Below are 58,225 nucleotides of genomic sequence, written 5' to 3'. Positions count from 1 at the left end.
ACAAGATATGATATGGGGGGGTATGGAGGCTCTAGTACCCTGTTGTACCGCCTCTCGCTTGGATACAAGATATGATATGGGGAGCATTGAGGCTCTAGTACCCTGTTGTACCATCTCCAGCTTGGATACAAGATATGATATGGGGGGCATGGAGGCTCTAGTACCCTGTTGTATCACCTCTAGCTTGGATACAAGATGTGATACAGGCAGCCATGAAGGCTCTAGTACCCTGTTGTACCGTCTCCAGCTTGGATACAAGATATGATATGGGGGGTATGGAGGCTCTAGTACCCTGTTGTACCGTCTCCAGCTTGGATACAAGATATGATATGGGGGGCATGGAGGCTCTAGTACCCTGTTGTACCGCCTCTAGCTTGGATACAAGATATGATATGGGGGGCATGGAGGCTCTAGTACCCTGTTGAGCCACCACTAGCCTGGATACAGGTTCTGTATGTTATCCTGCAGTTGGCGTCCCAGATGGTCCCATACATGTTCTATTTGTGATAAATCTGGTGACCAGCCAGGATACAAAAGTGTGACAATGTTGTGAAGGCATTATTTTGACCCCCCTTGTGTGTGCGGCCCGGCATTATCCTGCTGTCTCTTGAGAGGAACACATGTGGCTGCAGGATGTCCTAAACATATCGCTGAGCTGTCATTGTCCCTCGTACCGCTACTAGGGGTGACTGACTGTCGGGTATGATGGACCTCCAGACCATCACACCAGCAGGGGGCAGTGTGCCGCTCCTCGGCAAAGGCAGAATTAACACGATCACCCCGAGGTCTCCAGAAACGAACAAGGCCATCGCGCGCACCCAAACTAAATGTGGATTCGGCATTTAAGACTACCCGGTTCCATTCTGTAGCAGTCTAGTCTCGTCGTTCACGACACTACTGCAAATGGAGACAATGGTGGGTGTCAAAGAAAGAAGACTTAATCGTCACCATGAGACAAAATGTACTTCAGTTAAGCGCCTGGAAATGGTTCCGACAGACACGGTCTGTAATGATGGTGTCATCTGTCTCAGGGGTGCCCTGTGCCCTTGTGTGTGCCCTCACACATCCACTGGTCCCAACACCTCCAACAATCTGGTCAGAACGGTCCCGGTGGTGAACAATTCGTAGATATGAATCCAGTTTCTGGCCTTCCATTAATGCGCCCCTCTCAGGCTCTGGTAACGGGGTGAAATCTCTTCTCTGCATCGTAGAGGCGTCTAGTGGCCAACAAGCTCTACAAGCGGAAGAAGAGGTCACTACACACAAGGGGCCTCTGAGAGCCTTTTATAGGCCAAGGGGGGAGGAACCACTTTTAGGGCATCAGGTGACAAGACTGTTCATCTAATCACCACAACTCTCATCATTTGTATATCTGCCTGAGATGGAACTGCATGCCGAGATTCTCAACAAATCTTCTAGGGTGGGATTATTTTTGACAAAGAGTGTATTCAACAATTCCAATCCAAGTAACGTAACTCTCATCAAGGTAAGAGTCATACATTGTATTATGTGCAGTGCAGCCCTGCAGGGGAATACGGCATAGGGGGGTTTTCCTTGACCCCCCCCCCCCCCCCCTGTGTCATGCTTTGCCCCCTTCGGCCCTGCACTATGTACATTGAATAGCCATTTTCAATGTTGTCCCTATCTTCAAAAAAGGGAAGAAGGTGGATCCAGGAAACTACAGGCCTGTGAGCCTGACTTCTATACCAAGAAAGATCTCTGTACAAATTAATAAACAGCATGTATGCAAGTATTTGGATGAGAATGAAGTAATTAACCAGAGCCAGCATGGGGTTGTAGCAAACAAGTCATGCCAGCTGAATCTAATATTCTTTTATGACAGAATCACCGACTGGGTTGATCAGAGAAATGCGGTGAATATAGTATATACTTATTGGAAAAATGACCAAATCTGGGATTGACAAGGCAACTGGTAGGTGGATTCACAACTGGCTGAGTGATCGTACTCAAAGAGCGGTCATAAATGGCTGCACATCCAAGTGGAAGAATGTATCAAGTGGGGTACCGCAAGGCTCTGTCCTAGGCCCAGTGGTGGCCAACATTGTTATAAATGATCTGGAGGAGGGAATTGATGGGAAACTGATCAAATTTGCTGATGACACAAAGCTAGGAGGAATGGCTAACACTAAGGAAGAGAGAGAGAGGATTCAAAAAGATCTAGACAAGCTTGAACAGTGGGCGGCGACTAACAGAATGGTATTTAACAAGGAGAAATGCAAAGTCCTACATCTGGGCAAGAAAAATGAAGAAAGCCCATACAGAATGGGAGGAATTGGGCTGAGCAGCACATGTGAAAAAGACTTGGGTATAGTAATAGATCATAGACTGAACATGAGTCAACAATGTGATGCAGCAGCCAAAAAGGCAAACACAATTCTGGGATGTATTAAGAGAAGCATAGAGTCTAGATCACGTGATGTCATTATCTCCTCTACTCTTCCTTAGTCAGACCTCATCTGGTATACTGTGTCCAGTTCTGGGCACTCCCACTTTATAAAAGACATCGACAAACTGGAGCAAGTTCAGAGAAGAGTTACCAAGATGGTGAGCTGTCTGCAAATCATGTCCTACGAGGAACGGTGAAAGGATCTAGGAATGTTTAGCTTGCAGAAGAGAAGGCTGAGAGGGGACTTAATAGCGGTCTACAAATATCTGAAGGGCTGTCACAGTGCAGAGGGATCAGCCCTATTCTCATCTGCACAAGGAAAGACTAGAAGCAATGGGATGAAACTGAAAGGGAGGAGACACAGATTAGATATTAGACAGTGAGGGGGATCAATGAGTGGAACAGGCTGCCACAGGAGGTGGGGAGTTCTCCTTCAATGGAAGTCTTCAAAGGCTGGACAGATATCTGTCTGGGATGGTTTAGTGATCCTGCACTGAGCAGGGGGTCGGACCCGATGGCCCCGGAGGACCCGATGACCCTGGAGGTCCCTTCCAACTCTACCAGTCTATGATTCTATGACTTCATTAGAGACACCTACCCTTTCACGATTGGAGCTTCCCTGTATGGCTGTATTAGCCCCGTGGCCCCGGACTGCAGCATAAAATCAAGTAAGCAAGCTTTCTGGGGATCGGTTTCAGTGTGAATCCACATTAGTACAAGGCGGGACACGGAAAAGTAGCCGGCATCACAGTCTTATGATAGCTGTCTAGAAGAAAACCCGTTGTTGTTGCGCATAGCAACCAATCACAGCGCAGCTTTCATGTTACCTCAACAGTGTAAGAAATGAAAGCTGCGCTGTGATTGGTCGCTAGGGGCAACACAGAGAGATTGTCTTTATAACAACTTGATAACAGTGTGGTGCTTTACTACTTTTCCATGTATTAGGGGCGAATGGGCCAGCCAGGCGGGGCGATCGTGTGGGCAGCAGCTCATAGGACAGGGGTATAGCATCACTTGGGAAACATCCGCTCGCACATCCCTGCGACATAGGGTACAGGCAGCGGTAATGGGACGTATAGGCTGCGGAACTATTAATCAGCGCACAGTCCTATCAGCCGGTCACAATCTGGAGGTTGCATGAATCCGTTTATTTTTCAGTGTAAAGACCCGCTCCTCAGAGAACAGTCAGCGTCCCCATTTTTGGGTGAATTGCGGGCCGAGCGCTGTGCAGAATTTCTGGGTAATCCACTTTTCTCCCGACAGACTTGCTGCCCCTCTTGCTGGCCGTAGTCTGTCCCCGGAAGTCCCTCCTAAACCTCCCGAACTCGTACAAATGGTTACACCAAACAGAAAATACAACTAACGCACTCAGCAGAACCGTAGAGCCGGGCGCCAGAGCCCCCCGTTAGATGAGAATGGGGAAATCAAGCAATCCAAGCAACTTGGAATGATGCCCGGTCATCGGTGCCAGACTACCGGTGCCAGGGTGTCACTGCCAACCTTGTGGGGTTTTCTCATGCTGCACTGTGGAGAGTATATAGAGTATATATATGGTGTGATCAAGAAAAAGCATCCAACGGAAGGGGTCAGAGGAGGATGTCAGGAATCACACCTTCAAGTAAACTGCAACCAAGTCCTGAACCGCTGCTTTGACTGGGGCTCTGCTTGGCAGTTCCATTTTAAATGTCCATTCCTCCGTTCCGCCATAGAACAAAAGAACGAAAAAAAACGGAATGATGGAAGACAGCTGTGCCTGGCGGCGCTCATCGACTGTACGGCCCTGCTCACACGGGCGAGTAAATGTGGACACAACTTGGATTCATTCAAACCAATGAGGCTTTTCAAACATGCGTTTTTTTCCCCGTGTTGATAGTCGGCGTGCCGTCCGAGGCGAGTTGCGCCAGAGAATATTGGGTGTAACTCATGCAGTTGCCTGAATACGGCGCAATACGTTCTGTGCGGTTTCTGTTATTTTACCCCAAAGTGTAGCGCTGCATGCTGTGCTCTTCTGTTCTGGCTTTAATGGCTGCACCCGTGATAGGACCCCAGGACAGAAGCGCCGCGGAGCCAAACGTGTCCCAGTGCACAACTCCTCGTTCCTCAGCTCAGATCTGCCAGTGTCACACGGGCGTAGGCGCATTCACACGCACATTCGCACCACGTATTTCTGCACGTGCATGGGCGTGTTTTACTGTACTTTGTGCACGTACAAATTGTGCACATTTGCGTGTGCAAAAAAAAACCCCCACCGCGCTCCCAGTCACCGTAATGGGCAACTAGTGTAATGTGTTCAGTATGTAGTCGTTCCCTGCGCAAATCCACAGGAAAATAGAGCGTGCCGCGGATTTTTATATATTTTTGCTCAAACAAAGTCCACGTGCGAAATACGCTTATGTGAATGAAGCCATTGGTGGATCTATTCCCTGCTTAATACGCCTGGGGCAGATTCACACACACAGATTTGCGCGCGTAATACTCCGTGAACCCATTGATTTCAATAGCTTCATTCACGGGCGTTTTGTTTGTGAAAAAAAAAATACGCGCCATTCTCTATTTTCTTACGGATTTGCGCAGGAAAAAGGATATATTGAACTAATTACACTAATTGCCCGTTGAACAGCAGCGCGGTTGCGTGGTTTTTTTGTGCGCGCAAATCATGTTTCTTTTACAAAATATACAGTAAAACATGCAGATTTGGCGCAAGCAGCATGAATGGATGAACGCTCCAACAGATCAGGTGGTGGAGGAGGGGGAATGGTCTGGGGAAGGCTTTCTTAGCACACCCCAGGTTCAGTACCCTGCAGAGCGATCTCAGCGCCTGGAGCAATCTATGCAATGACCAAACCGCTACTCAATGGGTGTCTCTAATAAAGCGGCCATCCTGCTATGCGCCGATGTGTATAAATCCTGCTGGGGTCCCTTTAACAATCCGCTGGACTCGATGACTTCCCAGTTTGAGGCTCTTGGATCAGCTGGTGAAGACGCCTCAGGCCTTGTATGGAGAGTGTGATTGGAGCTGTTTTAATGACTAGGATATGACACTAATTATAGAGTCTACACTGTAATTAGCTGAGCGCTCCGTGGAATGAGATGATACAAGAACGCAAGACTGTCTGCATCATCACATAGTGGCACCGTTTATAGCAACCGTTTAGGTGGTTTTATTCTGGGGGTCAATATGAACTATTGCAGTCTTCATGTTGGCCACTAGATGTCAGCAGAGCACAGATTTCTGGTGAACCTGAGCTGAGTCGCTTGACAGCCTGCTGCAAAAGGTTTATATACAATAGTTGCCAGTGCCAGCCTTGTCTGTGGGCCGGCTCTACTATTTGTTATTAAGATCAATGAGGGTCAGCTGCAAAACCGGACACAGGCAATGGAAAAGCGCGGCGCTACTCACAGACAACACGCAGAGTGGCGTCACATGTGGTCACTTTCTGTTAATGTTTGGGAGATATTTGGGATAAAGCTGAGTGCTCACCCGAATGTTTCCGTATCTCTCACTGTAACGGCTCTTTGACACGAGGATATGTGTTTTTGCGTTCTCTCAGCGGCGACGTCAAATTGCATGAACGCTCGCTTTTCCGCGCTCACCAGAAGCGTTTATTCGTCCATTCGAATGACCAAGAGTGACGTTTTTAGCAAGAATACATTGCATGGAGGGGAGAGGAGAGGCTGCGTGTTGGTACCCGGAGCTCCTGGCGCAGCCGCCCGCCATACTGTTTCTGAAACGGGACGGAATGTAACAGGTAAGGCCTCCTCACCGACACGCGTGTCCTGCTGGTCACATATGTGCCTTGTTTTATGTCTTCGTGCATCAATAAACCCACCACTGCTAGTTCGGTTCTATTCGCTGCTTATTCCGCACGCACATCTTTTGCACAAGCGCCGTTTTGCCGCTGAGCAGACGCACCTCTGACAGCCGCGGTTTCCTGCGGGTCTTTCGGATGGTTCTGTTTACACAGTAATGGCTCCGTGTACGAGGCCCCGCGGACGGGTCACGGGTGACGTCACACCAGCGCAGCAGCGTTCGCCTACATGGATCCGTATGTACCCAATAGGGGATAACAGCAAGAAGGCGAAAACGGAAGAGAACCGCCATGAACCCTGCAGTCATATGAAGAGACTCACAGAGTTAGATCAGCTGCAGTACAGAAAACGGCAGGATATACGGTACTATATATCCCCTATATGTATATAGCACCAACATATTCCACAGCGCTTGTGGATGGCACATATAAGGGTCACAAAAGGACTCTGCAAACACATATATAGGTCACACGGAGAAATATATATACATGTGGAGGACAGTATATATGTATATGGATCACACATGTGGGCTGGGTGTATATATGTGTGTGTGTGTGTGAGAGTCACACAGGGACGGTATATGTGTATATGGGTCACACATATTGGGACAGTGTGTGTGTGTATATATATATATGTGGGTCACACATGAGGACGGTGTATATATATATATGTGGGTCACACATGGTGACGGTATATATATATGTGGGTCACACATGGAGACGGTATATATATATATATGTGGGTCACACATGGAGACGGAATATATATATATATGTGGGTCACACATGGAGACGGTATATATATATATATATGTGGGTCACACATGGAGACGGTATATATATATATATGTGGGTCACACATGGAGACGGTATATATATATATATATGGGTCACACACGAGGACGGTGTATATATATGGGTCACACACGAGGACGGTGTATATATATGGGTCACACACGAGGACGGTATATATATATATGGGTTACACACGAGGACGGTGTATATATATGGGTTACACACGAGGACGGTATATATATATATATATATGGGTCACACATGGAGACTGGGTGTATGTATATATATATATATGGGTCACACACGAGGACGGTATATATATATATGGGTCACACACGAGGACTGGGTGTATGTATATATATATATGGGTCACACACGAGGATGGTATATATATATATGGGTCACACACGAGGACGGTATATATATATATGGGTCACACACGAGGACGGTATATATATATATATATGGGTCACACACGAGGACTGGGTGTATGTATATATATATATATATATATATATATATATATATATATATGGGTCACACACGAGGACGGTATATATATATATATATGGGTCACACACGAGGACGGTATATATATATATATATGGGTCACACACACATTAGTCACACTTCAGCCCTCCTCGGCAGGATGACACATAAATCACACATCTCCCGCAGTCCTCCTCAGGCTCCGCCCCCTGCATTGTTCTTCTCCCGTCAGTCAAAACGCGTTCAGCCAATTAAATAGAAGCACCCCGCAAGGGGCGTGTTAAAGGGGAGGGGCTTCTAATGTCGCCGTCCATCACTGGAGTCAGTGAACCAATCCCTGTACGCGGGCGGATTCTGTGCAGCACTGCGTGCGTGGTGACGTCAGCAGCCACGCAGAACGTAACGTGTGACGTGCTGGCGGCGGTGGTTGCCTGTGTGGCTCCCCGGGGGAGTGCGGAGGCCTGACCGGGCTGTGAGTGAGGGTTGTCAGGGTCCGTGTGGGGGTGGTGGTCGGGCGGAACGGCCGGGGAGGTGTTGGCGTTACCGCGAGCATCTGTACAGGTAGAAAAGGAGGAGACGGGAGTAGCGGCCCCTGAACCTCACTCATCTCCATAGCAACGGGCTGGGGGCTGCTCAGTGAGGGGGGGGCGGCGGCATTGGAGAGGGGTCTGAATGGGGGGTGTGGAGGGCGAGGGGCTGCTGCTGCTCCCGAGTAGTGGTGGTCACTGTATATATATATATGTGTGTGTGTGTGTACCCCTATAGATGTATGTTTGCAGCCTCCCTGCGGGGTCTCTGTATGTGTGTGTGTGTGTATATATATATGTGTGTGTGTGTCCCTCCCTATAGATGTATGTGTGGCCGCCCCGCGGGGTCTCTGTATATATGTGTAACATATATATGTGTGTGCCCCTATAGATGTATGTGTGGCTGCCCCGCGGGGTCTCTGTATATATGTGTAACATATATATGTGTGTGCCCCTATAGATGTATGTGTGGCTGCCCCGTCGGGTCTCAGCATGTGTAACCCTATAGATGTATATAGGTGCTCCTGTATGTCTGCGACCGCCCTGCGGGGTCTTTGTATATACTGTATGTGTAACATATATGTGTGTGTACCCCTATAGATGTGTTTGCAGCCTCCCTGCGGGGTCTCTGTCTCTGTATGTGTGTGTGTGTGTGTGTGTCCCTATAGATGTATGTGTGGCTGCCCCGTGGGGTCTCTGTATATATGTGTAACATATATATGTGTGTGTGCCCCTATAGATGTATGTGTGGCCGCCCCGCGGGGTCTCTGTATATATGTGTAACATATATATGTGTGTGTGTGCCCCTATAGATGTATGTGTGGCTGCCCCGTGGGGTCTCAGCATGTGTAACCCTATAGATGTATATATGTGCTCCTGTATGTCTGCGGCCGCCCTGCGGGGTCTCTGTATATATGTGTACCCCTATAGATGTATGTGTGGCCGCCCCGCGGGGTCTCTGTATATGTGTAACACTATAGATGTATGTTTGCAGCCGCCCCGCGGAGCCTCTGTATATGTGTTTGCCCCTATAGATGTATATTTGTGTCTATGGCTGCCCTGTGGGGTCTCTCTATGTGTAACCCTATAGATGTATATATGTGCTCCTGTATGTCTGTGGCCGCCCTGCGGGGCCTCTGTATATGTGTAACCCTATAGATGTATATGTGACTGCAGCCGCCCCAGGTGTGTGTGTGTGTGTGTATGTATATATAATTTCATGTGTGCCCCTATAGATGTATATTTGTGTCTGCGGCCGCCCTTGTGGGGTCTCTATATGTGCAACCCTATAGATGTATAAATGTGCCCCTGTATGTCTGCGGCTGCCCCGCGGGGTCTCAGCATGTGTAACCCTATAGATGTATATATGTGCTCCTGTATGTCTGCGGCCGCCCTGCGGGGTCTCTGTATATATGTGTACCCCTATAGATGTATGTGTGTGTGCCCCTATAGATGTATGTTTGCAGCTGCCCCGCGGGGTCTCTGTATATGTGTAACACTATAGATGTATGTTTGCAGCCGCCCCGCGGAGCCTCTGTATATGTGTTTGCCCCTATAGATGTATATTTGTGTCTGTGGCTGCCCTGTGGGGTCTCTATATGTGCAACCCTATAGATGTATATATGTGCTCCTGTATGTCTGTGGCCGCCCTGCGGGGCCTCTGTATATATGTGTAACCCTATAGATGTATATATGTGCTCCTGTATGTCTGTGGCCGCCCTGCGGGGCCTCTGTATATGTGTAACCCTATAGATGTATATGTGACTGCAGCCGCCCCAGGTGTGTGTGTATGTATATATAATTTCATGTGTGCCCCTATAGATGTATATTTGTGTCTGCGGCCGCCCTTGTGGGGTCTCTATATGTGCAACCCTATAGATGTATAAATGTGCCCCTGTATGTCTGCGGCCGCCCCGCGGGGTCTCCGTAGTGTCTGATGGCTGCTGATCCAAGATTACTGCTCTGATGGTTTCCCTAGGAGTTGTGCCAAGTTATAGTTATGCCCGTCTGCAGGGTGGGGGTCTGCCAGCGGGGACCGCTATAGGGAGTTGGGCCCTGGGTGTATGCAGCGGAGATCACCCCGCTCCCCTCAGTGACCGCCGCCGTGCTGGGGGTAGGTGATCTCTGGCACTGACCTCCCCTCGGGGACCTCCCCTTAGCATTGTGGCTGGGTCGTGGGCACCCGCATCATCGCCTAGCAACGGGAAAAACAAACACATAAAAAACCCTGTACTGCACACGAGCGCCGGCGAGCGTCCACGGCCATCCGCAGGACAGAAGACACACGTACGCGGCGGCGAGCCGGCATCCGACTCTGCCGTGTGCTGCCGACCGTGGTGTGAATCCCCCAGAGCACGGGGGCGCAGAGCTCTTCACAGATGCCCAGCGGGCGCCTTCTGAGAGGTGGGCAGCACCTCACATAGAACGGATCGGGGCGCAGCCAGAAGGCAGCCAGGATTTAAAGGGGAAAAAAAAGCTTATGCTGGTTGAAAGCGCGGCAGCGAACTAACGAGGGCCGTGTGTTCGGATATAACGGTTATCGCGCACACTTCATGCTGTAGTCCCGTGTAAACGGCCCCTCAGTTATGGCGCTGTTGGGTGAGGTGGCAGGGAGCCCGGTGATGTATTTTCTTTATCGTTGCCCACTCCCTGGTCAGCAGTGGGCACCGAGGAGACGTCCCCATGCCACACGGATATCTGAGCCCCTTGCACATGATCTCCCATAGACGTGTATGGAAGAGACAGACTACATGTGAGGACCAGTTATCAGAGGGGGACACCGCGGGGATCGGGGAGCGGCTGACTACTGCAGGGATCAAGGAGCGGGTGACTACCACGGGGAGCGGGTGACTACCGTGGGGAGCGGCTGACTACCGTGGGGAGCGGGTGACTACGTCCCCAGCAGCACAACAGTCCAGGATGCTGCAGGGAGGGATGAATGATGATCTGTGCATGTACATGAATGATGTTTCCTTCTGTCCCTTCATCTCTCTGTAGTCTCAGGCTCGCTCTGTAGATGCTCAGAATGTACCTTTTGCAGGGGCGGTTATTGCCCGACTTATCTCTGGAAGCACCGAGTGTGGGCGATGGTCGTCCCGTGTAAACATGGCCGTCGACAAGGCACTGCGCAAGTAATCGCCAGCTTGTTTCAGGCGCCTGGTGTTTAGCTCACCTAGAAACCAACCATCAACCCGGGTAAACGGGCAGATCTGCCTATTCACAGAGAACTCTCTGGGGCGCTCTCCACCCCCCCACCCTCCCGGTGTAAAGGCGCCTACGGACAGCGATGCCCCCCCTGATGATGCCGTCACATCTATGGACTGTCACCTGTGAGGCGCTCTGGGTGGGGTTACTGCAGTAATGGTTACTGCAGTGTAGTTTGAGGGTGAAGTTCGGTCTGGGGCCTGTTAGTGGGCGGCTGCCTGAACCCTCCTGGGTGCGAGCCCTGCACACTAGGGTCGGGCCATACTAGGACTTGACTGTCGGGCGTACGTGTTTAATACAAATGCAGCATTGCTTCTCGCGGCCATTGGCTATAATCGGTGACCTGCAGCTGAGTGGCGCTACTTCTGACTACTTCCGGCCTGTCTGTGGGGGGCGTCCGGGGTGCGAACAAGCAGGCTGCCGCGCTTTTCTGTCCCACAAAGGAAAAGTATGGAGATGTATTCTTTTTCTTGTTAATAGAAGCCACATGGCGGCGGCGGCTCCGTACGTTCAGCTGATACATATTTTTGTTCTCAGACGCCTTAAAGGAAAAGACAAAGCTTAATGAATCAGAGTGAAAAATGTAAGCATGGCCGCGAGCGCACGGCCGGCCGTCTAACGCACAGATGCTGAACACGACGCACTTGTATCCGCCGTTCATGAGAACCCCCGTGTGGCCGCTCCCCAGAGGTCCGTGTGGCCGCTCCCCAGAGGTCCGTGTGGCCGCTCCCCAGAGGTCCGTGTGGCCGCTCCCCAGAGGTCCGTGTGGCCGCTCCCCAGAGGTCCGTGTGGCCGCTCCCCAGAGGTCCGTGTGGCCGCTCCCCAGAGGTCCGTGTGGCCGCTCCCCAGAGGTCCGTGTGGCCGCTCCCCAGAGGTCCGTGTGGCCGCTCCCCAGAGGTCCGTGTGGCCGCTCCCCAGAGGTCCGTGTGGCCGCTCCCCAGAGGTCCGTGTGGCCGCTCCCCAGAGGTCCGTGTGGCCGCTCCCCAGAGGTCCGTGTGGCCGCTCCCCAGAGGTCCGTGTGGCCGCTCCCCAGAGGTCCGTGTGGCCGCTCCCCAGAGGTCCGTGTGGCCGCTCCCCAGAGGTCCGTGTGGCCGCTCGCATGCAGGCACCTTTTTTTTCTGCCTTTAACTTCGTGTTTTCAGCGCAGCGCTAAACGCTGCCGATGGCTACCATTGATTTCATTGGGACGTCTCAGACGAGCGGTAAATGCCGTGTTTTTAATGCCGTTTTCCAAGCGCTTCCTATTCTTGTGCATTTCTGCGTTTTTACAGCTGGATGCTTTGCGCATTGACATGAATGGTAGACCGTGCGAACCGCGTCTTCAGCAGCATGTTCCAGTTCTGGCATTATCTGCTTGGTTGCATTTCTAAGTGTGCTGAAAAGGCGTGTGACCGCGGCGTTAAACAGCGTCTTTACCAGCGCGTGTGTGAGGGCGGCCGAAGGGGGGGTCTTAGGCCTCTTTCACACAAGTTTTTTTTCAATGGAGCCTCTCGGACATCTGCGGTGAAGCGCCGCGGTCTTCTAGCGGAGTCAGTTCTATCTTGGGGCGTTCAGCGAAAACAAAAGTGCGCTTTACTGCGTTCACGTGTGAGGGAGGCCTTGAGCTGCTCTCGCACATGAACGCGGCAAAGCACCGTGATTTCAAACTTTCACATTCGGCCGACGGCGTATTTTAGCGCACCCCATCGTGGTAATGAGGTGCGCTAAACACAAATATAGAACAGACTCCGCTTAAAAATCGCGGTACTGGGAAAAAAATGATAAAGGGCTAAAATGAAGAGAAATTGAATACTCTCCTACCCAGGCGCCTCTTGTCCAGTGCTGCCGCCCCAGTGCCCACCACACACAACCTGGAAGAAGCGGTGGCCAGTCATACGCCGTTTATTGGGTACATGGCCGCTGAAGTCTGTGTCTGGCTGAGAGGTCACACGCACAATAAATGGCGCATAAACCACCCACTGCTGCCTCCAGGATGCGTGTGGCGGGCACCAGGGCTGCTGCACTGGATGGGGAGTTGGCGGGGTAGGCAAGCATTCAATTTTTCTATTTTAACCCTTTTTGTCTTTTTTTTTTCTTCTCCCTAAAAATCCCTTTAAAGGACTCTATCAGTGGCTGTCCTCTCTGGCTGAAGGCCCATTTACATGGAACGATGATCGATCAAAAATCACTAAAAAGCGATTGTTTGAGCGATAATCGTTGCGTCTAAACGCGCGGCCATCGTGAACTGCTAGCTGATCGTTAAATTCAGGCCAACCTAAAAATCGTTGCGGTCTTATCAGCAGTTCTCCATGGGGAGCGCTGATAGCATTGTTACCCGTCGGAGAACAAGGGAGCTGAATGGAGATACGAGCCCTCCGGCTATTAACTGCATTCAGCTAAGGCTTCATTTACACACTAAATTGCTATTAAGTAGCTGCTTAATAGTTTATGCAAAATGATCGCTCAAAGCTGTCACTGCCGTTTGAGGGATCTTTGAGCGATCATCTGCCCATGTAAATGGGCCTTTCTAGAGGGGATCCCTGAGACAGTAAATGGAGAAGGGTTGTCCCCAGATATAAACGTATCCTCTAGCTGTAGTATAGTGATTAGTGGGGGTTCAACAATTTGGGACCGCCGCTGATTGAGACCGGGGGTTGGAAGTCTCCCCGTATGAACATGTCTGCACACTGCTGCTTGCTGCCTCCATAGAGGTGAATAGACCTGTAGTGAGCGTTCCTGACCAGTGCGTACTGGGGGACTCGCCCCCCCATGATCTATGGAGTCCCGGCGGTGGCATGTATCGTCTATCCTGTTAGAGTGATTAGCATTCATTTAATGGCTGGATAATGCAGAACTTAGTGATAGTCCAATGAGACGCTGCAGGGACTGAGCGGCAGACGGGGATTCATTCACTCGCCACTCAGTTTATGCAGGCATTGCCATCAAATGCCAATCACCCCATGTTACTCTGGATGGAAGCGAGTGGCTGGAAGGACCTCCGTCGTCCCACCTTCACATCTGGGGTTTGGACCGCTTTCTCTTCTGCATTGGAGCCGCCGGTGGGAAGTTCTGTGACAGATCCGGCTCAAAATGAGGGACGAAAAAGCGTTGGATGCAGCAGTGTTTCTTCCATCCAAAGCCGGGCGGAAAGTGGACAGACCCCGTTATAGACAACGGGGTCCGTCCGGCGCGGTCTGGTTCCGTCCAGAGCTGGAGCCGTTTGGCTGCGGGGGTTCCCCTTTACTGTTCCCCAAACGGAGCAGAACAGTGGAATCCCCAAGGAGTAACGAGTTCAGGAAAGTTTTTGTTTTTTAGGCCTGAGTGTAAACAACACTACTATTCCCCAACAGTGAGCAAACCTTAGACAATGCGAGGAACTGAAAGTGGCAGAACGTCTTCATGTACGCAGTGATCAGTATTTACGGTTTATCTACTATAAACCCCTTTTAGTAAATGGAAACTCCGGATTAATAAAAAAAAAAAAGGGATCAATAGTTTGTTGAAAACGGGCCCTGATTGGGTAGGATCTTTGGGGCTGCTGGCCCGATCCCTCACCTCAGTTGGCCTGTTATTTGTAGGTCTGGTGTTGTGTGGGCGGCCCTCACTGCTCACTCTTAAAGGAGCCTGTTACCAGGTGCGCTCTACCCAACCATGGGCAGCGTCAACCCAGGACAGGTATGTACAAGGCGCTCATATGTCGTGTTCTGGAAAACTGCGCCATTTCTGAATAAACGTACTGTGAAGATGTTGGGGTTGTGCCATGCTTTACCCAGCCACATCATTTAGTGTGACGGCTCTCTTCTGTTTGTATATCGAGGAAGAGCTGTCACTGTAGATGATGCAGGCGGGAACGGCCCGGCCCCATGACTCGGAGCGCCGTCTGGGCAGTATGTTTATTCTGGATCACCACAGCGTTTCAGAACAAGACATGGGTGCTGGACATGTATGCCCTGGTCCATGCTGCTCGTGGTACGGATGGCACGCACCTGGTGTCGGCTTCTCTTTCATTGGTGATGTCGAAATGTCAATGGCATCAATTCAAAGGAATGGACAGACTGATCATTGTACTGTGACAGGTGGGAGCTGCTCTATCCTTCAAGGGGTTAACAGCCCAAATATTTAATAAGCCTGTCCTTAGTGGTGATGGTGGGGGAATCGTACTCTTCTCGATCGATCTCTTCTGCCAGCACCTGGTCCCCCGCTGTAGCTGCAGGTAATGGTGGGGCCTAGCTGCTGATGGGCAGGGGCATCAGATGAGGCAAGAGGGGTTTTTTTGGTTTTATGTTTTTCCACCACCCTGATTAAAATAAAAATGGAGGGCTGGATAACCTCTTTCAGTGCTCCTCTCCAGCTACTAGAGGGGTATTTATGATGGCCTGTGACAGGGGTTACCCAGTTGGGACCTCACCGACCAGGTTTTGTGTCTGATCGTTACACTAAATGATGCTTTAACACTTGTATTCTTCATTCTAGGTGTTTCCAGTTTGCATATCACATAGCGGATTGCTTATCCCTCATGCGTCATCCTGTGAGCGGGTGCCCCCTGTACGGAGGACTCTGCACCATGTCATAGAAGCGCCCTCACCCTTTAGTTGTTGACTTTCTCACCTGCACAATGAAATTCCGAGACCAGGTGAGCACCTTATCCGAGTGGTTCAAGGGCTGGAACGAGTGCGAGCAGACGGTGGCCCTTCTTTCGCTCCTGAAGAGGATTACCAGGACCCAGGCACGATTCTTACAGCTATGCTTGGAGCACTCCCTGTCAGACTGCTCCGAAATACACCTGCTGGAGTCCGAGGCCAACAGTGCAGGTGAGTGACCAGGAGACCCAACCTCCACCTAATACCAAATAGAGCTGGATGGGTCCTAGATGCAAAGGAGTCACGGCCGGGCCGGGATGGCTTTGTCCGCTCTGCCAGACACTTTTTTTTTGCAATTGTCTAATGCATCTATCATGAAAACTGAAGAGACTTTGCAATGGTTCTTGATTAAAACCTTCCTATCATTTATATGGTTCCAATGCAGGTCTATGTGTATCCATGGTAACAGACTGCAAACAAACCCTGTGTCGTCTGGCCCTACAGTCTTAGGCGGCTCCCACACGACCATATGTAGAAATACTGCGATTTGTTTTTGTTCTCCAGTGTCTTACTGCGTGCAGCGCTGCTCTTGTGTGCGTGCCGCCTGTGGATTATAATTTATTTTGTTTTCCTGTGTATCTTTGCACAATAAAAATGCAAACAAGCTGATAATAAGAGCCCACTGAAATACATGGGGGGGGGGTAGTATAAAAACACTAGATGAGACCCCACTGAAATACATGGGGGGTTAGTATAAAAACAGTAGATGAGACCCCACCGAAATACATGGGGGGTTAGTATAAAAACAGTAGATGAGACCCCACCGAAATACAAGGGGGTTTAGTACAAAAACACTAGATGAGACCCCACTGAAATACATGGGGGGGTGGGGGGGGTAGTACAAAAAACACTAGATGGGGCCCCACTGAAATACATGGGGGGGGGGGGGTAGTACAAAAAACACTAGATGGGGCCCCACTGAAATACGTGGGGGGTTGGCATAAAAACAGTAGATGAGACCCCACTGAAATACATGGGGGGGTTAGTATAAAAAACACTAGATGGGGCCCCACTGAAATACATGGGGGGGGGGGGGGTTAGTATAAAAAACACTAGTTGGGGCCCCACTGAAATACATGGGGGGGGGGGGGTTAGTATAAAAAACACTAGATGAGACCCCACTGAAATACATGGGGGGTTTAGTATAAAAACATTAGATGGGGCCCCACTGAAATACATTGGGTTTGCGTGAGCCCCCCTGGTATGAGTCGCCTTACACTCTCATTCCTCCCTTGCTGAATGTATGCATAGAAGGGAGTGACGGCAGCCATCGGACCGCAGCGGATCTGCTTCTTGTCTCCCCCGGTGACATATAGGTCTGCATAGGAGCTGTAGGCACAAGGTGATAGAAGGCTCCCCGCTCGTGTGATCCTTCGTTATATTCCTGTTCTCTGCGGTCGCCAGTTTCTCAGACTCATCCGATGCCTAAGTAAAACAATCCAGGTATAAGGCTGCCTTCACACGAGCGAGAAAACCGCGCAAGAGTTGTGCGTTACGAGACACACGAATATGAACCCCATTCTTTTGAAGGGTGTCATATACATGGGCGATGTTTTCCTGCATGGCACTGCGCTCGTGGCATCTTCTATATTGTACCTGCTCTCGCGTTGCACCGCCTATTGTCTTCAATGGGGCTGGCGGCAGCATCGCACCGCCTGCTCGGCGCTCATGATGCGATTCAAGGTCTCCCATTTAAAACAATGGGAGAAAATCAGCGATCCTCCGCTGACTGCCGCGGGGGAGGATCGCTGCTTCCCCAAAGTGATGTGAGGCTGTTGTGATATAAAACCTCCTCGTTTTGTCGGGGAGCGCGATATGTGCCTGTGAATCACGGCCCGCCATCGTACTCTAAGCCTTGGGCTGCTGTCAGGCGATCTATTGGAAGCCTCTGTATTCACACGGCTGTATCACGGCTCCCCTTAGATGCGCGGCGCGCCCGGTTTGTCTGGTTTTGGTTCCGTTTCGGCATTTGCTGTTGCACAAATACAGATCAGCATTTGTCCAGTAGAAAATAAAAGCGATGAGAGAATACGGAGGCGACCGCTGACGACAGCCGGTTGTCATATCCTCTATAACACTGTCTATTAGGGACCTGTACAAGACGTCTGAAACCGCTCGAAGGGAAGGATCTGCAACTTAGATAGTTTTGTTGCGTTTCTTTGACTTATTTTATTATCTGTGAATGAAGATCTTCCCCCCCCCCCATGTCAGACTTCCTTTCGGCGCTCCGGTACTTTGACGGACAAGTCTTGCATTTCGGAGGACCTTTCATGCTGGGTCTGCGGTGGGTGTGAACATCGTGTGCACCCAGCACATGGCACGATGCTGCCGCTGCCACCCACGTTGAAAGCAATGGGCGCTATGATACGAGAGCATGCCCAAAGATAGAACATGCAGGCGAATTGTTTTCCGCGTCGCGGTGCCATACAGGCAAACCTCCCTTGTGTGTATGACCCACCCAAAAGAGCGGGGCTCATATTTGTACGTCTCGCAACACACAAATGTGGCGTGATTATTTTTGCCGTGTGACGGCAGCTAGAAGAGCTGCGTAAAAGATGGGCTTGAGGGGCTCTTCTGGTGCCGCACGTCTGCTGTGGAATGCTAATCAAATGTTAGTCTGCACCGCGGTCCTGCTGTAGATTGTCTGTAGCTCTATACCCCATCACCTCCCCTGGGCGCTTCACAAGTGTTTACTCCCAGGTTGCCATGGATACGACCTGTCGGCTTTCCGGTGCTACAGGACAGCCTTGTCAGTAGGAATGACCAGGGACCGTTTTTCTTTGCCTTCAGTTCTCAGGATCAGATTGCTGACCAATGGCAGTACAGCACTTAGCAGGGACCGGCACGGGGACTTGTGAGAAGGGGGGTTCCATGCCACATATTAAGCGGGGGTGCGGTGGCCGTCTTGGAAAATAGTGATGTGGGGAAACCTCCGAGATGGCGGGCCGGATAAGAAGGTCGTGACTACATGATTTATGCCCATAAACATGGCGTAAACACCTTAGAAATCTGGAATCTTTGAAAACTCTTCACAATCAGAGTACCCCTGTAAGTTTGACACCCCGGTATAACCAGCGTTATATTAGTAATGCCATATGTTGTGTTTTTTGGGGTGTCATTCTCTCTATATATCTTTGGGGCAGCAAGAATATTGTTTCTCCTTAAGGAGACCTTTTCAAGCCATGCATGCTCCTCTGGGAAATATGCAAATAAGGGAGATGGAAGAATACCTCTGCAGCACCACCTATTAGAAGGCAGCCGTCCTGCAAGTCAATGTCAGACCCTTTTATACAGGTCTTAGAACAATGATTGGGAATTGAAAACTAAGCCAGAATGCATCCACAGACGGCTGCTTCAGGTTTTTGCCCTTCATCCGTGTGCGGTAGGATCCTGGCTTGGCTAGTGAGTCGGTGTTGTGGGTCGGGAGGGGTAACTATTCCCATTCACTCTTATAAGGTTTATAGAAAGAGTCTTACCACTGGCTTGCAGGAATGCTGCCTTCCAGTAGGTGGTGCTGCAGAGGGATTGTTCCATTTTTCTCTGTATATCCCTGTATAACTATGCAGAGAAAAATAGAAAAACCCAGTAGCCGGGTTATCGGGGTAGGACTTGTATCCATTACACTGCATGGGGCTTGATAAACGTGGGGCGGCCCGAGGTCGGGTAGGAATCGCTCTTTTCAGGATGGTTGTAAGCAGTAGTAGCATTGCTGTAAAGCATAGGCTGTTGGAAATGGCGAGCTCCCAGATCTGCGGGGTATAACCCAGGGATTATTTTCCATGCTACCATAGTAGAGGCTACCGTGTTATCGGCTCACTGCACTACGGATGGAGTTTACTAAAAGGAATTGTAAACTCGGCAGGATCCGAATATGAAAGGCTCTCTTCTTCCAGTCCTGCGCTGGTTCTGTCCTGGTTTTTGTCTTTTGTTCAGCCAGCATAGGCACAGACCCCCTAGAGGTTAAGTGGCACAGAGACCCCTTTGGTTTCCATCCCTGTCAGTTTTTTTAGGTAGATGAAAAGAATCGTCCTCAATACTTTTTCTAGCCAGTTTAAAAGGCCGACTAACAGAAACTGTGAAAAGGGGGACCAAAGCAGCCGGCCGCACATCGGCACCCATAGTCTGTCCCAACGCATCCGTCTTCAGTGTGTAAGATAGAAACCGGGGGAGAACCCTGCTGGGCTGTAAAACCTCAGACGTGAAGGTGATCTTACCCATGAGGGCTCCAATGGAAATGGCGTGATCAATAATAATGTGTTTATCGTTTTCTTATCTGTAACCGGTTTCTTGTACTTGTCTACAGTTCTCATTAGTCAGTGGCACCAAGAGTCAAAAGAGAAGGTGATCTCGTTGCTGTTGTCCCATCTGCCTCTGCTGCAGCCCCGCAACACAGAAGCGAAATGCGAGTACATGAAACTGCTGCAGAAAGTGCTGGCGTACACCACCGAGAGCAACCTGTACATCGAAGAGAGCCGCCAGCTTCTGTCCTATGCCCTGATCCACCCGGCCACCACGCTGGATGATCGCAACTCTTTGGCACTGTGGCTTAACCATCTGGAAGAGCGAATGTCCACAAGCTACAGCCGACACGGCACACACCTGCGACAGGGCTCTGACGAATGGCAGGCCCCAGGAGAACCCAACATGGGAGAGTCTGGGCATAGTTGGCATGAAAAACCAATGCGAGAAAATGGACTTATGCCCTTCCCTTCTTCCAGTTCGGTGCCCTCTGCCATCCAGAATGTGGGTGGTAGCACAGGTAAGAGTGATTTAGTGATACACTGTAGATGCTACACAACATCCACTTGAGTTGTAGCATTACTGTCTCTAAAGATGGCGCTGCCACTTGTTGTTGCTCTTCATGTACAACCGCTTATGACATGGTGTCTCCGAAGACTTCTGACATATTCCATTCTGTTACAGTGCTCTCCTGCCAAATGCACCCAAGTCCTTTGAAACGCTCCATGTCCTTGATTCCCACCTCCCAGCAAACGTCTAACGAATGGGGAGGGACTGAGGAGGCTGCCGGCCGTCCCGTCTTCCTCACCCCAGACCACGCTCCCCTCTCCCCACAGAGCAGCGTGGCTTCCTCGGGCAGCGAACAGACGGAGGAGCTCGGCTCCGGACGCAACACATTTCAAGAAGATGGAAGTGGGATGAAAGGTACCAAACGCCAGAAATAATTCCATGTGTCTCAGAGCTTTGGGTTCATTGTCCCACAGTGGGCATTCATCGCCATCTGTAGAATGTGTTTAAGGGTACGTCCATTCGCCGCAGATTTTGGTACAAATCTGCAGCATTTATGTTTTGATGCGGGTCCCTGGCTGATTACACCCTGTGGATCCGCATCAAACTTGACACCAATGGTTTTTGACACTGATGACGGTGTGGATCTTCTGCAGCAGTTCTGCTATGTGTGAAGGTACACGGGCGATTGCATGAAGACTCGCGCCATTTAAGATCTACTATTTTATTTTTTTTTACACACAACACATAAACGTTCACTTCTGGTTCTTTTTTTATTGTCTCCATGATGAAATGCGTTACAAACACGGATCACACTGGTATTGTGCGGGCGCAGGCAGTTTTTTTCCTTTTTTGTCTTCAATGTCCTACTTTTGTCAGGAAATTAAACAAAAGGACGCGCTGTTTTTTTTTGTTTTTTGTTTTTTTTTTTCTGATTGTCCCTCTGAGAAAAAACCCACCATGTGACTATCCCTATTCAAATCCATTTATGTCCACCCTAAGGGCTTATTTACACGGGCGAGGAAATCGGGCAAGTTCTTTGCTTTTGCGCGATGTACGAATGCCTAGCCAAGTTCACTGCAGTCCTATATTCTCCAAGTTCTTTTGGCCCCATTACCCATAGCCCCCCAGGACAGAGGGTTTTGATTGTTTTTTTTTTTTTTTAATGTTTTTGACTGCTAATCCTAAACACCATTTTTGTTTTTTACCTTGCAGATGTTCCCACGTGGCTGAAAAGTTTACGCCTGCACAAATACGCATCGCTATTTTCTCAGATGAGCTATGAGGAAATGATGATGCTGACGGAGCAGCACCTTGAATCACAAGTAAGCAGGCAGCGCTTCCTTAGTCGTACTTCTCAGGGGAGTCTTATCTCCATACCCTGGACAACCTTACCTTTCTGAGGGATTATTTCCATCTGATCTTTCTTTTTAATTGGCATTTACTTCTATGGCTGCCGATGCTTTGTTATGTTAACATGGCGGCTCAGTAGTTACAATTGTCTTGCAGCGCTGGGCTCCTGGGTTCAATTCCTACATGGGCACGGAGTTTGTATGTTCTCACCGTGTTTTGCATGGGTTTCTTCTTGGTGCCTACACTCCAAAAAACATACAGATGGGTCTACTGGTTTCCCATTAAATTAGTCCTAATTAATGTGGGGTCTATCTGGAGAAATTAATTATGAGCCCCATTGGGCACAGGAATTGATGTGAGTGCTGACCATCTCTGTACGGCGTTGCAGAATATGTTGGTGCCATGTAAGCGACATGATTGAATAAAGAACATGGATGGTATAGGATCTTCAACTTTAACCCCTGTGGTTTCTAAGTTGGTCATAATAATGGTGTGAATTATATTCTGCTTCCCACATGATGAGACCCACCGTATCGGACCTCAGACACCATAGAAGGCTTCATCCTTCACACCGATCCTCTTCTGCAGCCCCTCCAGACACGCGGCATACACACGAGTGGCTATCTGTAGTACTGGGCTGACCTGTGGTACTGAACACATCCACACTTGCATGTCCACCATGATCACTTCTGATGTGAAGGCCAATGTATATGACAGACTCACTGACTCTTTGCTCTTGCCTTTCTTCCAGAATGTTACTAAAGGGGCCCGGCATAAAATTGCTCTGAGCATCCAAAAGTTACGCGAGAGACAGAGCGTGCTGCGTTCACTAGAGAAGGTAAGTCCATTGCTGGAAAGTATGTATTCTATTATCTGTCCCCATCCTAAGGAGCTTTCCCTAAGGACTGACTGTTGCTTATCAGGTGTCTTCACAGAGCCGCCCTTTCTCTGCATTCACAGGAGCCCCAAGGTGCTTCCTAGAAGTGCCGTAACACAAAGCAGCCGGCGTTCACATAGCTGCCCAGAAAAACCATTGAACGTGCAAATGACCGTCTACTCACAGGGTGTATTCACACAGGGGATCATTAGTTTATTCCATGCAAGTTTTGTCCCAGATGGAGAGAACTCGCACAGGAGAAGAACCCATTCATTTGAATGGATTAATTCACATTTACTATTTTTTTTCTCTCCAACCAATAGTCCGGACTGCACGTCCTGTAGTGCAATTCTTCAAGGATCGCCTATTATTTTCTGTAAACGCAATAAAAAAAAATCCTCTCACTCGCACGCCGTGCGCGGGGTCTTTGTTTTCATGCAAGTGCAATGGTTTTTACTCGTTTTATTGAGCAATCAATCTACCATACAGTATGCAAATGAATGAGAACTTTTGCATAAACCATGAATGCTTCAATTACATAGAGACGTTATCCACCTTTGATACAAGTGCGAGGCGTTTCTAGCGCAGGTTAACATGGGGACCACATGACGATAGAACCAAAAAGGTGCAGAGCAGAAAACTGTCAGGTTATCATTGACCAAAGTCGCCCGTGTGACTGCAGCCTTACACATGAGTGATGATCATTAGTTGTGCTGAGACATCAGTCATAGCGGAGATCTCTATGCAAGTTTGTTCACAAGGCATTCAATTACGAACAACTGTGACTTTACACTCGGCAGTTTCTGATCAACCAGTGACTAGTTTTTGGTAAGCGGAAACGACTAGCGACTCATCATTGGTCACCGTGCAGGTAAACCTGGTTACGCTGAATAATTTTCATTTGAATTTGCTCTTTTGAGCGATTTATGCAGCTTGTAGCGCCAGTCCTGGTGATAATGAAGAGTTTGGTACCATGTCAGCCAGTAGAGCAAAATGTTCCAGTAAGAGAAACCAATTAATCTTGTAGATGTGATTATCTTTTAATGACTAACAAAAATGCGTGATGTTACAGCGAGCTTTCTAACCTCTCGGGGTTCTTCAGGCTTAATGGAATAGATCTATAGAGGTATACATATAAATATACACATACAAATGCAAAGGCACAGACATGGTGTGATTGATTTGTACTTAAAACCATTCCAGAACAGGATGAGTAAATACTTAGTATGTGAGAGTTTTATGGTCTCTAATTGGTGTTAGGGGGTCACCAGGCCAGCGTGTTATATCTGCTCCAGATTTCTCATATTCTCCACTGATGCAAAAAGCCCCCTCGGAGGTTCAGTCCAGTCTTGACAGTGTCAAAGATGGCTTTAAACTTGTACTCCCAAATCCTCCTGTGATGTTGAGATTTGAAGTTGCCTCTTAATATAACTTTCATGCGTTCTATGTTGTGTACGTTGCTAGAAAAGTGCTCGGCCACTGCTGTGTTGGGGATCCGTATCCTGTCCGCGGTCCGTACATGTCAGCAGGTCTTACAGCTCCTTACATTACAGGGATCTTATAGTCCTGCTGTGTGTTGGGGATCTGTATCCTGTCCGCGGTCCGTACATGTCAGCAGGTCTTACAGCTCCTTACATTACAGGGATCTTATAGTCCTGCTGTGTGTTGGGGTTATGTATCCTGTCGGCGGTCCGTACATGTCAGCAGGTCTTACAGCTCCTTACATTACAGGGATCTTATAGTCCTGCTGTGTGTTGGGGTTATGTATCCTGTCTGCGGACCGTACATGTCAGCAGGTCTTACAGCTCCTTACATTACAGGGATAAGTTCCTTTTTGTGTGTCAGAGGTTAATGCACTCCTGATTATAAAGTTCCTCAAATTAGGAGGGTTCCTGGAACACAGAGGGGAGGGTCCGGGAATATGGTGGTCAGACGGTCATCCTTGTGTAGGTACGGTGGAGTTTCCTTACGGTTTTCCTTAGTACCTCCAGCTGTGGGTTGTAGGTCACTACTAGAGGCACACGATTGTTTCCTTCCTTCTCCTTGTATTGGAGTAGTTGATTCCTGGGGATCCAGGTGGCTCTGATGATTTGGTCATCAATTGAGGTGGGATGGTAGCCCTGACTTATAAATGTCCTTTTCAGATGGTATAGGTGTTCCTCTGTTGGGTTGGAGCAGATCCGGTTATACCTGGTGGCCTGGCTGTAGACTTTTTGATGTGTTTAGGATGGAAACTGATGGAGCATTTTTCTAGTCATGGACACAACATAGAACACATGAAAGTTAAATTAAAAGGCAATTTCAAATCTCAACGTCACCGAAGTATTTGGGAGTACAAATTTATAAGCATCTTTGACATTGTCATGACTGGACTGAACCTTGGAGGGGGCTGCTTGCATCAGTGGAGAATATAAGAAATCTGGAGCAGAGATAACACGCTGGCCTGGTGACCCCCTAACACAAATGAATAAATTACATACTGCGTGCATGCACCTCTTCGGATCTATTCCATTCAGCCTGAGAAAGAACCCTGAGAGGTTCACAAGCTCGCTATTACATCACGTATTTTGTTAGCCATTAAAAGGTATCATATCTACAAGACGACTCTGTTTCCAGCAAGACAAACCATCACATTTAATAATACAATAGGACAGAAGATCTGGAGACAAATGTTAAAAAGTAACCCTGTGTAGCTTTTAAAGGCAGCATCCCATGACTAAGATCATACTCCTTGTATAATTATAAGATTTGCCACCCACATGCTGTTGAAAGAAAAAATCTAGTAAAGTTGCGTCATTTATCTGTGTGTTAAGGCGCCACCTAGTGTTCAATGTGTAGCGGTGCGCACGTCATCCTACTGAGCTGCATGCTGGAGGGGACACGCTCAGTCACCCCTCCCTCCTAACCATCCCCTGTCACTGCAGAGCCGCTAATAGCAATGGTTTTCTGCCCTGCTTGTCGGGAGGAGCAGAACCTCTGCAGCACATGGCGGTATACAGCTGAGGAGATGGGACTAGATTGTCAGCTGCCAGGGGGGAAGGACACATGAGAGCAATATATGCTGCAAGATGGTTTGTCTATGCCAGAGCTCCTTGTAATTGACAGCATTTCAGCTTCTGATTTACGTGAGACCTGGAATCCAATAACCTGTGAATGTCTTTTGATAGGATATTCTAGAGGGCGGCAATGTCCGCAATGCTCTGCAGGAGCTGCAGCAGATCGTCATCACGCCTATCAAGTACTACCGCCCTAATCAAACTGAATTGGTAAGCAGCGAGCAGACTTGCCAACACAGGCCCAATCAGGACTCTGCCAGCAAGGGCTCCGATGAGAATGAGCCACCCACAGGGCTGACAGCTGATGGCTTCCAGCAACAAAGTACCCCGACTGGTGACTTGGAGACATCTGTGCCACCTATAGCAGATGGCGACATCCCGGGACAACTTACACGAGTACTGGGTAAAGGTGAGTGTGCTGTTGGCAGATCCTTGCTGTGTGCGTTATGACCGGTCCGGTGTGATCTGACGCTTCTCCCATTACAGTTTGCACGCAGTTGTTGGTCTCCCGGCCGGATGAGGAGAATATAACTTGTTACCTGCAGCTACTAGAAAAGTGCCTGACACATGAGGTATGTATAATAGTGCCTTACATAACGGGCGACTACCTAAGTGACCTTATGCAAATATCTGATTTACCCATGATGCTTCCTTCTGTCCTCTGTTCCTTCAGGCGTTTACCGAGACACAGAAAAAAAGAATACTGTCCTGGAAACAACAGGTCCTGAAGCTACTCCGGACATTTCCCCGCAAGGCTTTACTGGAAATGCAGGGGTACAGACAACAGAAGGGGTGCAGGTGGGCTGTATACGGGAGCCGTAGGGTGCAGGAAAGGGGTTGGAACAATAAAGGATGCTAGATGCTTAGTGATCAGATCTAGTATTCAGCAGTTCTATGTTTGGCTCTCCTCGACTATCGTCTTATTGGCCAATCGATAGAGAAGGTATACTATGAAGTGTGTGGGTTTATTTTTAACTTACATGGGAGAGGTACGCTGTTAAACGTCACATCCCTCGGGCTCTGCTCACACCCCATGTGACCCTTTTTGCCTGGCATACGCATCTGTATACCAAGAATCTATATTGTAATGTTCCCGGGCGTTCTATGAGAGCAAACGTGGCAAGGGTCCCTTTCAGTACACATCTGAATAGTGATGAAGAATAGCGTAGCCTACCCTTCTGTCCGTTATGTATCCTCTAATTACCGATGTTCTTGTCTTGATAGCTGGGCATTTGCTTCAAATTCCCTCCCCATAGCTGGATCTGTGGGGCCATCCTTGGCACGAAGAGGGCAGCGCCCATTTCAGATGCCACCAAGGGCTGTACCACCTTCCCGGATTGGTGTAATGAGTCCTGGATCAATTGGAGGTGTCTCTCCACGACATGCACTTACCAGCCAAAGCACTGGGAGCCAGGGTCGACAGGTGAGTAGCCGTGATTTTGGGGAGCACAGTGTGAGATGGTTCAGGAATAGACCAGAACTTGAGTTTTGTTGTTTCTTGTAGAATCTGTGGTTTGCCAATCCTGGAGGAAGTAACAGTATGCCGTGCCAGAGCCACAGCTCTGTGCAGCGCACCCACTCGTTGCCCGTACACACTTCTCCGCAGAGCATCCTTAAGTTTCCTCCTGGTAAGTTATTGAAATAGATGCGCAGTCTCAGACTTATGACTCCATATTGAGCTAATAATATTAACCCCTTCCCGCCCCATGACGTAAGGTTACGTCATGGGAGCGGGGTACTTCCCGCAAAATGACGTACCCCTCATAGCAGATCTCGCGCTATCCCGCAGCGGGAGACGGCTGTCACTAGTAGCTGGCGTCCCGCTGCGACAGCGGGGGGCATCGAATGGAGATGAAGAAATACCAAGAAGCATGTTTCTCAAGGATGTACCAAAAATACCAAAAATCGTTTGGTCCTCAACGCCAAAATAGGCCATGTCCTTAAGGGGTTAAAGGATCCTGTGGATAGGCCATCAATAATAGATTTGCAGGGCCCGCCACCTGGAATACTGCTGATCAGCAGCTCACCAAGCCGGTGCACAGATCTGATTTCTGTTGGAAGCAGACGGCTCAATTCTCTGCAGTGGCCAGTCTTGGTATGACGGGCAAAGAGAATAGGAACGTGGCCAGCAATACCAAGCATGACCACTGCAGTGGGAACAGAGCTGCCTGCTTCCTGCAAAAATTGGCTCAGTGCATTGGGCCAGCGAGAATTCTGGACTGCGGACCCTCGCCGATCTACAATCGGATGACGTATCCTTAGGACAGGTCAGCAATAGGTTACAAATAAAGAACCCCTTTAATTGCTGTATTTACATTGAACCATGTAAGTGCTTGTCCGCGCGAGTGTTCGGTTTCCTTTTCACTGTCCGTTTTTGGAGCAGAGAAGCCGAAATAAAAATGAATTAAATGGGGGGGGGGGGGGGGGTTCTTTTTTAAATCCAGTAAAATCAATCGGGGGGAGAAACCGAAATGCTTCCATTTGATTCTCTTCCGTTTCTAAAATTAAACAAATGGCGCCGCAGTCTGCGCTTCTGTTTTTTTTTTTCTTTAAACCTGTTGAAATCAATTTTAGGAGGTAAAAAACCAAACCTTTTTTACTTTTATTTCTCTGCTCCAAAAATAGAACAGAAGTCGTTAGCGCTAATGAGGGCGAACCGTGAAATGGCCACAATGTAAACGTGCTTGTGTCTTGTTCTTCCTTCATAGATTGCCAGGTTCCTGGAGCAGATCTGGAGATAAATCCTCGGCTGGAGTCTTTATGCCTGAGTATGACCGAGCATGCGCTGGAGGGTGAGTCCACGTCTGTGGGGCTATGGGGGGGCCCAGCCTTCACCCCAGACTTTTTCCAGATGGGGCTATTCCTGTTTAGTGTAAAGCAATGGTCTCTATCCTTCTGGCTCTCCAATGAACTACACCCCCCAGCATTCCCTGACAGTCTGCGGTTGCTGTTTTATCTTTGAAGCAGCTGGAAAGTCACAGGGTGGAGATGACTGGTGGAAAGGCTGCCAGGAAGTCTCACTTGGTGATGCCTATTAGTTCTACTTAATGGCCAAGAGAACTTACAGAAGGGAGAAGAACATATAATTCAAAAGATTTGTCCCACAAAATGAAGGTTATCCCCTATCCTGTGGGTAAGGACTAGCATCAGGTTGGTGAGGGTCCAACTGCTGGGACCCCTCACCGATCACGAGAATGAGTGGTGGTCATGCATGTGCACCACCAATCCATTCATTTTTGGAACTGCAGGAGGTAGCTGAGCTCAAATTCTTGGCTCTCTTTAGCAGTCCCGTTTAAATGCAGCCTGCATTTCTGATCACCGCTCCATTCGGGGAGCATTGACACCCCTGTTGCCATCGGTGGTGTGGTGTGGGGGGGGGGGGTCCCCAGCAGTTGAAACCCCACCGATCAGATAATAAGCCGCTGTCCCCAGGATAAGGGATTAGTTCATTTTGTGGAGCAATCCCTTATAAATGGTTGGTCTGGGTTTTTGCGACCAATGATAGATCACCAGTAGTTGATCCATAGGCGGCTGCCAATCAGCTGATTCTCTGGCCTACTGTCGGTGCAGCTTAGCCAGACATTGCCATCAGTGGGCAGTTGAGGAAGCGTACTAGCTGGCTTTACTCCTATTGAAATCAATGGCAGCGCCGCACTTCTATTACACTCCCGGCTCCTCATTACGGTCAGTACCAGATGTCCAGTCCGTCCATAATAAGGAGCAGGAAGAAGTGCGGCGCTGCCATTGATTTCAATGGAAGTAAAGCCAGCTAGTACACTTCCTCTGCTGACAATGAGCGGGCCGGACGAACAGCTGATGGATGGGGATCCTGAGCGGCAGACCTACCCAGAGGTCATCGGTTGTATAAGCATGGAGTACTCTAGTAGTGGGTGCAGATAGATCTGTCAGAGTTGCTGCCTTTTAGGACATAACTTCCATTTAACCCATTGTAAACGTTTTTCTTTCCCAACAGAGGGGACAGACAAGACCTCGACAATCTGACAACACTCGTCAAACCCTCCTCTACAAGGAACTGCAGATTCTATACCTTCCCATGACCTCGGCCAGGGAAGTGACAGAGCTTTCCCACAATACCCCCTGAGGCCATCACTACATCATCCACTCACTGCGTTCTAATACTCGTTTCAGTTATCATAACTTTTTAACTTTGGTTTAATCTCCAAATACACACGGCACCGCTAAGCATTCATGTTGAGGAAGGAGCTTTTTCTGTCTATACGTGCTTACCATGACATGGTAATGTCGGGGGGAGCTTAAGGAAGAGTCTTTTCTGGTGCACACACTTAAACCCACCATGCACTTGGAGGGTTACGGTGGCAGCCTGGTTGTGATGATCAGGAAGAAGCATAACTTTGCCAAGACATGCGAAAGCCAGGCAGGCGTGGTTTGCTGAGCAACGGTGGAGCCAGGAGCTCCAGAGAAGGAACCTCTGCCAGGCATACACACTAAGCTAAGGAACAGGAAGTGTTCCCATTAGATGAACTGGCACCTGTCAGACGGGATGCTGCTCTGTGCAGTCACTTGTCTACTGCCGATCAGGCAGGAGCAACGGACACAACGGCGGATGTGTCCCACATCAGGGCAGTCCAGCCGGCACAGAGAGATTTGCAGGCGTCCCCAGTGTTTCTAGTGCTGCACTAGTAATGCTGGTCAGTTTCTGCATGCGAGGATGGCACATGATCCATGTGCCGATGGCAGAACGGTGCAACGTTGGAGTGTGGTGGTGCTACCCTTTACTAAATGACACGGCCTACTGTTATCTTCTCGGGTCCACAGCCCACACGTACCCGAATAATCCTTGTGAACAACTGTATTATCTGATCCGCATCGTCTCCCTCCTCTTGCAACAGTGGACTTGAAGCCGCCCCCTGTGCCACACGCGGAGCGTGGAGGTAAAGAGCTGGGCGCCGCTGCCAAGACTGCCTGTGGCCACCGTCTCCAAAGTATTTTCAGAATAGCGCTAACTATTTATTTCTAACATAGAAACACGGCTCCTTTTCTGATAGAAGACAAAATTGTTATTTTAGATACATTTTATTATGGATAACTTTTGTTATGACTATGGCTGGTAACCATGAGTACAAATTATTAAAAGAAAATCTAAAAATATTGCAGCTGCGCCTCCCGGAACACTTCTTTCCTGCTCCTTTTATTGTGAATCTTGACCTTTTTAACGTTTACTATTCTGTGCTGATATCTTAAAGGGGTATTCTGAACATTTAACCCCTTGCAGTGTTCTTCGGCAGGGGCCTGCTACTTGAGAACCTCCCCTTCCCCCCGCGATCAGCTGATCTCCTACCCCGCACTCACTGCAGCTGGGCTGGATGTCGATATTTGGGTCTGAGACGGAAGTGCAATAGAAGGTATAGCTTCATTCGATGCCAGCTAATACCTTCCATTGCACATTCAGCTCAGATCCCAGTGCTCGGGGTTATAAACATCTGGCCCGCTATAGTGTAGGGCTGAGATCTGTTAATTGCCAAGGGATCTCAACTGGCAGATCACCACCGATCAAGTATTGGTCATCAAGGGGTTAAATGCCCAGAATACCCCTTTTTAATATATTTTTATCTGTTGGCTTTTTTTATTTCCTGATACATGGCTACAAAACCTCTGCAGAGATGGTGAAATGATTAAAACTTTAGCTGCTCGAAGCCGCCACTAGGGGGATCTTACGGAATGATGTTTTAAAGCAACCCTTCAGCCCAAGCACAGAGCTTGTCCCCCTCTAGTCCCGGGACTAATATTACCTGCTCTCCTGTTAGTGCTGCAGATCTTCTGGCTCTTCAGCCCCTCTTCCATCTTCCATGATGGCCGTAGCGCTTGTCTCAGTACTTCCTGCACGCTGCTTTAGTAAGGTATCCGTAATATAAGACTAGATTGACTTCTATGTCTTGGGCTCAGTTTGTAGCTCCTAGCACAAATCCAGCATGCGGCTACGCTTATCTTCTCGCCGTGTGCTGGAAGCCTGACAGACCCCATTATGGTCAGGGCAATTTGTCAGGCTTGGGCTGGATGCTGCATTTTAGATTTTCCTGTTTGCCTCCAAGAATGAAGCAGAACGGAAACCAATGCCAGTGTGAACCTAGCCTAAAATACTTCACACTGAGTAGTGCTAGCCACGTGTGAAGTGTCTCAGACTAGAGGTACACAGTACATTGTGTTGGGGGTGAGGAGTGCTGCAGCTCCCCTAGTGGTGGCTGACTGCTATAAAGATATTAGCAATGTGCCCGATCTGGCGCCTGATGAACCTCATTGACTTGAATAGCGTCTGTCTGGCGCTTTACTGGACAGAATAGTGCAGCGCGCCGTATTACTTTGGGCTTATGTGCCAAATCGGCACGGGGGACTTTGAACGGAACCTCCAACCACCGCAGGTGTGAGCAAAGCCTAAGCGGAGCTCTGCTGATGGTATGGTCAGACACTTCTGTATCTCTTCCATTTGGTAATGGGGCTTGTTGAAATTCATGTACATAGGCTGGACTACCCCATATGGAACGGATCTGTCAGAGGTAGGTAGTTCTCTAACACTTGAACACAACTTGATATGTTGCACCTTGGATTACTTTTCTACATCGGATTGCTGTATATCTGGGCACACCACATCTCCTACAAGGCTGATGGCGACCTACCTGCCCAGAGGTGGGTCCTGCAGCCAGCAGCTTTGTGAATGCAGTCGGTATACATTATGAGCTGCTGTCTTCAGATGGGGAATCCCGCGCCATTTACAGTAGAAGCCGTGCAGATTCCAAAAATATCCTTCAAATAATGAAATGTTCTGAAACGAATCTGAAGCCGGTCTGTTCATGCTGCAGAAATACAAGGGTTAACCTCCACAGCAATTACTGCTGCCAAGTCTGCACCGTTTAGGATCAGCTGATCAGGATTGGCCGATCAGCACTGTACGGATTTGGTCCTGAACTTCTAATGTAATCGGGGCAGGCCTTCCATTGCAATGATTACGTGGCGGAGGCCTAGCGGTTGTCATACTATCTAGAACCTGTTCTGTAATGGCTCCTTGGGGCATCACAGCAGTCCGTAAAGCATCATCCAGACATCAGTTGGAGGGGATCAAGCAATAGATTTGCCATTCCATGCTGGTTGACGGCCCCTGTGGGAGCACTAATGGCAGCAGTATAAAAACCGAAGAGGTTCGCTTGTAAACGGCCTCCGCTGCCGCTCCGTATTTTTAATCTCCCTTTTGTAGTGTTGGATTAAAAAGCATCCGGTGAAACGATGCAGAAAGCGAGTCCTTTAGCATCGCTACCGTGTTTAACGGAGATGTCAGACCTGGAAACGCTGTGATTAATCTCTCCCTAAGTGTGAGGATGGAGGGACCGGGGGAGCGCGGTACCTGTCATGTCGGGGCGCTGCCAACTGCATCGCTCTGCTGCTCTCCACCGCTGACTTTCATGGCGCCGGGCAGGGTTGGCTGATTAATACTTCATGGCGGCATCCACAATGGCTGAAGAGCCCCACATCCAGGACTAGTCTGCAGTCCCATTAGTGTCTCATATCTACTCTGCATGGAGCGGAGCTTTGTCACATGCTATAATGTAACTGCACAACGCAGAATGGTTTTCAAATCCCAGATCTGTCTTGGACATTAATGCCGGAGCAGGAAGGGAAGAGCCTGGAGAAGAATACGAAGATGATGAGAATGTCGCGGCCTGAAAGCGGTTCGCACCACACTGTGTAGGACGGAGGATGTGATGCCAGGGAAGCCTGGTGATGGTTAAAGGAAACCTGCCCACCCCTAATAAGCACCATAAAACTAAGTTGATGGGCTTATAGGACAGGGGCCATAGAATCTGAGGATGTGCTGTTTATACAGGGTGGGCCATGGAAAAGTAGCCTCCACTCCCAGCTCCGTGCTCCTATTAATTTTCCTCAGCAGTATAGGAAGTGAAAGCTGCGCTGTGATTGGTTGCTTTGGGGAACAAAGACGGATTGTCTTTTAGGAGGCTTCCATAAATCTGCCCCATGGTGTTCTCCCTGTAACAGGGAATAGATATTGTGGAAGGCTATGTGCGAAGGGGTTCAGGTAAGGAAACACGAGGCCTTCGCTGACAGTACTGAGGTGCTCCTAAATGTATCCAGAAACATGAAGAAGCGAGGGCTTTGTCAGTCTGGACGACCAAACTCATCCATGACATTTGGCACCAGATTGCAAAACGCTGGCACAGGGTCATGAACTGTTTAAGGAAGAGTAAACCGTAAGCAATAGGTTGTTGCCCCTGTGTTCTGCGCACTTGTCCACATGCAATTATTATTTGTGGGGACATTTATAGCTGAAAGTGTAAACCAATATTCCGCATACTCTAGATGAACTGAAGGAAAACCTCATGAACACTGTTGAAGAGCTGCAGGCAGTATCAGCCAACTTGTGACATGGCCAGAGGTGCATTGACATGACCAATGACCACTTCCAACATCTGTTGTTACATGTTGGTAACTCAATAAAGCCTTGGGAAAAACAATCCATTCACTAGTAGTACTTCTTGTCGGAGGCAGGATAGTTTCCTGTGGCCCAGTCTGTACCGAGCTCCCTTTTCCCTTGCTTTTTGCCCTGAAAACCGGGTCTTGGTCGGGGCTTCACACTCTTTTCTGTAGTTGGTGCGCATGAACAGTCTGTGGACTTCCAGGGCTGACAGCGAAGGAGGGGAGTGAGGCAAGTCTAAAGAGCACATCCCTAGACTCCTCAGCCCCTGACCTGAAGGCTCCTACACTTAGTTTATGGTGCTTATGAGTGACGACAGGTTCCCTGTAGTGAATTTGCATTGACATTGTGGCCACTAGAGGCAGTGTTTCTGAAATCTTGATTTGAGGCGTGTAAAAGTTGGCCAGATATGTAATGAGCATGGGGGAGGGGGGGGCTCCATCAGATCAGATCGGCATCGACTTCCACCGGAACAGGGAGCCAGTTAGGTATAACAATTTCAGGCAAAACCCTTGCTGGCTCTATCCCAGAAGCACCATAATTTAGGGCCCTTTTACACGGGACGAGCTGTTGGGGGCCGAGCGCCCAAAGGTTGTCCTAGCGAGAGTTGTGCTCTTACACAGGAATGCTCATCGATCAGTGGCAGAGCGGGCTGCCGATTGTTCTGGTCCGCCCGCCTCCATTCACAGTAAACAGGCAGTCCTTCATAGATGGATGATCGGCGCTCAGTTTTTATACATGCAGAAACTAAACAACTGGCGAGCTGAAGGAGGGGTAACCTTGTGGGTGGAGTTGTTGTTTGGAATGGCACCATTTAATGTATTGGGGAACTAAAGTGGGGTGATATAAAAAAAAAAACGCTCTGCCATTTTTTGAGGGGTTTAGTATTTACCGTGGGCATGTGGCAGTAGAAGTTACATGTTTACATTGTGCGATCTGGATGGAGTTCCGGGGATTCTGCACTCCTGCTGAGAACTTCAGTGACCATCTCTAATCTGGGGTGTAAGCTCTGGCCACTTGTTCAGCTGAGACAGCCAGAAGTCAAAGGGGCCACCGCCATGTCTGAGAACATCGACGCAGCAGCTGACAGTCATGGACCTTGATGGATAAGTGCAGCCTGTGACTGTCTGTCCTACCCTGCGCTGTTGCTAAAAAAAAACTATGCCACACCTCTGTTAGACTTCTCCTGCCACCGGCGGTGCTGCTGCTGCTGCTTGTCTGCCATGAGCTGCAGAGCTGAGATCCATTGCAGATGTATTCTTTGCATGTAAATGGGCCTTAACAAGCATACTTTAACAATAAACTGATTGCTGGGAGTCCTGCTACAAATGTTCAACTAAAGCCTGTTCATTTTCTCTGCAGCGCCCCCGCAGGTGAAGTGAGGCTTTACACAATATGGGTTATATTCACATTTTCTTTTCAGTGTAATTTTCAGACCAAAAAATTGAATTGAAATCGCACAGAAATAGAACAATTGATTTGATTTGTGGATGTTTACAAGTGCTTTTTTTACTCAGACGCACAGTCCAGTAAAAAAAAAAATACCCGCAGCATGTCCTATTTTGTTACAAATTTTGAAGGGAATTGCCCATTTAAGTCAAAATAAATATAAATAAATATATATATATATATATATATATATATATATATATGATTGCAATCCATTTTCAACGCATGTAACCATCTAGACCATAGTCAAAAAATGAGAAACGCATGAAAGGCGGAGCCAAATCGGATGGAAATCGCACATTAAAATCACAAAAAAACACATGAAAATCGAATGAAAAATCGGACTGTTTTTTACAGACTGCAATTGCGAAGCTGAATCCTCTCTTGGGGCCCCTGTCCACGGGTGTTGTCTCACCGGCATATTACACCTTGGTGTGTGGGATACGTGGGCATGCACAGTGCCATTCGCAGCCCGCTGTGGGCAGACCTACAGCCTTGTACCGATGCGGCCGTGGGCGGGAGCTCTTCGCTGGATTCCCACCGGCTCATGGCTTGTGCTAACCGCCAGTTTTCCCCGTGATTTCCCGGGGACTTTCATGCGTATGCGATGCTTGCGATTAAAAATGGATAATTTGTATCAGATCCACATCCATAGAACATGACGTGCGGCTCGGGAACAAGAATCCTACAACAATGGGACATGAAGCCATTGTTCAAACTCTGTAATATCCATGAAAAATCAGTTGTGTGAAGCGACTCCGCCAAGTGACCGGGATCTGTCCAACCCGGATGGATCTCATGGAGCGAACCTCGCCAGGTTAGATACACCCAAAGGGCTCATTGCTACGGGAGGATGTAGTCCGCTGCACCGATCTCCCTCTCCGTGGATCGCACGCTGTTTTGTTACCCACTTTTTTTTTTTCATCTGCGTGTCAACTTTTTCACATGCAGAAATTATTTTTTAAAAAGCGATCAGGTGCGAACCGCTGACCCCCCCGCCTCGTCATCCATGTTTGTTTTTATGCTTCCATAGACTTGTGTGAAATGATTTGGGTCCGTGGACAGGGCGCACGCTGGGATCTTCTTTGCTTTTACCGCACAGCAGCGCTCCGCATAAATCAGCCCATTTCTGATTACACTAATTTGCTCTCATGGATCCGTGTGCCGCCTGTACTCCGTAAACTAACGAACGCCTGTGGGAACGACCCTCCATGTCCCAGATCCTCCAAAGTGAGAAGCTCTAATCGATGAGGGTCCTCGGCCCGGACCCCCACGCAGCGGGTTATTCAGTACAGAACGCGCCTTATGTCATGTGTCTGTATTATTTTTACTAGAGCTCCAACTTCCGCTCCGTGAAGCCAAGACTATAATTTCCTCCTGGAACAGTCTGTTTACTGGAGTGTTGGCGTTCCCAAGGAGAACAAGTTGTAAAGGGTGTTACATAAGAGGTACAACACATGGGAGCGCGCCAAAGGTGTGACGCCATACGTGGGGCTGCACCGACACATGTCCCGCCGCACGCCCCGGGGCGATTTGGAAGAACATCAGTGTTTGTTTGTAGGGGTCAGGGTTCTGCCGTGCCCTCCCTCTTACGTAACGCCCGTCATAAGGATCACACGCCCGCCTACTACAAGATGCCACAATGTTCTCTTCGCTCACGTTGCTTCAGTAATTTAGGAACCAGTGTAACAGCATTGCTCGGTGTTGTACACATTTTATTGGTGGCGGTCATGTCTTTATCACTGGGAACAAGTCATGTTTGTTAGAGCGGCGGCGGCATGACATCCGCAGTTCAGGGGGAGCCGGAGTCTACAGCGTCCTTCATTACATATTTCACAGATATTCAACTTTTTTGTTTTTGGTTTCATGGAAAAAACAATCATAGTATCATAAAAAGTTTCAATTGTTCACGATTTTCAAGACCTCTGCTTGCTGTCATTGAGTAGAAACCCAACCTCATAGTGCCCAACTGACAGTGGAGAGAATTGATACACTGTAAATATCTTGCTCCATTGGCAGAAATAACCAGGATGCGACTTTGACTTTGAACAAGATTGTTTTCATTCACTGCCAGCTAGCAGAGATCATGGAATAGGTGAGAAATCAAAACACAAAAGATAGTATATTTACTGAAAGTGTAAACTTTTAACATGTCAAAGGTCAAACCTTTTGATCGCTGGGGGTTCAGTTCCTGGGACCCCACCAATCACTAGAACAAAGCAGCTGAAGCGCTCATCCAGACTCAGGAGAAAGTCGAGGGGTCCGTGGGGGTCTCAGCGCTCAAACCATCAGCAATCAAAACTTTTCACTTTTCCAAAAGTTTTGAAGATCTCTTGGGGACAAATCAAAAGTTTTGATCAGTGGGGGTCCAGGTGCTGAGACCCCCACCGATCACTGGAACAAAGCAGCCGCAGCTCTGACTGCTCACTAGCTGGAGACGGACTCAGAGCCTGCATCCTTCAGCCTGGCTTCAGCTAATAAGCCGTGACCAGGCTCGCATCGGCTGCTTTGTTCTAGTGATCGGTGGGGGTCTCAGCACCTGGACCCCCAGTGATCAAAACTTGTTCCTATGACGTGTTCAAAGTTTTTGGAAAGCACATAGACTTTAGTTACAGAAAACAGAAACAACCCTTCATTTTTTTGTGTATTTTCTACAGAATTAAGTCAAGTCACACAGTGAATGGTATCGCCCCCCAGAGTTAGCGGACGGTATGGCGTAAGGCAATGAGCACATGTGGGGCGGCACATCTGCCCATAGGATAGCGGTCTGCACCTTGTGGCTCCCAACTCTGACATCACAGAATAACTGGCAGGGGCCCTGACCGCCTGCTGAGGGCCACAGGACGGAGGTCACTGCCTTGGGGCTCATTCACACGAAAGCACTTGTGTTGCGTATTACGTGTGCAAAATGTCTGAGCAGAATAGGCAGTCAATGACGCCCATTGATGTAAATAGGTTCGGTCACGGCATTTTTTTGCATGAATTTCGGTCGCGCAAAAAAAACCCCGCAGCACGTCCAATTCTCGTGCGTATTGTGCATTAAAATAGCTGATATTAATCTACACTTCATTGTCCGGTGAAACCAGGGGGGGGCAAAAAATACACAGAGACGTGCGCAAACACGTGACTGATCACGCAAATGTTCACATAAATACGCTTACGCCCGTGTGAAGCCGGCCTTAGGATGGAATCACTTGGGCAATTTTCTTGTGTGAATTTTGCGCATTGCGAGACGGAAAAAGACTCATTGAAAACAAAGGGTTCTTTCTGCATGTGACGAAAAAATGCAGCGTGTCCTGTTTACAGAAGCCTTGCGCAGTATTTGGACATAGCGCAATTTTCATCCGAGTATGATGGGGTTTCTTAAATTTTCCTATTGAGAAAACCTGCAATGTGACCCGAGTGAAAACTGCGCCTTCAGCAATGAGATGCAAACTGCATCGCCCTCACAGTGAAGATGACATTGTAACAAGTGCGGTATCAGAGCGTCTCGGACCGGTCCTGCGCTCGCCCATCTTTTACATGGGGTCATACACATGGGCGGTTTATTTTTCCCCCCGCATCCCGCTGCCCATTGTTGTCAGTTGGGTTGGCGGCAGCATCGCCCCACACACTAGGCGCACACAGTGCGATGCAAGCTTTCCTCATTGAAATCAATGGGAGAAACTTTGCAACCGCTGCTTCCCCGAAGTGATGCGAGGCGGTTTGGAGATAAATAGGCCTCTCATCCACGGGAACATCGCATGTCGGCAAGTGTGGTAGCGGCCATGATTCACGGCCCAATGTCGCACTCGCCCGTGTGAAATTAGCCTGGGGGGGACCGAAGCTACAAATCGGGGTGTTTGCCCAGGTTGTGCCTCTATATTGACCGCACAGTGCAGCCACCAGGGGATTAGTTTTGTTACTTTGTTCAAACTCTATTGTTACACCTTATAAACCCCTCACCCCTTAATCAGAACTCTAAATGAAGATCACCAGCTTTCTTCAGTGGCTGGAAATGTCTCGGTGTAGTGGTACTCCAACAAGTACTCCTTCATCGGCCGGGGGATGGGAAGTTGCCCAACTCTTTCATATGGGATGGCAGCATTGATGGTGGCTCGGCTAAGTTCTTGGAGACTTAAGGGGTCGGTGCGCTTCAAAGGCGTGGATAAGAGCGGTTCGAAGAAGGTGCAGGACCTGGGGTCATTATAGTGCTCCAGCAGGTGGCAGATTGAAGGAGAATGGTAACTGCCCCAGTGGAAGCTGAAATGTTGGCCCCGATGTTGGACGCGGGCGTGACGTGTGCGTCCTCGACGGCGGAAAGTGACAGCAAATGCGCAGCCCTCCTGGGATGAGTTTCGGAGGAGAAATGTCCCATCAGGGTGGCCCAGTAACAAAATATCAGCCTGGTCCTTATTCAGAGCTCCCCAATAGTAGGACAACCTGGTGGCGGCCAAGAGATCCGGTACGGTGGGGCACTTGAAATGGATCTGAACACACATGTAGAAACCGTCCTCTTCTCCATCCTTGTCGCCATGCTGGATTGCAGCTGGTGGAGACATTCTGACAAGACTCCGTTAACAGTCAAAGTGATTTCCAAGCCAAATCTTCATCCTTCGTACAACCTGCAGCCAATCAGATCACAAGTTAGATAGGTTAGTAGTGTCGGTGGTCCTCCGTCCAGCACAGGTCATCAGTGTGTTATCGTCGGTGTCCGACATTTGGGACACCCGCAATGAGCAGAGCGAAAGGGGAGCAGCGCTCACTGGAACCCCAAACTAAGGACACTACTGCCCCTTGTGGCTATATCTGGTACTCAATGTAAGGGCTTATTCACCGTATGCATTTGCGCTGTGTATTATGTGAGCAAAATTTGCAATAGGCAGTGAATAGAACCCATTAATGTCAATGGGATCTGCAACATGTGCATTTTTGTGCACTCATTTCAGTTGCGCAAAAAAAAAGCAGCATGTTGTATGTTCGTGCGCACAAATATATCACATAAATCACTTAATTGCCCATTAAAATCAGTGGGAGGATGCTCGCTTGATATTTTGCAAGCGCAAATAGGCAGAGCATGCACGCAGAAAAGATAAAGCACAATACGCACACGTGCACGCAAAAACGCAATGTCCATCATGGAAATACTCTTACACCCGTGTGAAGGCAGTCTAAGGCCTCATTCACACAAGCGGTTTTATGCGCCTAGTTTGCATTCATTCTGATGGGCGATTTTCAGGCGTGTGAAGACATCGCACCGTCAAATCAATGATTATTCATGATGTGTCAAAAGGATAGGGCTTGTGCTACCTTTTGACAGAATACACTGGAAGCTCCCATGGACTCCTATGGAAGCTGAAAAGAAAGGGAGGGAGTTTAGCTGCGTCAGAGGCTGGAAATGATGAGAGTTGGCCCTATTTAAGCTGCTAAACTCCCTCCCACCTCCTTTCTCCGGCCGCTGTCATTAGCTCCCATAGGAGCCCATGCAGCGGCCGACGTATTCCGGCCCAAAAGATAGTTCCAGGACTATCTTTTGGGTCTGACGTAAAAACGCCCGGCGCTATATTGGCCGTCCGGGCACTTTTACGTCTCAGGAATACGGCCATGTGATCTGATGCATTGAAATCCAGTGCATCAGATCACAGTATATATCGGACGACCGTGAAAACGGCGGGCCAATATACGCTCCTGTGAAGGAGCCCTAACCCTTTACCTGTCGAATCCAAAGCACGGCAGCAACTGTGTGAATGGACTGCTCCAATTCTGGAACATTGGTAGATAAAAGGGTAAATCCATTTTTGTAAATGAAGCGAATCGCTGTCTAACGACATTCCGGTAACGTTCTAATGTGTTTTGTCTCATTCCTCACCATTTTCAAGATCTCTGTTTGCTGTTATTCTCTACAGCCGGATGATGAAAGCCTGTGCAAGCCTCGTGCGGTCCTCGGCTGAAGGGAGGCTACAACTGTGCTGAGCGCCGCTGGATGCCTCGCTAGCAGAAATCGCTCCCCTGCAAGAGGATTGCCTAGACTGGATAGAATTAACCCTTTCCGATAGTGTCGGCCCGCGTGACATTATGATTTCCCTGCATAGCTCCGATGTCGGGCGAGGTGCGATAATGATTCTATCAGTATGCAGGACAGCGCTCCGATGTAGAAAGCTATTCTACATATGTATGTTACAGTATACAGGACAAAATGTGATTGTTCTCAGCAAGAGAAACGACGTAATCTTGTAGATATGATACCTTTTAATGGCTAACAAAAATACATGATGTTATAATAGCGAGCTTCCGAACCAACGCAGGGTACTTCTTCAGGCTTATGGATTGGATCTGAAGAGGCATGCATATTTATACACACTTATAACATACATACTTATGACAAGGCACAGATATGGATGTGATTGGTTCGCACTTAAAAGGAATTCTGCAACAGCAAACAAACTTTTTTTGTCTAGGCACTGATAGCGGAGTGAAAGTTTTATGGTCCCTAAATTACTGTTGGAGGGGGGGGGAGGTCATCAGGCTTGACTTTCTACAAGATATACACAAACATTTTTAGCTAAGCACTGATAAGGGAGTGAAAGTTAATGGTCCCTGAATTACTGTTGATGGGGGTCTTATCTGTGCAATCAAGTCTCACACTTCCCATTCACGCATAAATCCTGGGGAATAATTTAACCCCGTATTCAGCGTGTCAAAGGTTGTTATCAATTTATATTCCCAAATTCTTCTGTGGTTTTGTGACTTGAAACCACCCTTCAATATCAAAACTCTCATATCTCCTATGTCATGTCCACGGTTAGAGAAGTGTTCGGCCACAGGTAATTCTCTTTTTCTGTGTTCAATCGTGTGGCGATGAGATCTCATCCTGGCTTTCAGTTTCTGTCCTGTTTCTCCAACATAAAGACCCCCAACAGGACATTTACTGCACATGATCAGGTACACAACATTGGACGAGGAACATGTGAATGTCCCCTGGATCTTATAGTCCTGCTGTGATACGGATCCCCAACACACAGCAGGACTATAAGATCCCAGGGACATTTACATGTTCCTCGTCCAACGTTGTGTACCTGATCATGTGCAGTAAATGTCCTGTTGGGGGTCTTTATGTTGGGGAAACAGGACAGAAACTGAAAGCCAGGATGAGATTCCATCGCCATACAATTGAACACAGAAAAAGAGAATTACCTGTGGCCGAGCACTTCTCTAACCGTGGACATGACATAGGAGATATGAGAGTTTTGATATTGAAGGGTGGTTTCAAGTCACAAAACCACAGAAGAATTTGGGAATATAAATTGATAACAACCTTTGACACGCTGAATACGGGGTTAAATGGTTCCCCAGGATTTATGCGTGAATGGGAAGTGTGAGACATTTATTATACAGCTAAGACCCCCATCAACAGTAATTCAGGGACCATAAACTTTCACTCCCTTATCAGTATTTAGCTAAAAATGTTTGTGTATCTCTTATAACAATTCGAGCCTGTTGACCTTCCCCCCCTCCTCCAACAGTAATTTAGGGACCATAAAACTTTCACTCCGCTATCAGTGCCTAGACAAAAAAAGTTTGTTTGTTGTTGCAGAATTCCTTTTAAGTGCGAACCAATCACATCCATATCTGTGCCTTGTCATAAGTATGTATGTTATAAGTGTGTATAAATATGCATGCCTCTTCAGATCCAATCCATAAGCCTGAAGAAGTACCCCTGCGTTGGTACGAAAGCTCGCTATTATTACATCATGTATTTTTGTTAGCCATTAAAAGGTCTCATATCTACAAGATTACTTGGTTTCTCTTACTGAGAACAATCACATTTTGCTTTACTGGCTAACACGGTACCAGATCTTTGTTTTCAGTATACAGGACAGCGCTCCATCGGAGAGCTCCGACATCAGAGAGCTGTCCTGCATACTGTAGCATGCACATGTAGAACGACCTCCGACATCAGAGTGCTGCCCGGTGTACTGGTAAAGACGTGCTATACACATTGTCTGCAGTTATAGGATGCCTCTATATTACAGGACTATCTGAATAGTCTTATCATGTAAGTGTTTGTTATATTAATATAGATATTTACAGGATTATTACAAATGATCTTCCTGATGTGAAACACTCAGAAGTCATGTTTTGTTTTTTTCAAAAAATTGCTAATAAAGTCATCCTGATGGGTCATTTTTAGGTGTTTCTGTTGAGTAATTCCAAGGATTCCACAATGCACTTCCCCACCCAAAATAAACAGGGGGGAGTGCAAGTGGCAGGGAAATTGGATTGGAAATGGTTAAATGCAGTTGGTCTGTCCAGGTTTTCAGCCGCCATCTGTAAATGTCAATGTTCCCATTAAAGCATAACGTGGCAGCCTGGGCCGAGCGCCGCTGTATGTCTTCACCTGATGGACCTATAAGGCTTCACAGATGGTGATAGTTGAGCAGTCAGACTGGTGAAGGAGGAGAAAACCCCGTCCCTTTATTGGGCCATCAGATGAGAGCATGCACGGAACAAAGGAGCATCCGACGGGTCGTATTGTGCCTGAGAAGGGAGCCGTGAGCTCCGAAACGCGTTGCACTACTTTGTCCTGTTTAATAAAACTCCACTTCTTCCAGTCCCCACCGACGAGTCTCCTCGCCTCATCTCATAGGTCATCGCACCTACAGCCACCTATGGCCTTCTGACAAGGTGTTCCCTCCTGAGGTCACCCTGAGCGCAGGAGCTTTTCCTCTTTCTCTCCATTTCCACTGTTGATGCTCCCATTAAAGCGGCGCTCCAGCAGGGGGCGATCAGATCGGATAAAGCTGCGTTTAGGCGGAACGATTATTGTTAAGAAAATCATTAAAACGAGTAAAACTGAATGATAATTGTTCCGTTTAGACGCAGCCAACAGCGGAACGCCAAACGAGAATCACGAGCTTCTCATTTATGGTTCAGCAGGCATGAAAATCAGCGCCGCCCGGTGACTTATCCTGCGGTTTAAACACTGATCACTGAGTAGATCACATAGGAATGGGAAACGCGGAACAACGGCCGCACAAGAACTGCACAACCGTCAGCGAGAATCGTGCAGCCTGAACACGCTGGCTGCGCGCCGACCGATGACCTCACCAACTCATTTGCTTAAGCAAACGAGACTTGTGAGATTTTCACCCCATTAGTAAGTCGGCACCTACAGGGGATGATCATCTATTATTTATTTCCCTCAGATCTTACTCTCTGCCTGCTTTTAGCTTATCTCTATTGGAACAGAGCTGTAGTTCAGCTGCAGTGACTAATCTGTGTAGTCTGGGACACACCCCCTGTCTGCCTCCTCTGCAGCCTGAACCAATGGTGAGGCAGGGGCGTGTCTACTTCAGATTAGACACTGTAGCTAAACCACACAGATTACCGCTCTGTCCTATTAGAGGTAAGCTATAAAGCAGCTAAGGAGCAAGATCTGAAGGAAAGGAAATAGCAGGTAATTATCCCCTGTAGTTACTGACTTATGTATCAGTTTTGCGCTCCTGACTGGAGGGTCACTATAATTATCAGAGTGACGAAATACAAAGTTGCAGAGCTGTTCATTCTACACCAATTAAAAGGGTTTTCTGGTATTATAGAAATGAAGCTTAATCGGATATTTCACCTCCTCACCATTTTCAATATATTAGTTTACTGTCAGTGAATGAGAACACTATCGCTTAGGCTTCTGTCCCATGAGTGTATATTGGCCGGTGTTTTCACAGCCAGCCGATATACGCTATCATTTGGGGTGTAGAAGCTCGTGAACAGGAGCACAAATCTAATGTTTGTGCACCCATTCACATGGGATGGGCCCTGAGGTCACCATACCATCGCCCCTTTCCCCTACCCCCCCATCGCAGGCTCACATCTGCTCTCCTCACCGCTTGTTCTTTGCAATGGGAGGGGGCAGGACAGGGGCGGAGCTAAGTGCCGGCCCATTCCGCCTCCTCCCATTGATGGCTGTGAACAAGTGGCGGGGAAGAGGGGGGGAAAGCTTAGCTCCGCCCATGCCCCACCCATTGTCCATAGCCAGCAAATGGAGAAGGCGGGACGGGGCGGCATTTAGCTTCGCCCCCTCCCATTGCAAGGAACGAGCGGGGAGGAGAGCAGAGGGAGGGAGCTTAGCAGCCACGCTTCTAAACTCCATCCCACCTCCAGCCGCTGCCATGGGTTCCCATAGGAGCTCATGCAGCAGCCGACGTATTCCAGCCCAAAAGATAGTTCCAGGACTATATTTTGGGCCTGACATAAAAATGCCCGGCGCTATATTGGTCCGGCCGGGCGCTTTTACGTCTCAGGACTACAGCCATGTGATCTGATGCATTGGAATCCGGCCGATATACGCTCGTGGGAAAGAGCCCTTACACTGAGAGGCTGAACCTGTATATACCTAGCGTCACTCTCAGCTAAGAAACGGATACAGTTGTATTTGATCCAGACCATGTCCTGTGAACTCGTCGACCCCGAACCCCGACTCATACGAATACAGTTCTCCCGGGTGACTATTTCTAGAGCTACAAACATAATAGTATCTACTGTTGTGGGACTGGTTGGTACACCATGCTGGGAGGTCTACAACAGGTAGCCAACCTCTGATCAATGCGTCTACAGGCTGGACTGCTTGTCTGACTGCTGCCTTGTAATATCTGCACTTTGATACCTTGATGTGTTTATTGCAACACTATAGTCCATGGTTTCTCCCCTTGATAGATATTGTATAGAGGCCACCGTCAGCTCATTGCCAATGTGGTCTAATGTAAAGAGTTGCAGGTTGCTGAGTCGAGAGGGTAGGAGTCTCCCAGAAAGGTGCCCGAGGCAATGAACAATACAGCTAACATGGGGAATGGAGTCCACTGCCTGGTTCGGCCACTTAGGGCAATCTTTACACTCAGGAAATATACAAAGCAAGGGATCAGTCTTCTCCGAGAGGCACCGAACTTGTGTTCTACCAAACCGGCGAGAGCCATAGTTCCCAGGGTCACCACTCAGCTCAGTCATCCCGATACAATTCTACCCACTGGCTTGTTGCTTGGCTGGGCTGACCCCTCTCTGTTCCTGTTTCAATCACAGTCCTGACTGATTTGGCCTTTCAACTGTTGTGAACCCACTTCTCCATCACAGTCTTCTATCCGACCTGCTTGGCTGATGACAGAGATGTAAGTAGAAGCTCTTGGGCCCCGATGCAAAACTATAACATGGTCTCCTACCTACCATATGCTATCCATGATACTGGTGTCTTCTTATGTGATGGAAGGGCCTTTGGCCCCCTAAGGCTCCAGGGCCCAGTAGTGACTGCTACCCCTGCACCCCTTATAGCTACGCCCCTGTTGCTGCACTAATCTACTGAGAAGAAGCTTCACATAGCAGGGATATACTGTACCCCAACAAGGACTTCGGCACCGAAGAACCCGCATGGGTTCCTGAGTCAAACCCTTGCCAGACATTCATACATTGACTCTGAATATTACTTCCCTACTACACCGGCCTGGCAGGAAAACTAGTCCTTAGTATGGCCACAGATCGACACGAGCAACACAGCATGTCCACGCTCTTGTGAGGAGGTTGGCTACCACCAGGTCCTCACCAATCATGGCATCTGGGGTTCTTATTTTCCCCAGCGCCATATTGGATGGGGCACAGCTGACTAACCCAACCAGAGCAACACTGTAACCCTACGACATCACATGAGTCCCTGCAGATAACATTGTAACAAGTGGAAAGGACGGGTTACAAACGTAACGATATTTCTCCGAAACTCCATCTGTAAAGAAAAACACAAAGTATCTGATGGCAGAACATCTCAAGTCTCTTCCCTGACAAGGCTCCTCCGCTCCTTACATAACTAGTCATGGGAAGACATAACAGTGCCAGGCTCAGTGCCTCTTCTCTTACCTGGGGCTGCCAGGTTGGCAGCGTGTCGGCACACAGGGACACATGCCAGTCCATTGATCACACAATGCCTCCATTGATGAAAAGTTACTTTTTGGAAGTTTTGCCCTTTTTATTTTAGAAGTGCCTCAGACTTTCTGCCAGTGCCCGCCTGTATTTACTACTGACTGAATACGGACCGCCCATTGCATCCCATTGGTGTATTCAGACGGGCGCTTTTTATGTGGACCGATGTGCGTAATAAAAAAATAGACAATAGTAGCGCAACGTATTTTGGTTTTGTATTTCCATTAAAATCTATAAATATATTAAAAAAATATTAAACACGTGCGTTAGCATTCATGGTCACAGCGGGGGGTTTACACACCAAAAGTGACACTCGGCCATTCATGTGTTTTCTTGCATGAAAAACAGACGACACGCGGATGCAGCGCAGACGGGAAAAATGCAGAGGCGCAGTAAAAACGCACACAGCGAGAACGCTGCGGGTTTTTACGGACCCTAAGCACAGACGCCTGCATCGCTACATTTCCCATAGTTCAGCTCCAGATGAGCGCATTGTGACCCGTCTGCAATACGGACAAGTTCTGGATGACACCCCCAGCGCACGGCATCCGTGTTTGCTTCCGTATATTTTAATTTCTACTGAAAAATAGTCATCCGTATTTACGCAATAGGAAATAATAGCAATATGGCGGCAAAAATGGGGAAAAAAAACAGGTCTACGCTTTTAAAAATGGCTGTGAAAAATACAGCCATGTGAGTAGATACATAGAATTATATGAGCTGCTTATCACCGTATACGAAAAACGGACCAAATACGCTCATCAGAAAGCGGCTTTAGATTAGAAAAGCTGGATGACGACCCAACTGTAGCGACCGCTCCACGAGGTCCCAACTGTAGCGGCCGCTCCACGAGGTCCCAACTGTAGCAGCCGCTCCACGAGGTCCCAACTGTAGCGACCGCTCCACGAGGTCCCAACTGTAGCGGCCGCTCCACGAGGTTTGTCACTAAACCTTCCAAGACCCAGATGCAGCCAAAAATGGGGACAGGACCTAACAGCATAACGGCGTGCGCAGTACTGTCTGCAGCGGGCGCCGACCGTGTCTCTCATTATATAGACAGAGCAGAGCTAAGAATTACTAGAGTCTAGCAACAGTACACACATAACCAAGCGACAAATCCAGCTCTGCTGCACGCACACACTGAGCTCTGCTACATCTGTACATAACCCTGGTATCTCAGGGCCTGGACTATGGAGTACTCACCAGCAGCCATGGGGCAGAGGACACGTCTGAGCTGCTGCCCGTCCTCCCAGTAATGAGCTGCTCTGCGCTCGGCGTGCGGTTTAGTAATTAGCATTATTATGACTAAACGACGTAGTGATAAAAATACACAAAGGGCGTGCCGAGCGATGTACAGTACCTGCAACGTGTAGTGACATGCGGGGAGGGGGACACCAGCCTCCTCCGAACTCTACTTTGTGTATGGATGATGTTCCCGTAGGACACGTGGAGGAGGCACCCGGGTCTACCTGCTAGTTAACCCCTTCACCACCATAGCCTTTAGACCGCCTTCACACAGGTGTATTTGTGGACGCAAAACCTGCACAGGCAATACGACACAGAAAATAACATCCATCGACTTCAATGGGTTTGTTCATGTATTTTCCTGCACATTTTGGTTGCGCCCCCCCATGCATTATCCCCCCCCCCATCATTATCCCCCCCATGCATTATCCCCCCCCCCCCCTAGTATGCTCTATTTTCCTGTTTTTCCCCCTAGAAGCCAATAGACAATGTGCAAATACGCGCACAACAGACTAGGAGATGCGTGGAGCGCTGCGTAATTGTGCGGGAAAAAGAACACGTCTTGAACTCATTAGACTAATTAACCATTTCAGGTGTTTGGGGAGGGGGGTTTCTCTTTCCATTTTGGAACTTTTTCATTTTTGCATCACTATGGCGATATTGTTTTTCATACAGGAGAAGTTCCTACAACCTCTGCGCCTTCCATTGTGGGGAGCGTACTGTATGATTATAGAACGCATTGTGACGGTAGGGGATGCCCAATATGTGGGGTTCCATCGCGGTATTCGGCCTCCTATTACATGAAAACGTATTTTATTTGAAAAAAAGTGTATTTTTCTTTAGAAAATTCTATTATTTTTTTTACTTTTTTGGCCCCATAAAGGGACTTTGGTAATATTTCTTACAATATACTGCCACACTTATGTGGTACAACTGGAGCATTAGACTTCCAAAAATATGTGAACACCGCTGTCAGTAGGATGGATCGTGTCGTATTAGCATGTCACGTGTCCTAAACCATGCTAGAGAAGATGCCGACCCTCGGAGGTGTCAGCCATAGCTTGTGACGGGAACTGCAGACTTTTTATATATGGGTTATGCCGCTGCACAGAAGCCGTCCATCATGAAGTGCGATGCATTGGGCCATCTACCTTGGTGCAAGGAGCGTCATCATTGGGCCATTGAACAATAGAAGACCGTTCTATGGAGTCATGCATCACGCTACTCCATCTTCACATCAGATGGACGTTCCTGGGTGTAGAGGAGCCTGGAGAACACCTTCTAACCAACTGTATTGTTCCAACAGGTAAGTATAGCGAAGGTTCTGTTATGGTCTGGTGATGTTTTACATGGCATGACCTTGGTCCGTCGGTTGTAGTGGCAAGAACCCTGAACACGGAGGTGAACCCTGAACACGGAGGTGACCTGACCTGAACCCTACTGAACATCTTTGGGATAAACTGGAAAGGCGGTCAGGAAATATGAACAGCGTCCGTCTTCTTTGAGAGAACTCAACAGTTGTTTGCAGGATGAATGGAGGGAAATACCAGCTGAAGTGTATTAGATGTTAGTAGAAAGTATATCATGGAGAGTATCTGCTGTCATTAGGGCCAAAGGAGCCCCACTAAGTATAAACTCCTAATACATTGTTAATAATCGGGTCTCAAAGTGAAAGATTTGAGAAAGTTTATCATTTAGAATAAGTGCAAAGTGAGAAACAATAAGTAACAGAGCAAGAAATAAGAATGTGAAAACCACAGAGATTCTAGTCGAGTTATGGCATGATCCACCCCCCAGACCTCGGCTGGGAGTTATAAGGAAGAACCCACATGTTGATTGGCCCATTATTGACCAGCCATTATATAACTAATACATTCTTAGGCCGGACTCACACGGCCATGAGGGGATTCCAGCCGTGACCCTGCGTATGGCCGCACATGACCGTGTACTCATGCGTAATCCCATGCGTATTACCGCGGATCACACGCTCATGCAATTCCCAATTCAAATCCGGTCGTGTGAAAGCGGCGTTAGTCACATTGGGCTGTTTTGGTTACAGCTGTACAGAGAAGGAGGAACGTTCCCCAGACTTCTGTCTCAGCATACGTGTTTACATTCGAAGATGTGAAGAACATTTAGTCATCAGAAGACAAGAGGCCAAATGTCAGCCGGCAAATACCGGCCCGGTTACAGCAATATATTGGCAATAAACAAAAGGAAAAGCCTGTGCTGTGGGCAGCGGGGGGCTCAGTATTATCACTGCTGCCTTGCAGTGCTGGAGCCCTGAGTTAGTTCAAATCCCACCAAGGAGCCTGTATGCCCTTCCACACCCCAAAAGCATACAGATAGAGGACAGAACCAGATATAACGTGCCTGTGCTATGTAATAACAGGATTATTATACTGACGGGGATTATTTTCCTTCTCACAACATTTGGAAGTAAATACTTGCTCGGGTGTCCAATTACTTTTAGTAGGTTGGTGTAGCTACAGGGGGGCGAGGTAGCAGTTGTGGGAAGGGTTCCCAAAGGCCACCCTGCCAGATAAGCAGACGCCAGTATTATAAAGGCTGGGGAGCTGTTGGTCCCCAGGAGCTTCGTTACATCTCTAGTACCTCTTATAGACTGGCGATCACATTGCACCAGCACATAGGGATCAGGGGACCCCATTCCTTTGATGGGTGGGAGTTCTAGATAAGTAGTCCTAAAGAGCTTTTATGCCTAATGGGTTCAGCTTTATACCTACAACTGAAATGACCATCTTGCTCTTTTTCTTACAAGTCGGATCCCTGAAGTTCTCAGCCCATCAGACTACTCCAGACTATTATGTCTCTCGGACTATCTTTGGTGGTCATTGGACCTGCTGCTGTTGACTATGCCATAGACGGCACTGATGAGGACCTCTTTACTTCTCTGGTGGCAGCTCCATGGTTCCGGAGGTGTCATGGTTAAAATGAAATGACACGATTATGACATGTCCCGTCTCCACGGCCGACACCACAGGAATTACAAGTGCCTTTGATCCTCCTATTATGCTTGCCGTTCACGCCTCCTTCCTTCTCCTCACAATGACTGATTCACACATAGGGATCTTTATGCGACAGTCACGGCCACTATAAATCTCTCCATACCTGTGCTCACCGGCCATAAAAATGTTATATCTTATCATTTGCTGCTCATAACCGTTGGCTAATGGGGATACCTCCAACATTTCCTGCCAGCGATGTGCTGTGGCATACAAGGAATGGGATCCACAGCACTCACAAATCAGTCATACGTGGGCTGCTTTATTCCTGAAACAGCGCCAGTCCTGTCCATAGATTGAATGTGACATTGCAGCATGAATGGGATTGAGCTGCAATACCTGACACATCCTACGGACAGGAGTGGCGCTGTTTCTGGAACAGTCCTTGAACTTTCAGCTCTATGAGGTGTATAAATGCGTCTTCTGAATGTGCCGCCACTTGTAGAATGATGACCACTGGTACGACTCCTATGTGCAACCAACTCTGTTGAGGAACTATAGAGGATAATGAAGAAGCTCCTTGGCTGGAGTTCTATTGCTTTAAGATATGGCATCCCAGATAATATAACATTGGGATATGATGCGAAAAATCAGGTATTTCCTGATATTTTAGGAACACAATTTATACAATAAAAGGGTGTGTACACCTTTAAATATCCATTCACATGTCAGAAGATTTAATTAGGGGGGGGGGGGGGTCCTACGCCTTCCAGCAATTTCTAGAATTAAGCAAACCAACAGGAATACTACTGAGTGTTCCCTTGAAGGGACCCTTCCCACAGGATGGAGTATTAAGCCCCCAAATCCACACTGCTAAGGTGCAGATTTTTGTGCAGCATTGAAGATGGAGGAATCCTAGGCCGTGCCAGGGAAGTGCTCCCCAGACCATTACACCGTCACCACTGGCCTGCTGAACCCCAACGGTGCACCCCTGGAATACAGCTTCATGCTGTTTATGACAGTTGCAGACCCAGCCATCTCAATGGTCAGTAGAAGGTTGGACTCATCACTCCAGACGATCTTCTGCCATGTATCCAAGGGCATTGTTGACGATGACCCCAGTTGATGCAAGGTATGCTGCATGGGCACAGTGGAAATCTCTTCTAACTTCCCCTCTCTTGTACTGCTGGGGCAGGTGGCCACTTCATTGCTGAGATACTAGACGTGCCACCCAACGCTCGCCTCTAGAATAAAGCACACATGGCTTGTTGCTGTGTGATCTTCTGTTGAGGTCTGTCCATGGTTCAACCAGTCTTGGTGCTCTCTTGATACTATGGTTCGGGTACAGCCAGCAAATGTGGCAGCTCAGAAATTCTGGCAGCACCCCTCCGGGCACCAACAATCTGCCCGCAGTCAAAGTCAATCAAGTCGCCACATTTACCCATGACTGCCAACTGTTGCCTTCTGCTGCGCAGAGGAGAGGTCAGAACATTATCTCAGAGCAGATAGTGACATGGCCATGACATGGTACCACATTACTGATCACAAGATGGCACGTGCCAGCTGTTCCTAATGCAGCGATCATTCAGTGCATTTGCCATCTACGTCGATAACTTCTGTGTTCTACAACGGCTCAGAGGGAACATCGGTGTAATCCCATCAAATTCACCCACAACTAGTAGAGAGAATCAGTTGAAAGCAAAGCAAGTGTTTCTTAGTGATTGAAGGAGCCTCATCTCATGCCCCCTCCTCCATATCCATAAAGGTGCCCGTACTCTGCAAGGCACACTTCTGGTTATTACAGGTAATTCTAGAGCTACTAAGGTATAATTAAGAAGTAGTAAGTAACAGCTACTAAGATGATGCTCTTTCTTGTTATTCGCATGAAACACTTGTGAAGACATCTACTGTAGTGATTCGGTTTGGTTAGGAATGCTCAGGCTGTCCTATGGGAATGTCTTCTGCATGAGTCAGATTTGTGGTTAACCCAAAAATGTAGAAAATGACAAATTGAATTTCAGGCCGAGAACATGTCTGCCAATGAGAATGGGAAGTTTAGCCGATTGCCTGAGAACAGATACAGAAGTGAGGGAGAACATTGTTGTGGTTGCAGAAGAACTAGAGATGACAAGGTGGCGGCCCGAGAGGAGCGGGCAGGAAGAGGAGACTCAGTCCTGGCAGGTGGATCGTAGAAATCTCTAGAGCTGCCATAGACCCTCATTAGCTCCACTGTCCTCCATTAAACAGAAATGTTATTTTATCTGTGCACAGGATAAGTTATAACCGCCGGACCCCTCTGTAGACCGAGGAGCCCCCAAACTGCATGCAGACTCGGAGAGGTGAACGAGTTTTACAGGAACAGGCGAGCAGCCTGCGCTACGTTCTTTCCATAACATTGGAAGCTCCATAAAGAGCGAGCCACGCCGCTTCTGCATCTCACAAATTACGGAATCAGCGGCGCTCGTTGTGTTACACGCTTTACATACATCTCAGGATAACACTGGTAGTTCAGAGGTTTCTGTAAAACCTGGCCACCTCTCAGAGCCCGGACGCGGCCGGTAAGGCAGAATGGGTTCATTCAGGGGCCAGATGGGAAGATCCCTTTAATCATTTGTAAATCTGGAGAAAACTTCACAAAAAGTGTAATTAAACTTTTAAAAAACTTTTGACAAGTCAGTCTTCACAGCCAGATCTCCACCAATTGTTTCTCTCAGTGCATGCCTAATTGGCTCTTGGTCTTATGTATGGGCTCAAGGAAAGTCTAGTAATCCATAAACCACTTGCCAATCCTAGCCAAAAGGGCACAGCTTCTGACCCTTTGTTATAGCAATCATGTGGGGTGGGGGTGGGGGATCATGGCACCTGAACCCCCACTTCAGTCCACATCTTCAGACATGTTACTATTGCATGTCAGAAGATTTCTAAAAGTTTAGCTACCCTTAAGTTCAACCTGCGAGGCTGCAGTATTCACCCAAAAGAAAGCAAAGTCATTTGGCAAACCAACCATGACATCGTGTGCCAGGGTTCCATAGTTGGGCGCAACTTGCATTGTACAGTGGACATTACATGTCTGATTCTGGTTCTTGAATCAGACCAGAATAGGCCATGCTACGAGATTTTGGATGCAAACCATTGGTCCATGTGGGAAAAAAAACCAGCCCCCCCCCCCCCCCCCCAATTAGCTGTGATGGGTCAGAGTCCTGTACATGAAATAGTACTTAGATGGGAAATTCTGATATCCAAATGGACCCTTAGGAATCCTGGTCTATGTGAGTGAGATCTTTCCTAGCGGTGCTCAGAGTTTTAATTATAATAATAATAATCTTTATTTGTATAGCGCCAACATATTCCGCAGCGCTTACATAGACAGGGGGATACAGAAAGACAAAAGTACAAAAAAAAAAAATTACAGAACCACAATTACATAGTAATCAGCTGATGGAAACAATAGGGGTGAGGGTCCTGCTCCAACGAGCTTACATACAACAAGTAATGGGGTGATACAAAAGGTAAAGGGCTGGAGATGTGCACGGTATGGCAAGCTGGAGATGTGCATGGTATGGGGGGGGTGGAGAGTGAGGGATTCTATACACAAACAATGGTCAGATGTTTGGCCGTGTGATGGCAGAATCGGTATGACTGCAGGAGCGGTTTATGATGGCTAGCAGGGATTGCAGTCAGTAGGTCAGGGAGCATGTTATCAGGTGGCATACAGAGGAGTCGGTTTAGGGTATGCGGTATGCCTCCCTGAAAAGGTGCGTTTTTAGAGCACGCCTGAAGTTTTTCGAGTCCTGGATTGCCCGGGTATCCTTTGGTAGTGCGTTCCAGAGGGCTGGTGCTGCTCTGGAGAAGTCTTGGAGGCGGGAGTGAGAAGTTCGAATTAGAGGGGTGTGCAGTCTAGTTTCGTTTGCCGAGCGGAGAGCCCGGGCTGGGTGATGGATTGAGATGAGGGAGGCGATATAGGGGGGCGCTGCACTGTGGAGGGCTTTGTGGATGAAGGTGGCGAGTTTAAATTGTATTCTGTATTTAACGGGCAGCCAGTGCAGTGACTGGCACAGGGCAGAGGCGTCCGAGTAGCGGCTGGACAGGAATATGAGCTGGGCTGCGGCATTCAGGATGGATTGGAGAGGGTAGAGTCTGGTGCAGGGGAGGCCGATCAGCAACGAGTTGCAATAATCGAGCCGTGAGTGGATGAGGGCAACAACAAGTGTTTTCAGCGTGTCTATGGTGAGAAAAGAGCGGATTCTTGCGATATTCTTGAGGTGCAGCTGACATGTTCGGGCGAGAGATTGGATGTATGGGGTAAATGAGAGATCGGAGTCGAATATGACCCCAAGGCAGCGGGCATGTTGTCTAGGAGTTATGGTGGCGCCACACACTGAGATGGAGATGTCAGGATGAGGTCAGTTTGTGGAGGGTGAAAATACCAGTAAGTCAGTTTTAGAGAGGTTTAGTTTTAGGTAGAGAGAGGACATGGTGTTGGAGACAGCGGACAGACAGTCCGTGATGTTTTGGAGTAAAGGTGCAGAGATGTCACGGGAGGAGGTGTATAGCTGGGTGTCATCAGCGTACAGGTGGTATTGGAGGCCAAATCTCCTGATGGTTTGTCCAACAGGGGCTGTGTAAATAGAGAAAAGGAGGGGGCCGAGGACTGAGCCTTGGGGGACCCCAACAGCAAGGGGAAGAGGAGGGGAGGTAGAGCCAGCAAAGGAGACACTGAAGTAGCGGTCAGATAGGTAGGAGGAGAACCAGCAGAGAGCAGTGTCCTTTAGGCCGATGGAGCGAAGCATACTGAGGAGGAGTTTATGGTCGACAGTGTCAAATGCTGCGGAGAGGTCGAGGAGGATCAGTAGGGAATAGTCGCCCCTCGATTTGGCTGTCAGTAGGTCGTTTGATACCCTTGTAAGGGCAGTTTCTGTCGAGTGTTGGGGTCGGAAGCCAGACTGTAGGGGGTCGAGGAGAGAGTTCTCTGATAGATAGCTTACAAGGCGGGAGTAAACCAGCCGTTCAAGTAGTTTAGAGATAAAGGGGAGGTTTGAGATGGGTCGGTAATTGGCAACGTCAGTCGCGTCAAGAGTCGGCTTCTTTAGCAGTGGGGATATGATGGCATGTTTGAAAGAAGAGGGAAAGATGCCAGAGGTCAGAGAGAGGTTGAATATAGTGGTGAGATGGGAGATGACCACTGGGGAGAGGGATCGGAGGAGGTGTGAGGGGAGAGGGTCGCTAGCGCAGGTGGTGGGGCGAGCAGAGAAGAGCAGTTTGGAGACTTCTTCCTCTGTCGCTGGTCTGAGTACAGACATTGAGCAGGAGCTAGATGCAGTGCTGACAAGACTAGGGTCAGGGCTAGTCTGGAATTGGGAAGTTATTTCCTGACGGATGTCATCAATTTTCTTTTTGAAATAGGCAGCCAGCTCTACAGCACTGAGATCCGTCACCGGGGGCTGCGGTTTAGGGCCGAGAAGGGAGTGAAAAGTATCAAAGAGCCATTTTACATATATTGTCCTTACTAGATTGACGCGATGTTTGCTAGGCCAACCTAAAACTGTGAAGAAATGGTTGTAAATGTTTTAAGAACTGTGGAGCCGAGGATTGGGCTTGAGCTGTCCGCCATCCATGGCTCGGTCCTCCACGTTTTGGCGACATGGCAGCAGTCAAACGGTAAGCACTTGATTTGAACGTCGCTGAGCAATGCTTGGCTGAAGCACAACAGCCCCACTAGACTAAACATAGAAGGTTTGACCTGGCCGGACGGGTCACTCAATGTACCAAACTCAAATGTTATGAGGATGTCACAAATCTAATGACACCAACATCATCCCAAGGGGTCAAAGTGTGGAGCAAGAAAAAGCCTGTAGGCTTCTTTATATTAGATGTGGTAGAAGGTACATCTCATCCTGTGGAACTAGGCTTGTTTACTACAACCCATCTTATTTGCCTTCACAGCAGCTACCTGGCACGGATTGCTATACTTAAAACCGGCGTTTAGTGACAAATCAACATGACTACATTTAACAGGATATTTACATTCCTTCTGCTCAAAATAAAGGTCTGCATCTGCCAATTAAACAGCCTCACATCCTGAGCCGTCTGCCAGGTATGTGCGAACGGCTACAAAGTCTCTGTACGTGGTTATTAAATGGCAACTCTAATAAAATGCATAGTTCGCAATATAAAGTAACCACAATGTCCAATGTTCCTGTTTATCTAATCCTCATAAAAGAGACATCAGAATGTACGGATTGCTGCATGGTCCAGGAGAGCACTTGGACGTCTCAAGTTTGCATAGTC

General features: G+C 48.4%; 1 protein-coding gene and 1 long non-coding RNA gene across 3 annotated transcripts; one reads left to right on the top strand and one right to left on the bottom strand.

Moving 5' to 3' along the window:
* Positions 1 to 7,889: 7,889 nt before the first annotated feature.
* On the top strand, positions 7,890 to 31,017 carry SAMD4B (sterile alpha motif domain containing 4B). Of its 2 annotated transcripts, none has more exons than XM_066581917.1 (13): positions 7,890 to 7,972; positions 15,684 to 16,021; positions 20,154 to 20,609; positions 20,774 to 21,013; positions 21,812 to 21,921; positions 22,701 to 22,787; positions 25,994 to 26,291; positions 26,369 to 26,454; positions 26,556 to 26,656; positions 27,107 to 27,305; positions 27,387 to 27,510; positions 28,591 to 28,674; positions 29,856 to 31,017. In XM_066581917.1, exons 2-13 carry the CDS (start codon positions 15,826 to 15,828, stop codon positions 29,882 to 29,884), a joined length of 2,010 nt encoding a protein of 669 aa, XP_066438014.1. In that variant the 5' UTR covers positions 7,890 to 7,972; positions 15,684 to 15,825; the 3' UTR covers positions 29,885 to 31,017. The 2 variants fall into 2 exon arrangements, with proteins under 2 accessions (XP_066438014.1, XP_066438013.1); XM_066581916.1 differs by having other exon boundaries at positions 26,556 to 26,680.
* Positions 31,018 to 37,490: 6,473 nt separating this feature from the next.
* Positions 37,491 to 49,003, bottom strand: LOC136580969 (uncharacterized). The gene is made up of 2 exons (XR_010787037.1): positions 48,933 to 49,003; positions 37,491 to 40,396 (listed from the first exon to the last, which is right to left on the bottom strand). It is a non-coding gene; the product is annotated as an uncharacterized lncRNA (long non-coding RNA).
* Positions 49,004 to 58,225: the final 9,222 nt, after the last annotated feature.

Source organism: Eleutherodactylus coqui, chromosome 10 (genome assembly GCF_035609145.1).
Source record: "Eleutherodactylus coqui strain aEleCoq1 chromosome 10, aEleCoq1.hap1, whole genome shotgun sequence".
Taxonomy (NCBI): Eukaryota; Metazoa; Chordata; class Amphibia; order Anura; family Eleutherodactylidae; genus Eleutherodactylus; species Eleutherodactylus coqui.
The sequence above is the reverse complement of the archived record's forward strand: the minus strand, read 5'-3'. Positions and strand labels throughout refer to the sequence as shown.

Excerpts from the sequence above, each read along its gene's own strand:
- SAMD4B (XM_066581916.1), top strand. The coding sequence starts at position 15,826 with ATGAAATTCCGAGACCAGGTGAGCACCTTATCCGAGTGGTTCAAGGGC. Across the intron at positions 26,292-26,368 it reads TACACGAGTACTGGGTAAAG|TTTGCACGCAGTTGTTGGTC; the intron begins GTGAGTGTGCTG and ends CTCCCATTACAG. Across the intron at positions 27,511-28,590 it reads CATCCTTAAGTTTCCTCCTG|ATTGCCAGGTTCCTGGAGCA; the intron begins GTAAGTTATTGA and ends CTTCCTTCATAG.